Here is a 64137-nt window from a genome sequence, read left to right on the forward strand (position 1 = left end):
AGAAATACCACTCCAGATGCTGCAAGCAAGGAGAGACTATACTTTTTTAACCCAAGAGCTTAGAAATCGTCAAATACAGTATAAATGGGAACCTCCAGTTGGAATCACAGTTACACTCGAGAATCAAAGATTTCGTCTCAATTCTGTTTCGGAAGCTCGGGACTTTTATTATAAAACTCTGAAGGCGGGGCTTCTTGACTCACTCGGAAATGCGGAAAGACAAGGTGAAGGAAAGACAAGCAGCAATTCACTTGGTTACAAGATGGAGGGAGTTGTTCTCCCCCTACCGGAGAGGCAGAAGAGCGGAAACTGAGGATTTAGCCATATTTTCAAAGCAGCGGGACACGTGGTTATAAGGCAGAGGGTTGCCTTCTCTTTCCGGAAGGGCAGAAGAGTAAAGAATAAAGATCCAGCGATGTCTTTAAAATACTTTTTAAGCTCTTGGACTGATTAAAATTTTAGGATTCCTGTTTGGTACGAAATGGTAAAGCTGTGTACCGATGAGGAATGGAAAGAAGCATTGCTTATTTTGGACAGATATTGTATGGGATCTTTATAAGACTTATTTGAATTTCAATCCAAACTGTGCATGAATTGTTTTCTGGTGTGAGGAAAGCGGGGATCAAGATTTATTTGAATTGCGGTTTGGGATGAATGGAGTCGGGAGGAGTGGGGCAGAAGGGAAGGTGGAGCGGGATATCGATGAAGGGATCTTGGGACTGAATGAAGTGGTATGGATTTTGGGCACACATTTTACGGATTTACATGCTTGAAGTATAACATAAAAAGCTCAGGATTTTAAAGTGAAGAGCGAGATCCTAATCTTATGGAATTTGGGCTTGGGAGGAATGGAGATGAGAAACGAGGGGTAGGAAGTATAACATAAAAAGCTCAGGATTTTAAAGTGAAGAGCGAGATCCTAATCTTATGGAATTTGGGCTTGGGAGGAATGGAGATGAGAAACGAGGGGTAGGAAGATGAGTAGCGAAAGTATGATTAGACTGCTCTGTATTTGAAGGTAAATTGATTTTTGTATAAACTATTATTTGAATATAAGGTTAAGAAAGGCTATCTGGAGAGTCTACAGGAAGATGGGGGTAAATATCAAAGAAGTAAGGGACGAAGACAAAATATAAATGGAATGATCTATACTGTTTAAATTTTAAGAATGATGGGAGGCTGAGCATAATGCAAAAGATTTTTATTTTTTTTATTTATTTTTTCTTTTTTTTTCTTTTTCGGAGTGTTATTTTTATTTTATTTTCATTATTATTGTTAATAAGATATTCTAGAAGGTGAATGGTACTGAACTCTGCCGGTTGTGGGACCTGGGAAGTCGGAGGGGATTAGGGAGGGGGGTTCATTGGGGGTGGGTGGGTGGGTGGAGATATAGTTTCAATATATAGAATAAGAAGAATACACTTGTATACTGTTGTTCCTTATCTTTTCTTTTTATTTTTCTCTCTTTTTTTCTTTTTCTTTTTATTTTTTTTCCTTCTCTTTTCTTTTTAGCGCAATTTTTAGTAACTGAATAGATTAATGAATAGAGAAATGCACCAAAGTGAGAAGTAGAGGAAAAGAAGAGGGAGAAGTAAGGAGGGAGGAAGAAGGGAATGTAAGGAGGATGAGAGGGGAAGGAGGGTGAGGAAGGCGAGAAAGGAAGATAGGAGGGGAAAGGGAAGTAGGAGGGGTGATTGTTGGAGGGAGAAAGGAAAGTTGGAGGGGGAGAAGAAGGGGTGTATGAAAGCGACAGGTTGGGTTTATGATGAGTTGTGTTTAGGTTGGGTTTTTTTATTATATTATTATTATTGCAAATATTCAGTATATAAGTGAATGTACAAAATTGAAAATGAAAATGAATAAAACATTTAAAATAAAAAAAAACATCTTATACAAGTTTTCTCTATATGCAGTAGACATTGTCATTTTGTAATTTTGAGACCACAATTTCTGCCAATTCTCTAAATCAATCCCATACCTAAAGTTTTTTCCCCAAGCTATCATAGTTTCTTTAACTTGTTCTTCATGCAATTTAAACTCCAATAAATATCCATATAGTTTTTTAATTACTTTTTCATCAGTACCTGTTAGAATTTTGTCTAACTCGTTCATTTTATTATAAAGACCTTTAGTTTTTCTATCTTCATTCTATCTAGATTGTATCTGTACATATGAATACCAGTTCATTTCCATCCCTTCTTGTTTCAACTCTTGACTAGATTTGAGCTCACCCTCTGTATTCAATAATTCTGTATATCTAACTGTTTGTTCCTTTTTATATATTATCGGATATGAAAATGCTTCAATTGTTGATATCCAGACTGGAATTTTTAAATAATGTAGTCTTTTAACCTTTTCCCAATTTAACAACAACGCCTCCCTTATATAATGTCTTCTAAAGTAACCATGTGATTTAGTACCCTTATACCATAAGAAAGCATGCCATCCCAACAGCAAGTCGTGACCTTCTACATTCAATAATCTAGAGTTTTTTTAATAATATCCATTCCTTAATCCACATCAAATTTGTTGCCTGATAGTATAGCTCCCAATCAGGTAACCCAAATCCTCCTCTCGATCTAACATCTTGTAGTAATTTAAGTTTTATTCTAGCTTTTTTCCCTTGCCAAATGAATTTCAAAACTATTTTATTTAAATCTTGAAAAAAATCCTTACCCAATCTGATTGGGATTGTCTGAAACAGATATAGAATTCTAGGTAGAATGTTCATTTTAATTGTAGAGATTCTTCCCATCATTGATAAATGCAAATTTTCCCATTTCTCCAAGTGAATTGCTATTTGTCGTTTTAATCTGGTATAGTTATCCTCTTTAAGAGTGCTACATCTAGGTGATAGATATATCCCCAAATATTTAACCTTACTTGTGTTTTGAATCTGCAACATTTCTGACAACTCTTCCTTTTGTGTTGCTGGGATATTCTTTGTCATGATCTTTGTTTTATCTTTGTTTATTTTCAAGCCTGCTACTTCTCCATATTCCTCTATTCTTTCTAGCAATTTGGGTGCTGTTTCTAATGGATCTTCAAGAATAAAGACTAAGTCGTCTGCGAACGCTAGTCATTTATACTCTTCTCTCTTAATTTTCATTCCTCTTATTTCTTCTTCTTCTCTGATCTTTCTGTTTAAGACCTCTAGTGTTAGGACAAAGAGTAGTGGTGATAGTGGGCAGCCTTGTCTTGTACCTCTCTTTATTTCAATCGGATCTGTTAGTTCTCCATTTACCATTATCTTTGCTGCTTGTTTCTGGTATATAATTCGTATAGTTTGAGTAAATTTCTTGCCAAAATTCATCTGCTCCAGTTGCAAAAACATAAATTGCCAATTCACATTGTCAAAGGCCTTCTGCGCATCGAGGAACATCAATGCCATTTGTTTTTCAGGATGGGCCTCATAGTATTCCAAGGTATTCAAAATCATTCTCATATTGTCTTTAATTTGTCTTTTAGGTAAAAAGCCATTTTGATCTGAGTGGATGAAGCCATTTAAATATTTTTTAAGTCTCTCAGCTAGTATAGATGCAAATAGCTTGTAATCTGAATTTAATAAAGAGATTGGTCTATAATTCTTGATTTGTGTTAAATCAGTCTCTTCCTTGGGGAGTAGTGTAATATACGCTTCTGACCATGACTTCGGTATTTTGCTCTCAGACATCACTTCATTCATGACTTGTAGGAGTGGGAGGGTCAATGTTTCTTCAAATGTTCTGTAGAATTCTACAGGTAGTCCATCTGGTCCTGGAGCTTTCCCATTGTTTTGTTTTTTAAGTGCCTCTGTTAGCTCCACCATTGTTATTTTACTTTCTAACATTATTCTAGTTTTGTCTGGTACCTGGGGGAGATTGGCATCTTGTTGGTACTTTTTAACTCGTCTCTCCTCCACCTTCTCTTGTTCATAGAGTTTAGCATAATAGTCTTGTATAATATTTCCCCCCCCGGTATTTCCATACTGAATTTCTCCTTGTTTATCTCTTAGTTGAAGTATTTTCTTTGTTTCTCTCTCTTTTTTCATCTTATATGCCAACCACCTGCCTGGCTTGTTCGCGTTTTCAAAATAATTCTGTTTGGCACCTCTGATTTTTTGTGCCAGTTCTTCCTTTTCTAATAGGTCCATTTTGTGTTTAATTATGTCCATTTTTATTTTGACATCTTTTTTTTGTGGTGCTCTCTGTAGTTCTCTTTCAAGTGTTTTATAGTCATTGTCTAGAGCTTTATGCATTTGTCTTTTCTTTGAGTTTCTCTTCCTTGTGTAGTCTATTGTCAAACCTCTGATAACAGCCTTCATTGAATCCCAGAGATTCTGCAACAACGTATCTTCTTTCCTATTTTCTTTAAGGAAAAGGACTAGTTCTTTTTCCATTTTTTGTACAAATTCTTTTTCTTTCAATATAGTGTTATTTAGTGTCCATCTAGGTCTTGCCCTTTGGCCTTTCCATTTAATTAAAATTGGATTGTGGTCCGCCCAGGTACTTGCTCCAATCTCAATTTCTTTTATGTTGGCGCTCAACTCCGCTGAGACCCATATCATATCTTTTCTAGAGAATGAAGAATGTCTGTTTGAGTAGAAAGTATATTGTTCTTTTTTAGCATTTCTTTCTCTCCATATATCTTTTAGATTTCCTTCATCTGTCATCCTAAAAAAAGATTTCGGCAGAGGCTTCCTATTTAATTTTTTTGTTTTATATGTTTTATAGTCCATATTTTGATTCACAATGCCATTAAAGTCTCCCATCATACAAATATCAGCATAGTCTAGTTCCAAAACTGTTTTGTGTAGTTTTTTGTAAAATTCATCTTGTTTTTCATTGGGGGCGTAGATTCCAATTAGGAGTGTCTTTTGGTATCCATAATTTCCACCATGAAAATTCTTCCCTCTTCCTCTGCATAAACTACTTTTGCTGGGATGTTGCCTTTAATATAAAAGACCACTCCTCTTTTCTTGCAGTTTGCCAATGATGAAAACATTTTCCCAAGCTTTGGTTGAGTTAATAAATGTTCATATTTCTTTTGGATATGTACTTCTTGCAGACAGATTATGTCAAATTGTAATTTCTCTAATTTATGGAATTATGGCACAACTTTGTTGTATGGGGTGCCAAGACAATAAAGTAAAGGATTAAACTATTTAACTATGACAGTTTGGTCGCGGAGAAATTCCGTATGGCTTTGGAGAGGAGCTTGGTACTAATGAGATCAGGGTTGATCCGATGGCCGCACTGCCGGAAGATTACTTCCATGGACTCAGCTGCAGCCTGAGCCACGGAGGCTTCGCGATCCTCTTGCAGATCCCGGAGACCTGGAAGGAATCCAGAAAAGAAATGATTTCCAGGATCCACCTTGAGAACCAACTCTGATCAGCGACAGAGCTTCTGGAGAGAAAGTCTCCGCTTCAAGCGAGGGAACTTTGAAACTCACCCAGGAAAACTTCTTTGATTTGTTTGGAAGTCACCACATTCCGTTTCATGTATTGTGCGCAGCAGCCTAGACACATGCAAAGAAAAGGTTGGTGGAGTTGGCAGAGATGGCTAAATAGACTGATTCAAGAAAGAAAATACAGAATTATTTTGTTTATATTTGGAAGAGTCGCTACGGGATGGTCCCAGGAATTGGGTCTGTTTAGAGATCGGATGGAAAGAATTTCATACGACTCATATTTATGATGGTTGCAGAGTCTTGGGGGGGTCACCTGATCACTTTTTGCAACCTTCAGGCGAGCAAACTCCGGAGGGAAGCCCGATTCACTTAACAACCACGTGACTCACTTAACAACCACAGTGATACCCTTAAGAAACGGGGCCGTGTGTTTGTGTGTGTGAGAGAGATAATGGTCAGCATGCCTGGCCTTAGGCCGCCCGCCTGCCCTGGTTTTTCCTCCCCTCCTTCCAAAGTTTGCATTTGGGGTTACCAATTAAGAGAGCAGCTGCCTCTCGGGATGAAGAATTCTGGCTCTTCAGGAATTCCAGCATCTGCTCCAACATTTCCGGCAGGTTTTCCTTGCATCGATTGATCTGAGGAACACATGGCCACAAACAAGGCAATTAACTCTGTAGCTTCCTCTTTTTTTCTTTCTAAGGTTTCTAGTCCTCATGTCCTCAACAAGGTCTTCCATAACATATTAAATTTTATTATACTGTATCGTATCGTATTGTACTTTAAACTATAAGATTGTTATACTATACTATATTTTATTATACTAAACAATATTATTATATTATATTGGATTTTGTTAGGCATATAATCTAGCAGTTGGGTTGGCAATATATAAATCATGTAACAATGCTGTACCTGTTTCTTTAAATAATGCTGTAAATGTGATTGGTTGCTGTTTCCTCAAGCGGCCATAAGATGGAGCCAGAATCACTGTTAGATGCTGATCTGATCTCAGTGTTTGGAAGCTGGCTGTTAGAAGTGTCGTATAGTGATCAGCGTGAGCTATTGTAAGTTTTGCAACTGGGGAGCTTACTTAACAGACTTGACTGGACTGGACTAGACTGGACTATTATACAATGCAATACAATATAATATTATATTATATAGTATAGTATATTGTAAGTATTAGTATAATACAGTTTTATATTGTATTATGTTATACACACAGACAGACAGACAGACACATTTATGTTATTAAAGACAATTTTAAATTAAATTAAATTTATCCAAGTTAAAACCATAAAGGAAAATAAAGAAAAATCGTAGATAGTGAAAAAAGAATAGAAAAAGAAAAGGGAAAGAAAGATGATAAGGAAATGGCTTCTGATCTTATAAATGCATTTATGTTTTGCCCTCTTTACATCGTAATTTCCCTTTTCCACAAACTACCATTTCTGATCCTCAAACCAACAGATCAGCAAGGTTTCTAGTCCTCATGGTGGCATGGAACCTCTGGTGTTCCCAAGGGAGCAACAACCCAAGAAGAATCCCTCTAGCCAGTTTAGTCTAGTGGTTGAGGCATCAGGCAAACAAACCAGGAGCCTGTGAGTCCCACCTTTCTCATGAAAGCCTCCTGGATGACTTGGGGAGTTCTAGTCCTGCCCTTAGGCAAGAAAGCTGGCTGGGTGACTTTGGTCCAGTCCCTCTCCCTCAGGGCAGCCCACCTCTCAGGATTGTTGGGAAGGAAATCGGAGGAGTGGGAGGAGAAGCATTAGGGACCTCCACCATCTTGAATGATTTATCAAAAGGAGAAAGGCAGGAGAAAAAGAAAATATATTATACTCTAATCTGGAAGAAAAGGCACGAGCTAGGCTCCTACTTACCACCTCCGAGCAGATGCTGGAATACATGCTCTGGAGACTAGTGTAAATCTCGTAGTCAAACAAATTCTCTGGAACTTTCTCCCACTTCATAAAGGAGACGCAGGAGGTCAGGGTGTTCCTGGAGATCTGTGTCAAGGGAGGAAATGAGGCATCAGAGGAGCCGGTTCTGAGGTTGTCCATCTTCTGCAGAAAAAACCCAGCCTTCTCCTTGCTCAGGGATGGGAAAGGGGATGAGCCACCCCAGGAGGAAGCTATGGCAGGGCAAGGGGCCCCTGAAGGCCATAATTCCCCACAATTTAACCCTGATTCTCTTCTATTGGTACCAGGCAAACCATCAAGCAGAAAACAGTCCCCTAATCCAAGAACAACCCAACAGAAAACCTACACCCACATCAAAATGATTGAGCATTAAGCAGAGATCAAACCCTCCCCTCCAACCTACTGATGCTGTCACCTAGTTGGGTCCATAAAGGCCTGCAAGAAAACAACCAGGTTCAGAGAGCACCAAAAACCTCACAACTTCAGGATTGCAGAATTTCTTTGTCTTTTCCAGAGGGTCCACATGATGCAACCACATTGCTCTGAGTGAAGATGGGGGTACAGCGTGGTCTCATGGAGAAGGGAGCATGAAGAGAGCAGGAACTTAGTTGGCCCCACCCTTCAACTCACCTCTTGGGTCCACCTATTAGCCAACTGGATTATGAGAGGAATCAGGTTGCGCAGGATGGATTTGGTCAGATTCCCCTCTGCCTCCTTGACCCCTTTTAAGACCAGGCCAAAAAGGGTGATGGAGGTGTTGCGCAACTCGGTGTCCTCCTACAAGGAAGAGAAATGTGTCAGTCCCTCCAATAGCATTTAGGAAGTGGGAGGTTTTGTGAGAACCTAGAATAACAAACTGCAACACACACAACAGTCAGCTGAGCAAAATCTGAGAGCAGAAATTTCAGGTGAGAAAACATCTCACATTTGATTCTCCTTTGTTTCCTTAAAGAGAAAGGCAGGGAGGGATCCACTAAACCAACAATAAAAGCCTTCATAACTCCCATCCTCTTCATCTGATCTGCCTCAGTTTCCCACTCACGAGACAAGGGAAGGGGAGTCTGGCAACGTTTTCTCTAGGCAAGACCATGCCAATGTTTGGCCATGGGTTTAAAAGGCTTGCAGACCAACCTCTCTGGTGGTGATTGAGGGGTTGTTTTACCATCTTTGCAGCCTTCAGATGTGAGGACTCCAACTGCAGTACGCTGCCTGGAGAGTTCTGGGAGTTGAAGTCCTCACCTCTTCAAGTTGCCAAGAGGGAGAAATACTGATGGAGACCAGAGTTTCCCAATCTCAGCAGCTTTGTGGGGACTTCAACCTCTGGAGTTCTCAGGCCAGCAGAGTTGAAATCTATACACCTTAAAGTGTCTGAGATCAAGCAACACCAATCTGGATTTTTAATAAATATGGAGAGTGATTGATGGTGGTTTGGTGAAGCTGAAGAGAGTGGCAACCTTCATTCTCTTCCACCTCATCTGGCACTTCTCCAGCTCTCTGGAAGAGCTCAATGATCATCTGGAAGCTCACACACTCTTTTAGATGAGAACAACACAGTTGTTGCTGAACTGTTTCTCAGCCTTTTCAATAAGATTAAAATTTTTCAGATCGTACCCAGGCAATCTTTATGGGAGAAAAAGAGAGAAGGGAGGGAGCGAGGGAGAGGAAGAGAGAGTGGGGGGTGGGGGGTGGATTAGTTTGTTGTGATTTGGTTGACGTACATCAGCAAAATACTTCCCCAGGACCGGAATAAGATTGACAGCTTTCCATCCATAGGTTTGAACTTTCAGATGCCGGAAAAGGAACTGAAGCGTCCGCAGTGATTCCTTTGCCACAGATTTATCTGGGTGACAAGCACAGTTGACCACATGGACTAGCACCGGCTCTAACACCGTATTCTGAAGGAAGGAGGAAAAGAAGGGAGCGATTAAACATCGTCACTGGCGTTCTCTGAGTCTACGAATGACAAACATATAGAAGCCCACAGAAGATAGAATAACAGGGTTGAAAAGTAACTTGGAGGTCATCTAGTCCAACCCCCTGCTCAGCAGGAGACCCTACACTATTCTGGACAAATGGTTGTCCAGTCTCTTCTTGAAAGCCTCCAGTGTTGGAGCACCCACAACCTCTGGAGGCAAGTCATTCCAGTGGTTAATTGTTCTCAGTGTCAGGAAATTTCTCCTGAGATCTAGGTTGCTTCTCTCCTTGATTAGTTTCCAACCATTGATTCTTGTTCTGCTTTAGATGTCCTCCAAGAGGATCTGTCTCCAAATTGATCCTTCAGATCTTTCAGGGATGCCCCCATCTTTTTAGAAGAGACGCTACTGTAGCTGAGGGCATCCTCTTTCTGGTGGTTGTCTTCTTCTCCTCCTTCTACCCTTTCTAGCCTTGTAGACTTCCTAGAGAGTGAGGTCACACCTGCTGCTCCCTTGAAAGTCCCTCACTTCCTGCCCCCCATCTCTTACCTCAAAGGGGTGATGGAGAAGATACCCCAGACCACGAATAGCAAATATTTGGATGAGGGGATATGGCTGAGCCATCCATTTTTGGAGGACATTGAGGATGTCCTGCATGATAAAGTAGTGTCCAAGCTCCGGGTGATAGAGAAGCTGGGGAAAAAGAGTGGAGTGACGGATTATTAACAAAGCAAAGGAAGGGAACTTTCCTCAAAGCCTCTATGAAGAGATGTGACATTCAGCCATTACGGGGAGAAGAAAAGAAAAGACAGTTCTCATTTAGTGACTGCGGAAAGTCACCACGGCACTGACAAAAGGGACAACTCCATTTTTCAGACTCATGACCATTGATCACTGTCACCTGATCAAAAATTGGGTACTTGACGGTCCATATTTATGATGGTCACAGTGTTTCTTTTTTTCTTTTTTTTCTTTTTTTCTTTTTAAACAAACAAAATAAACATATAACATAAAAACCATCCTTCAGTTACATACAGTATGTCAATTGGTCACAAATCTCCTGTGCCTCCTCATCATAGTCTTCACTTGCAATTTATATAGAATCTCATATTATCAATCTAATATATATGTATACAAAAATTATAATTATTTAACATTTATTTGACTATAATTATTATTACTTCCTTTTATGTGAGATATTCTAAATTTAGAATAGATTTATATTATGACATTTCATTACATCATCCTAAAACCATCCAGTAATATTACATCTTTGCATTGTATTCTATATAAAATTATTTATCTTTGGTTACAAAACTTTCATGCATCCTCTCCATAGTCCTCACTTACAATTTCTATAGAATTTCATTATTAATCATTCATTTGACTATAACTATTATTACTTCATTTTATGCGTAATATTCTAACTAAATTTAAATTAGTTTTTATTATAGCACTTCATTACATCATCCTGTATCCTTTCAATAGTTGTGAAATCTTATATCTCTTGGCATTTGTAGTATTTGTGTTCTAATTGCTTTCTTGGTAGATCTTATATGGACTTCTCTTGGCAACTTGTTTTTCATTGCATGTCTTGTAAAGACTTGAAACCCCTCGTCTGTTCCTTCCATCAACTTCCCTTTGGTTATTACCGATGCTTCTGCCAAAATTTCTAACATTAGAGCTGTCCATTTTTTTCCCTTTTTTCCCCCTATATTCTGGAATTCTGATCTATCAATCTCCCATAACAATATTCCACTCTTGTCTTTTCCATCCTCAATCTCCTGTCAATATCACCAATTTTCTTATCTCTTTGTTCATCTTTTTCTTCAATTTTGTCTGTTCTTTGTTCAATATTCTGCATTCTCTTTCTTTCTTTTTTTTTCATGTTGCAACATTCCTCCAGATAGTATACACTGCCACTATATAGAATCCAAGGCTTTTTTATTAAGTTCCGAACAAGTTCACTGCAATTCTTCTCTCTTTCAAGGCTTTCTTTTTACTCCAGTCCAGCTACTGATAGTATCCCAGGGGAGCACCTGTATAAACAATCCATGCTCATCCGACTATCATTTTCAATAAACAAGCTCAGAGACCTTGAAATGTAAATCAAATGTTCAAAGAAAAAAAAAAGAAAAACAATGTTTCCAAGCCTCCAAGCCTCTAAGTGGCAGTGTAACCTCTTTTTCTTCTACTTTTACTCCCCTCTTTATATTCCAAACTTCAGGAGAAAAAGAAAAGTTCTTAAAAAGAATATGCACTAGAGAATTGAAAATAGAAAAAGAAAGTAGAAGAAGAATAAGAAAAAAACAACCGGTCCAGTTTAAAAAGTAAAAAGCGTTTGAAAAAATTCCATCAATAAAAAGATTAAAGAACAGAGGGGGCGGGGCTAGCTAACAGCACGAATGGCTGCTTGAACGGAGAGCTGCATGAAGAGCAGCTGGATCTGGAGGGGTTTATGGAAAGACTTTTGTAACCGAAGATTTCCTGTAGGGAAGACTGAAGAGAAGGTTGGTTTGGCACGACCATAGCAGTGGTGGGTTTCAAAAATTGTTTGAACCTACTCTATGGGTGTGGCCTCCTTAATGGGAGTGGCTTGCTGCCCATGTGACCGGATATGAAGATGCCATCGACACTTGTCAGAACCACCTTAAATTACCTCATACACAGCACTGGCATGCATAAGAATATGATGTAAACTTGTTTTTTAAAAGGCATCTTTGGTTTGCGTTAAAACAACTTCAACACACGCAATGTTCTGATTGCACCACAAACACAGTGGTCATCCTTACCTTTCACAGAGGCACTGGGTTTTATAAATAGGAGCATGATAGTGTAGAATAATCATATCCAAGGACCAGTGGTGGTTTCAAATATTTTTGGAACCTCTTCTGTAGGTGTGGCCTGCTTTCCGGGTCCACTGGTGGAACCTCTTCTAACCGGTTCGGTAGATTTGACGAACCGGTTCTACCAAATAGGTGCGAACTGGTAGGAACCCACCTGTGGACCATCGGATGGCAGTTCATGGTCTGCGCTTGAAATTTCCTTCATAACTTCGGGTGTGGAAGAGGGCGATCTATAAAGGCCATCCCAGAGTGCTGACAGCAGTTCAAAGTAAGCGAGAAGCTGCAGGAGTCGCGAGTGGTTTAACAGATTCCTGATCTTGGAGGAAGGTATTTTTATTCCAAAACAGCTCAAAAGATTAAGATTAAGGAGTGGGGTGGTTGTTTTTTTTCTATCCCACCCCCCCTTTATAGCGGCGAGTGAGTGAAGGCTGGAGACTTTTTTCTTTTCTTCTCTGAACTGTCTGAAGAGCTGAATCTAAACTTAATTAGTTAACACAACAAAGGCCAGCTGTAAATAACTCTGATTACATGGATGCCTTCAGGGGGGAATGAGTTAACTATTGAAGGTTTGAAGAAGGTTTAAAGAAGAAAAAAAGCTGACTCATAGCAGTGCATTTTGTCAAGTCTGTTTCTTGTTAGTCTGTATCTGGTTAGCTTGTGGAAGAGTGACATCTACTGGTGAAATGTGGAATTCCCCCCCACCCCGTAGTATACATTAAGACAAAACAGAACTTTTGGTGACTATACCCCTTGGATAACAAGAGACCTGACTATTGGAGAATATTGATGTTAATCTTTGGACATTACTAAAAGAAATAATCGGAGAGAGAGAAAGAAGATTTACTGGACCAAAGGACTCAGAATATTTATATAATTATTTAATTCAGGAGGGTCATATGTAAGGTTGAACTTAAAGAATAGGAATTAATGTTATAATACTACTATCAAAGGAATATATTGTTATTGTCATTGGTATTGTTATTGCTATAAGATTATTAATTCCATCATTTTTTGATACTATTGGCATTAGTATTGATTAACTAAGGAGATGGTTTGATTCAGTGACATGCAGTGAGGTTTATGGCTGGTGAGGCAAAAAGAAAGAAAGCGGCTTTTGGCCGCCCTGCCGCTATGTCCAACATAGAGGTAAATTAATAAGTCTCTCTCATTCTTTCTATCCTATGATATTTGTTTTCATATAATATATGAATCTATTGATATATAGAGTATACCACCCCTTAATACTCCTTAAAATTGATTTTTTAGAGGAAGAGGGAAAAGGAGAGGGAAAGGGAGGAGAGGGAGAGGAATGAATGAATGAATGAATGAAGGAAGGAAGGAAGGAAGGAAGGAGGAAGGAAGGAAGGAAGGACTGGAGAAAGTTACGAAGGAGAGAAGAAAGTGGGAGTTCTGGAAAATAACTAAATTAGGGATTCAATTCTTCCAAAAAATGACAAGCACTACAAATCTAACAAAAATTGGCACGGGGAGGAAGCCAGCACCCCAGCCATCTCTAGCAGCTGCCAGCCCTTCAAACAAAAGCTCATCAGAGGATATGCTCCAGAGAGAAAGATCCATTTCAACTAAGGAGCTTCAGATGATATTACCGACTATGCAAGGGGCAATGGCTAAAAATGACGAAGAACTGAAAAGGATATTAGAGAAATAAGAAATGATACTGGAGAACTAAAGGAGAGGATGCAGAAGATGGATGATAAATTTGAGAAGTTCCAGGAACAGATCAATAAACACGAACAAAATGTAATAGAAGGAAAGTTGGAGAATGAGGGGGGAAAATGGAGGAGCTGAGTTCTAGGCTGATCCAGGCAAACAAAGAACTTGAGTTAATGGTCCTCACATTAGAGTCAGAGAAAGCGGCCCAATTTCTACGATTTAAGAATGTAAAGGAAGAAAAAGTCGAGGATTTATCAGACATGATGGCAGACCTTATGGCAAAGGCTTTGGGAATAGGAAAGGATGAGATGGCAAGTGAGATCGATAAGACATATAGAATTCAGACAAACTCGCAAAAAAGAACAATCTCCTGAGGGAAGTCCATGTAAAGTTCGCTAAAAAATCAATACGCAATGAGGTGCTGAATAGAACAAGAGACGATCCAATAATACACAATCAATGACAACTAACAGTCTTAAAACAGGTACCGAGGAGAATCAGAGAACTAAGAAGGCCATATGAATTTTTAACATCTGTGCTGAATAAATACGAAATTAACCAGATGGCTGATGCCGGAGGGCATACTGGTAACTTGGAGAAATTGAAGATTCAGAATTACAGATACAATCAAGGTTTGCACAGGGTAGGAAGAAGGAAGCTATTGCCAAAGATTACACAATATTAGATAAACTTTTGATACAGACAGAAAACAGGCTGATCAAAGTGTAGATAGATTTTTGTTGGAGTATAAGCTAGAGGAGGAACATGTCAAAGAAACTATAGTCGCCTGGGTGAAAAATTTCAGTTATAATGTGGAATTGGCTAAGTGGGAAAAACTTTGGATACAATCAGAAACTAACAATGGCTACAGCTTATAAAGAAAATCTTTATAAGATGTTCTACAGATGGCATCTCCCCGACAGCATGGCTCTCCAAAATGTTTAAAAATCTGGTCCCAAATTGTTGGAAGTGTAAAAATAACACCAGGCACTTTTTATCATATGTTGTGGACGTGCAATGAGGCAAAAAAATATTGGAAAATGATTCAATCATGGTTAGAACAAATGGTGGGAGACCAAATCTTGTATAAACCAGAAATTTTTCTCCTAGGTATAATACGGGAGGGGTTTAAGAAACATACACTTTATCTAATTTACATGTACTAACTGCTGCATGCATAACTTATGCACAATATTGGAAAAAAGAAAATACACATCAGAGTGAGATATAATCAGAAAAGTGTTGGCCTGTGTGGGAGCAGATAGGCTCACTCTTGAACTTAAAAATAAAGGGGAATCAGAATATTTTGAAGTCTGGAACAGATTTTATAATTGGTATAAGACAAGGTGACAAGACTGGAACAAACTGTATATTTTGTGATTGGACAGAAGGATACACAATGTATTAAGTAGGCTAATTGTTAATGGTTGAGACTAGCTGTATATAGTGTGAATGTATGGTCACTTTGACTTTGCGGTACTGCATTGCTTTGAATGTAAAAATAATAAAAATATATTTAAAAAAGATTAAAGGACACACTAAGTTTGACTCAGGCTTACTCTCGCAGTTTAACCTCTTCTGTCTTCAATTTTAACTTTACTTTTGATCTTTTTGGGTGTTCTCTTCTCTAATAATAAAATTTATCTCACTAATTCGACACACTTTCTCTCCCGCTTTCCTTCTGTTCTGGAGCTGTACCAACTTTCAGCAGCTTCAATGGCTGCTTCTCTGTGATCGGAAAAAAGGATCTGCCAGGAACTTTGCGATGTCCCTGGGATCAGCAGGATGTGCCCTTCTCTATCACCGTCTCTATGGGACAGTTTAGGTCCAAAAGGACCGTCCAGTGGCAGACATATTGACGGCGGGATTGCACATCATATCGTTGCGATGTCAGCTTCACATGCTCACGGTCGCAGTGTTTTGAGGTTACGTGATCTGTTTTGTGACCGCTTGATAAGCCAAGTCAATGGGGGAACCAGATTCACTTAACAACCATGTGACTAACTTAACTGCAGCAATTCACTTAACAACTGTGGCAAAGGAGGTGGTAAATTGGGACAAAACGTGCTTGGGGCCTATTTCACTGAGCAACAGAAATTTGTGGCTCAGTTGTGGTCATAAGTCGAGGACAACCTGTAGAAGAAAATCACTGAAATATCTGGTTTATCCTAAGTGTATGACCACAGCATTGGCTTAAGGGCTTCTGCAATCACTTAGTGACCACTGGAGGTTCTATGACGGTCTTATGTCGAGGACTACAGAATGGCAATACAAAACTGTCTATAATGCAAAGAAGAAATGGAATTTGGGGTCATTGAATCTTCCTTCCTCCTTCCCTCCCTCCAATTCCACCAATTAACAGAATAAGAGGATACCTTGGAGGTATTCTAGTTCAACCCCTTGACCAAGCAGGAGACCATCTACTATGTCAGACAAATGGCTGTCCAGTCTCTTCTTCAAGGCCTCCAGTGATGGAGCCCCCACAACTTCAACTTCCTAATCATAAAGTCCCCCTGAACCCTGCACAACTTTCCTGGAGCGCCACAATGTTGTGATGCATCCTTACCTCCGAGAGGAACACCATGCCAATTGTCTTCTCCCTTAAGTCGGGACGGTTCAGGTAGGTGTTGGCATGTTTGAACATCATCTTCAGCTCCACTTTAGAGTAGGTGAACAGTTTCCTAAAGATTAAATAGGGAGAAATCAGATAAGATCAGCTGGTGAGTAAGGAGAAAATCACCAAGCTAGAGAAATGATTATATGAATTATGGATAAATGAATTACTCAATGAATTAGTCCATTTACAGAATTTCTCACCCTCCCTCTCTTTCTCTGTCTTTCTCTCCCTCCTCTTCCCTCTCCTTCCCTCCCTCCCTCTACATCTCATTCTCTCTCTCCTTTTGTCTCCCTCTGACATTTCCTCTCTTTCTCTTTTTCTCCCTCCTTCCTCTTCCTCTCTCCCTCTCCTTTCTTTGTCTCCCTCTCATTCACTCTCTCCTTTTCTGTCTCCCTCTTTCTCCCCCTCCGCCTCCCTCTCTTTTGCTCTTTCCCTTCCCTCCCTCTCCTCTCCTCTATCTCCCCTTCCCTCTCTCTCTCTTTCCTCCCTCTCAACCCCCCTTTCTTTCTCTTTCTCTCTGTGCCTCCTCTTCTTCCTCTCCTTCTGCCCTCCCTCCCCCTCTCTTTCACTCTCTTTCTCCCTTCCTCTCTCCTTTTCCTCTATCTAACCCTCCCTCTTCCTCTCTTTCCCTCTCCCTCCCCCTTCCCTCTCCCTCCCCACCCTCACTTTCTCTCTCTCTGCCTCTTCTTCCTCCTCTCCCTCTGCCCCACCTTCCCTCTTTCACCCTCACTCTTCCTCTCTCTCTCTATCTTCCACCCCCTTCCCTCCCTCTTCTCCCTCTCCCTCACTTTCTCTCTCTCTGCCTCTTTTTCCTCTTCTCCCTCAGCCGGCTCCCCTCCCTCTCTCACCCAGTGCCACTCGTAGCCAAGTTCTTTGGACTCTGAAGTTCTTACCGGACCAGGTGGAAAATGGCCTCAAACAGACTATCTGGGCTCAAGAGCATCTCCCAGCATCCCAGCGTCCCCAAATCTTTGTATTCCTCTTTGTATCCGGCAGACAGGATGAGGTTTTTGATCGCCTGCACTGCCGTGCTAAATCAAAGGAAGGGAGAAGAGTTGGTGCGAATGCTTCGGCTGATGCCCCCTGAAAAGACCAGGCTTCCCCTGACGCCAACCAGCCTCCTGCTGCCCTTCTGGAGAGGTCCAGGTTTCATTTGGCAGCTTGTGCAGCAACCACAAAACACAACAGCAAATCAGCCTCCCTTTATTTCTTCCCCCTCCAGTGATATCCAGTAGGATCCAGATTGGTCCCAGGAGATTCCTTACCTCAAGAGGTTGATCTGTTCTGAAAGGTCCATGACTCTGCTGGACCTCTTGCATCCACTCTTGCTGGCTCCCAGGAGGAAGTACAGCTGCATGACCAGGGCGAGGAGCAGGTTGGAGAATTTGTTGTCAAGCAGCTCAGCAGCATTCGGGAGGGACAGGAGGAAACAGAGGGCGTTGGTGGCCTAGAAATGGGATAAAGGAAGAGTCACCTTGGGCTCCCCAGGTTACTTAGATTCCTCACCTTCTTCCTCTTCCCCAGAAGCCCTTGCGGGGTGGAGCCTGGCCAACTGAAAGGAGCCAAGTGTTTACTGGCCAGATGCCCTTCCTGTTGCCAATGAGTTTTGTTCGACAGATACTTTCTCATTGAACCCAGGAAGAGAAACACCTGCCTCCACCTAAAAAGGAGGGGGGGCTTATGCCAAATGATGCTCCAATTTTAGCCCCAGCAGTTTTCCCACTGCCTCCCTCTTCCCTTAGGTGATCCCCACCTCTAGATCCAAGGAAAGAGGGAGTGGAGGGCTTACTGCAATGGGCATGACGGACTTGCTGTTCCTCCTTGCGAGGGCTTCGGTGCTAGGGTCTTGGTCCTGAAGCCTTTTCATGAGGGGCTTCATGATCTTGACGTTGGCATAAGGGTCTGCAGCCAGTGCCCCCCAAATCTCCCTGGCATTTCTGTGGAGGGGGAGAAACAGATTGGGGGGGGGAATCAGATCCTTTCCCCATTTCAGAAGAGAGGGCCAGCCAGAGAGATGAACCCGCCCCCCCAACGGAAGGAAGGATTGGAAAACCAAAGGCCAAATGAATGGCTCTCATGCCAGAAAAATATATATACACAGGTAGTTCTCAACTTACAACCATTTCTCCAGGAGCCATTCAAAGGAACAACGGCATTGAAAAAGCAACTTATTCCCAATTTTCACACTTTCCAGCATCCTCAGGATCATCTGACCAAAATTCAGACTTCTGGACAACTGGTTCAGATTTATGACCGTCCCCAAGTCAAGTGATCACATTTTGTGACCTTCTAACAAGCACATTCATTAGGGAAGTCAGATTCACTTAACGACCATGTTTCCCTCTTGAAAACTGCAGTGATTCACTTAACAAATATGACAAGAAGAGTCATAAAATATATTTCAAAGTTCATTCCCATCTCGACCCTCATCTGACGTGACCTCCCACTAGAAGACTTCATCTGTGACACACCCATGGCCCATCAAAACATCCATCAAGACCCTTACCTGACACGACCTTTACTGATCTCCCCATCACAAGGCCCTCACTTGATATGACCCTCACCTGAAAGAAACCACCCTTGATGTGACCTTTCCATCACAAGACCTACTGACCACACCAAGCCCTTACAGGCAGAAAATCACCAGCACTAGCGTTCCTTAAACTTGAAGATGTTACCTTGCCTGGTAACAAAACATTTGGAAACCAATGCAGAAGCTTAGAGAACCAACCTCCACCCTCTTCCTCCACCTAAGCTGCAGAGATTCACCCCATCGCAAAGGATTGAGAGTCTCTGAGGAATCCAAGACAACAGGAGGCCCATCTCCTTGAAGTTCTTCTTACCCATCACAGCTAACGGAGGATTCCAGCAATATGTCCACAACTCGGTTGACCCTCTTGGAGGCCAAGTGACATACGGCCTTGAGGGTGAGGTCTTTCGTTGCTGGGTGGGTAATATTCGGGAGATGGTGGTAGATTTCCTTCAATATCATGGGTAGCTATGGCAAAAGAGAGATTGGAGGATGAGATTCAGTGTTGGTCTCCATTGGACATGCAGTAGAGATGATAACTCCCACTCATTGGGGGAAATAAATTGGCCCCCACAATATCAACGTTTGCCCTACATTTTAAAAAAAAACTCCTGATTTGTCCAGCTGCCTGTGATATTTTATTTATTGGTTTATTTTAGGAGATTTATATTGCCACCTATTCGCACATGACGACTTAAGGCGGCTGACAAAGCCATAAAAACATCTGGAGCCTTCACCACTGCCACACTGGCTCACCAAAGGTTATTTTTCATGAAAGAAATATGGCTCCTTTGTTTTTCCCTTACCTTCTTCTGGGAGGTTTGGACAACTTTCTCAACAGCCCTAAGATCACTCAGTGGCCTCCCATCCAGCCTTAGCCTTCTTAAAACCAGCAGAAGTGTCACCATTGAGCCAACAAGGTCTCAGCCATTCTCGTCTTTGTTTTCTACAAAATCTCCTATATCCCTTTTGCTCCAAACCCTACAATGTTCTTACTTCCTCAATATCCATGCCACACTCCACCAGGATGGCGTTGAGGAGCAGCCCCGCAGACTGAGACATGTTCTTGTCCAAGTGGGTCAAAGCCTCCAGGGTTTTCAAGATCAGCTGCATTAGCTGCAACGGGCTGAGATGTTCCCCAAAGGCCTATCAGAGAGAAGGAAAGGAGACCATGCAGAGATGCCTTAGAGCTTTGACGCCCTTCTCTTGAGACTTTGACCCAGATTGGGGGACAGCACACCGTGTAGAGATGCAGCCTTATTCCATGTCCTCCATCAGGTGGGATTCGGATGGGGGTCAAAGAAGCCAACATGGCAGCTGCTCTTTCTTCCTCCTAGGCATTGGGGGGAGGGGTACCCAAAGCCCAACCTTGGGAGGATGCCGTCCCCTCTGTGAGATTGACTCCTTTGAGGCTCTCCGGATCAGGAGGAGGAGCAAAAGGAAGCCAGGCCAAAGGCTGATCCAAAACATACCTTTGCCATTTTGGAGATGTTGTTGTGGAAGATCCAAGAGCCCGAAAGAAACAAATCCTCCCTCAGCCAATGTACGTTCCCCTTTTTGTTCTTCTGTTTCGTGTCCATTTCTTTCGCTTGGGAGGGAGGGGAAAAAACCACAAGGTCAGATTTTGGCCTTTGGAACCTGGGAACTTCCTTCATCTGACGGCTGGTTTAGTCATTGCAAGAGAAGAGAAGATCTGGAGCTCAGGGTCGACCAGAGGGGTCACTGGTGCTTTCTGACCTGGGGGGTTTCCTTGCAGGTGTTTCATTGCCCAACTAGGGAACGTCATCAGGGGGGATGGCCATCAATACTTATGGAAGCACAGAAAAAAGATCCCTCCCTTCAAGTACTGATGACGTTACTTCGTTGGGTCATGAAATGTCAAGAAGAAAACCACCAACCTCAGAGAGCACCAAGGACCCCACAGTCCTTCTCGTCCTCTAACTCTTTTCCCTCTCTCCCTCTCTCTTCCCTACTTTCTTACTACCTCCTCCTCCCCTCCTTCTCATCTTCCTCCCCCTCCTCTCTTCTCCCCCTCCTCTCTGTCTCCCTTTCTCCCTCTTTCTCTCCTCCTTGCTCCTTGTCTCTCTCTTCATTTTTCCTTGTCTCTCTCTCCTATCTCCTCCTCTTCCTCCTGCTTCTCCTGCTTCTCCTCCCTGTCTCCCTTTCTCCCTCTCCTCCTCCTCACTCCCTGCCTCTCTCTTCATTACTCCTTCTCCCCCCTCCTCTTCCTCCTCCCTAGCTGACTCACAACGTGAGAATCGCCTTCTTAAAAGGGCCCCTGGCCCTGAAAAATGCCAATATCAACTGCCAATTCCCGGCATCTCTGCCAAGCCCAACAACCCAACGTTTCTTGGCTAAGCCACAGGCTGTGCCACCCAATGCTCTCCTGGGCAGGGGGCATCCCTGTTCTTCTTGCAGCAAGTCAACCCTTGGAGCCCAAAGTTCTCACCCATTTTGCTCATGAGGAGGTGGTGCAGGTGGTAGGCAGCCTCTGCGGATGTCTGGCCAACCTCTGGGCTGGTGTCGCCAATGTGCAGGGCCAGCAAAGCCACCAGCTGCCCCAGCAAAGAGAAGTCAGCCGTGGTCTAAAGAAAGGAAGGGGAAAGGAGGGAAAAGAGGAGAAGGGGAGGGGGCTCATGAAGCTTTCAGCCGGCTGAAATCAGGGAATAAGAACCACGGAACCACAGAAACTTAGATACACAGAATGATAGAATCATAGAATTATCAAATATTTGAATCTTTGAATCTTTGAATCACAGAATCGGAGAATTACAGAATCTCAGAATCTTTGAATCACAGAACCTGAGAATTACAGAATCTCAGAATCTTTGAATCACAGAATCTGAGAATTACAGAATCTCAGAATCTTTGAACCACAGAACTTGAGAATTACAGAATCTCAGAATCTTTGAATCACAGAACCTGAGAATTTCAGAATCACAGAATCTTTGAATCACAGAACCTGAGAATTATAGAATCTTAGTATCACAGCATGACAGAACTGCAGTTGCTGGAAGGGGCCATGGAGGTCTTCTCCTCCAACCCTCTGCTCAAGCAGGACTCCTTTTATCCTCCTGGTCACATCCCAAAAGTGCTTTTCCCAAAAGGCAGCTGGACTTTTTTAGGGGTTTTCCTTTCTTTGAAAACATTTTGCTTCTCATCCTAAAGGGAGACTTACGTCGAAATTGACATTGTCCGAAACAAACTTGAGGACATGATTGGTGCTCTTGAGGGCCCTCTTCCTCTCATGGCTGTTGGGAGAGTCGATCCAGGGATTTATGGCCTGCCAGGAGAAACGAAGGAGAAGAAGGAAAGGAGGAATGGGTCATTCCCAGTTGGAAGAGCCACAGACTCCACAAGGAGACAGAAGGGCCAAATCCAGCCTGAACATCTGGCTGACCGGGCGACCCACCCCAAGAAAGGATCTCTCTTTACCATCAGGATCTCCTGCAGGGTATCCAAATTGGGAGCTTCAGACAGCAATCCGGTCAGCATGATGTTGCAGGCAGTGGCTGTCTTATGATAGAAATCCTTAAAAAAGGAGAAAATGTCAGAAGTAAGGAGGGGTGTCAAAGAAGGAACGGCCCCTGGAAGAGGCAGAAATCCAGGGGTGGGGAACTGATGGCCCTTTTACGACTGGGGCACTGCAGCTCCCAACCTTCCTGAGCCAGCCATGGAATTCTGGCAGTTGAAGTCCAGAGCTCTGCTGGGCCGGTTTTTGTTTCTTAACTGTTCTGGGAGATTCAAATACAGGCAGTCCTCATCTTACCACCACAATTGAGACCAAAATTTCCACTGCTAAGCGAGACATTAGTGAATTTTGCCCCCATTTTACGAACTTTCTTGCCAGAGTGGTTAAGTGTATCACTTTGGTTGTTAAGTTGGTTACACAGTTGTTAAGTGAATCCAGCTTCCCTATTTACTAGTCAGTAGGTCACAGTAGGGGGGTCATGTGACCCTAGAATACTCCGACCATCATAAATCTGATTCAGTTGCTAAGCATGTGAATTCTGAGGGTTATCTGAGACTACCTAGGAATCAGTGGTGGGTTTCAAAATTTTTTTGAACCTACTCTGTGGGTGTGGCCTCCTTTGTGGGAGTGGCTTGCTGGCCATGTGACCTGGTGGGAGTAGCTTGCTGGCCATGTGTTCTCTCTCTCTCTCTCTCTCTCTCTCTCTCTCTCTCTCTCTCTCTTTCCTTCCTTTTGTCTTTCTGTCCCCTTTTCCTTTTTTTCTTTCATCTCTCTCACTTTTTCTTTCTTTTTTTCTTTTTGTATTTATTTATTTATTTCTTCCTTTCTTTCTTTTTCTTTCTCTTTGTCTCTCTCTCTCTGTGTGTGTGTATGTGTGTGTCAGTGTTGGGTTTCAAAAAAGTTTGGAACCTCTTCTGTAGGTGTGGCCTGCTTTCCGAGTCCACTGGTGGAACCTCTTCTAAAAGGTTCGGTGGATTTGACGAACCGGTTCTACCGAACTGGTGCGAACTGGGAGGAACCCACCTCTGCTAGGAATCATAGCTAGTGCCTGCAGACCATGGTTGCTCTGCTCCACCATGGCCCTTCTTTTGTGGGGGGCAAAGGGAGGAGATGGGAATTGGTCTTGAGAAGATCCTTCAACCAGAAGATAAAAGAGAAGTGGAGGAAGAGAGAAAAGATGGGGAGGAAAACCCCCTGGAGATGTTTAGGGCATCAAAATAGGGACTACTGGGATCCAGAAATGTAGAATGAGAAGGGGAAGCAGACTTTCAAGACCAAAGAGGAAGGGACAAGCCAAGGGGACCTTTGGCTCAAGGGATGGATCCAGGGCTGTTGAGGAGATCAGGAATCCTGTTCACTGCATCCTTGTTTCCAAGTGGATCCCCTATTGCTTTGCTCCATCTGGACTGCTCACCTGAGGTTGAGATGATGGGGGTTGGCTGTCGGTTTTCATTGTGGACACCTTGATAGCTGGCAACGAAAACACCTTCTGGATGCTTTGGTTGACCACTTTAGACATCACCTTGGAGTTCAAGTAGGGCTTCATACAGCTGATGAAAGACAAGAAAAGAGGAGGGAGGTGTGAGGAGATCCTAGACTCAGAGGGCTAAAAGGTTCCTTTTAGCTTGATGGTCCTTCTCAGTCAGCTTGATGGTCCCATCCCAGTCAGATGGTTGTCCTCTCTTTTCCTGAAAACCTCGAGTGATGGAGAGCATACAACATCTGGAGGCAAACCCTTCCACTGATTGATTGTTCTCAGTGTAAAGAATTTTCTCCTGGATCTATCTATCTATCTATCTATCTATCTATCTATCTATCTATCTATCTATCTATCTATCTATCTATCTATCTATCTATCTATCTACCTACCTACCTACCTACCTACCTACCTACCTACCTACCTACCTACCTACCTACCTACCTACCTATCCCTCCCTCCCTCCCTCCCTCCCTCCCTCCATCTATCCTTCCACCCACCCACCACAGCCCTGATGTGTCCTTCTATGGAAAGTTATCACCCCGCCCTCTCCCAGAAAAATGAAATATCCTAGGAAATATTGAAAAGGCAGAATATTTCCCTGGATGTGAAAAGGAAGAGAGAATAGCTCCCTGCAGCTTCCTTCCCCCACTCCCTTTGTCAATGGGCCATTAAGATGACCAAGCTAGTCCCTTTACATAATAAAGAATCCTCCCCTTCAGCTCCAGGTGATGTGATTAAGGCATGATGATACTGGCCCTTTACCTAACTCACCCAATGGCATATGAGAACTCAATCAAACCCGGATTCAAAACTCAGCCTAGAGTGTTGCCCCTGCATGGCCCCATGGGAGTCTGACAACCAATCAGAATACATTTGTTACACAGGAACAGGAAACAGAGGTGGGACTGAACAGGTTATAAAAAGCCTAGCAAACCCCTCCCTCAGCCCTTCACTTCTTCTCCACCAACATTGAAGCATATGATCACCTTTTCTGTTCAGGACTCAAGCCATGTGGTCCTGTCCACCATTAAAACCAAGCAGCCAAGCAGCCACCATGTCTCCAGTGTCTTTTTCCCCACTTGAAGCCGAACCCAGAAGGACATTTCTTCCAACAATTGGCACCGTAGATGAGACTCTAAGCTAGCCTAACCAGTGGATATAGCCTAGGTAAGCCTCCCATGCTGGCACAGACCCCATTGAGTCTGTGGGTGGACTTAGCCATTTGGATCTAGGTTTTAAAAGGGTTTTGACTTTGAACTCAAAGGCTGCCTGGAAAGAGGGCGAGTACTTCTAAATTTTAATTCTCTAAAATTTAATTTTAAAGCATGGCAAAGCATGGAAATATGTGTTTCAAAAGTTTTATTTCTTTTAAGGCAAACATTTCATCATTCCTCAATCAGTAAGACATCGAAGTACAATTTTTTGTATGTCAAAATAATTCTAGTTTACCACCAAATTCTTGTCTAGCCTAATATATACCCCTCCCTCCCTCCACCCTCTCCCCCAACCCCCCCCCTCCTCCTCTCCCTGACTTCCCAGAACCCATACATGGTATGGATTTCTAACAAACACAGTCTAAAATCTATTGAGAAAAAAAGAAATAAAAAAATTAATAACATTCTACATTGACCTTAGCTTCTTCTTGCTGAACCAACTTTAAACAATTTAAATCATTTCTGATCTTAAGCATAGGCTAACTGGAATTTCTTAGTCCCGTATTTATTTTGTATATAGTCAATCCATTTTTCCCAGTCTTGTTTATATCTCTCATTTGAGTGATCTTTAAGATATGCCGATATTTTAGCCATCTCGGCTAAGTTTGTAACTTTCAATGTCCATTCTTGAGTTGTAGGCAAGTCTTCCTTCTTCCAGTATTGCGCCACCAACAGTCTTGCTGCCGTTATTAGATGCAGAATCAAGTTAGTCTCTACCACTGTAAAGTCAGTACATATACCTAGTAAGAATAGCTGAGGAGTAAACTTTATCCTTCTTTTAAAGATATTTTCCATAATCCACCATATTTTTATCCAAAATGCCTTAACCTTTTGGCAGGTCCACCATATATGAAAATATGTAGCATCGAGAGAGCCACATCTCCAACATTTAGGTTGTAAATTCGGATACATAGAAGCCAGCTTTTTAGGATCTAAATGCCATCTATAGAACATCTTATAAAAATTTTCTCTCAGGTTTTGAGCTTGTGTAAATTTCACATTTCTTACCCAGATTTTTTCCCATGTATCCAGCATTATTGGTTCTTCAATGTTTTGAGCCCACTTTATCATACAATCTTTAATTAAATCTGTTACCGAATCCATCTGTATTAATACATTATATATCCTCTTTATATGCATTAAGCTTTGATCTCTTATTTGTTTAAACAGATTATCCTCAACTTGAATAAAACCGATTTTTTGATCTATTTTCCACCTAGCCTGTAATTGCCCATACTGGAACCATGTTTGAACTACCTTCTCCTCTTTTAATACCTCTAAAGATTTTAATTGTAGTACCCCCCTTTCCGAGATAAGAAGCTGTCTGTAAGTAATTCTATCCTGTTTTTGTGCTATATTCATATTTTCAATTGCGTGTCTAGGAATTGCCCACATGGGTATCTTGTCATTTAATTTATATTGGTATTTTTTCCAGACCCTCAGTAAACCATTTCTTAAAATATGACTTTTAAAATTCTTATCCAGTTTTTTGTTGAATAACAGGTAAGCGTGCTAACCATATACCAACCAGATCGTGTCCCTCAATATTCAATATTCTATCATTAGTTAAATGAGTCCAATCACTAATTACAGATAGTGCCACTGCATCATAATATAGTTTTAAGTTAGGTAGTTTCAAGCCTCCTCTCTCACGTACATCTTGCATTATTTTCATCTTTACCTTTGGCTTCTTTCCTGCCCATACAAATTTGTTGATACCCTTCTGCCATTCTAAAAGATTCGCATCTTTTTAAAGTATAGGTAACATTTGGAAAAGAAATAAAATTTTTGGTAAGATGTTCATTTTCACTGCTGCTATCCTACCCAACAAAGATAAGTGCAATTTCTCCCATTTTTTCATCTCTGTCTGTATACTATGCCAAAGTGGTTCATAATTATGCTTATATAATTTCCCATTTGAAGTTAAGATGTTAACTCCAAGATATTTGACTTTTTTAACTACCTCGCATCCTAGCATCACTCCTAATTCTTCCTTTTGTTTAGTATTCATATTTATAGCTAATATTTTTGTTTTTCCTAAATTTATTTTAAAACCAGACACTTGACCATATTGATTAATCGTATTCATTAAGACCATGCTGGATTCCTGCGGTTGTTCCAATATTATGACCAAATCATCCACAAAAGCATGCACTCTGTATTCTTGCTGCCTAATCTTAATCCCTTTTAGACCACCCAAGCCCCGTATTTTATTCAACAATACTTCCAAAGTTATAATAAACAATAATGGGGACAAAGGACAGCCCTGTCTTGTACCTTTCCCAATTTGAAAAGAGGCTGTTAAACTTCCATTGACTTGTGCTGTTTGCTGTTGGTATATTGCTTTAATTGACTGTAAAAAATTATCTCCTATCTGCATTTTTTGCAATATCTTCAACAGAAATTGCCAGTTAACTCGATCAAAGGCCTTCTCAGCATCCAAGAATATAAATGCAGTAGGGATCTGGTTGTTCTTTCCCAAATATTCTAATGCATTAATAATTAATCTGACATTACTTTTCATCTGTCTCCCCTGTATAAAACCTGTTTGGTCAGTGTGTATCAATTGTTGAATGACCAGCATTAACCTATTTGCTAGTATTTTAGTAAAGATTTTATAATCTACATTAAGTAATGAAATAGGTCTATAATTTTTGGGTTGGGTAGTATCTTGATCTTCTTTGCGTATCAAAGATATAAACGCTGTCTTCCAAGATGGAGGCACTTTACCTTCCATTTGAATCATATTAAATAATTCTCTAAGAGGTTCTACCATTTCTAACTGTAAATTTTTATAGTAAACCGCTGTCAAACCGTCTGTACCTGGTGCTTTCCCTAACTTTAATTGCTTAATTACCTGCAAGATTTCCCCCGAGGTTATTGGTTGATTCAATTTTTGCCTGTGCTCTTCTCTAACTGAAGGTATTTTCTCTTTATCTAAATATTTGTCTATATCTAGACCATTAATTTTATCCCCTTTATACAGTTCTGTAAAAAATTCCCGAAATGCCTTTTGAATCTCTTCCTGTTGAAACACCTCCTTCCTTCTGTAAATCAGTTTAGATATATTTCGAGTTTTCCTTTTTTTCCTAATCTGATAAGCTAACCATCTGCCAGGTTTGTTTGCATTACAAAAAGTATTGTGTTTTGCATATAATAAATTAGTGGCAACCTGGTCAGAGATCAACATGTCAAATTGAGATTTTAATATGGTAATAGCTTCCTTAACCTTTGTATCGTCTGGGTTCATTGTTAACTCCAACTCTTTTCTCTTAATTTCCTCTTCCAGTTCTGTTCGTTTTAATCCTTGTTTATTTGTTTTTTTTATTTTTTATTATTTGTATGCCGCCCTTTTCCCTGGGGGGACTCAGGGCGGCTCACAATTCAAAAGAGGGTGGGGGAGAAGACAAACAATAGACAATACAGCATGTTCAAAGAAAACACAACAACAATCGCACAATTCGAGTGGGGCTACAATCTTAACCCCAGGCCAGCCGGGACAGCCAGATCTTTAAAGCGGCGCGGAAGGGTGGTGAGGGTCCGAATCTCCATGGGGAGTTCGTTCCAAAGGGACGGAGCAGCCACCGAGAAGGCTCTCCTCTGGGTAGTTGCCAGTTTGCACTGGCTAGAAGATGGAATTCGGAGGAGGCCTAATCGATGCGATCGAATCGGTCTAGTGGAGGTAATTGGCAGTAGGCGGTCTCTCAAGTATCCAGGCCCACTACCATGAAGGGCTTTATAGGTGATAAGTAGCACCTTGAAGCGCACCCGGAGATCAACAGGTAGCCAGTGCAGCTCACGGAGGATAGGTGTTATGTGGGTGAACCGAGGTGCACCCACAATCGCTCGTGCGGCGGCATGCTGGACTAGCTGGAGTCGCCGAATGCTCTTCAAGGGCAGCCCCATGTAGAGCACATTGCAATATTCCAGCCTAGAGGTCACAAGGGCATGAGTGACTGTTGTGAGAGCCTCCCGGTTCAGGTAGGGACGCAACTGGTGTACCAGGCGAACCTGGGCAAATGCCCCCCTGGTCACAGCTGACAAATGATGTTCGAAGGTCAGCTGTGGGTCCAGGAGGACTCCCAAGTTGCGAACCCTGTCTGAGGGGCGTATAATTTGACCCCCCAGCCTGAGAGATGGAATACTTGGCCAATTCATGGGAGGGAAGCACAACAGCCACTCGGTCTTTTCTAGATTGGGCACAAGCTTGTTGACCCCCATCCAGTCTTTAACAGCATCCAGTCCCTGGCTCATCACATCCATCGCTTCGTTGAGTTGGCATGTGTTTTATTTATATTCATCAGCACTCCTCTCATATACGCTTTGCTTGCATCCCATACAAATTCCATAGATGTACCCTTATTCATATTCAAAACAAAATATTCAGATAACAATTTTTTACAATCATTAATATACTTTTCATATCTAAATAAGTTTTCATTCAATCTCCAAGACCTTCTTGCCTGCACTACCCTTCCCACCTCCATCCAAACTGGGTTATTGTCCAAAAGGACCCTAGCCGCAATCTTTGTCTTCTTGACCCTAGAAAGCAAATCATTAGTAGTTGGTATAAAATCAATCCTTGAAAGGGATTGATGCCTATCAGAGAAAAAAGTGAAATCATGTTCCTCTGCATTTCTTTCTCGCCAAATATCTCTCAATTCAAAGTCATCCATGATGTCAAAGAAAGGTTTGGGTAACTTTGCTCGCATCTTAGTATTTGGGCGAGAAGTCTTCTTATCTCTTTTAGTGTCTATCACTCCATTCCAATCACCCAATAGTATACAGGAACTATAATCCCACTGTACTAATTTAGCATGAAGATTTCTATGGAATCCATCTTGCTGTTGATTGGGGGCATAAATTCCCAAAAGTAATGTCTTTTTCCCTTCTAGGATTAGGTCTAAAGCAATATATCTTCTGAAGGGATCTGCTTCTATTAATTCAGCTTTCATGTCTTTTCTTAAGTATACAACTATACCATTCTTCTTTTCCATAGCAGAATAGGAATAGGAATAGGAAAGTTTATTTATAGGCCACCCTTTTCCCTGGGGGGACTCAGGGCGGCTTACAATCCATAGGGGGGGGGGAAACACAAACAGTGAAACATATAACAATACATAATTAAAAATAAAACACAACATTCATTCATTCGGGTGGGGACGGATTACAATCTAACCCCAGGCCTGACGGGATAGCCAGATCTTAAGGGCTGTGCGGAAGGTCTGGAGGGTGGTGAGGGTACGGATCTCCATGGGGAGATCGTTCCACAGGGTCGGAGCTACTACCGAGAAGGCTCTCCTCCGTGTAGTCGCCAGTCGACACTGACTGGCGGATGGGATTCGGAGGAGGCCTAATCTGTGTGATCAAATTGGTCGCGAGGAGGTAATTGGCAGGAGGCGGTCTCTCAAGTACCCAGATCCACTACCATGAAGGGCTTTATGGGTGGTAAGTAGCACCTTGAAGCGCACCTGGAGATCAACAGGTAGCCAGCGCAGCTCGCGGAGGATAGGTGTTATGTGGGTGAACCGAGGTGGACTAGCTGAAGTCGCCGGATGCTCTTCAAGGGCAGCCCCATGTAGAGCACGTTGCAGTATTCCAGCCTTGAGGTCACAAGGGCACGAGTGACTGTTGTGAGGGCCTCCCGGTTCAGGTAGGGTCACAACTGGTGCACCAGGCGAACCTGGGCAAATGCCCCCCTGGTCACAGCCGACAGGTGGTGATCAAAGGTCAGCTGTGGGTCCAGGAGGACTCCCAAGTTGCGAACCCTGTCTGAGGGGTATAGTGTTTGACCCCCCAACCTGAGTGATGGAACACCTGCCAAATTATTGGGAGGGAAACACAACAGCCACTCGGTCTTATCCGGGTTGAGTACCAGTTTGTTAGCCCTCATCCAGTCCCTAACGGCTTCAAGGCCCCGGCTCATCACGTCCACCGCTTCATTGAGTTGGCACGGGGCGGACAGATACAACTGGGTATCGTCCGCGTATTGATGGTATCTTGTCCCGTGCCTCCGAATGATCTCGCCCAGCGGTTTCATGTAGATGTTAAATAGTAGGGGGGATAAGACCGAACCCTGTGGCACCCCATATGTTAGGGGCCTAGGGGTCGATCTCTGCCCTCCAACTAACACCGACTGCGACCTGTCCGAGAGGTAGGAGGAGAACCACTGCAAGACAGTGCCTCCCACCCCCACCTCCCGCAGTCATCGCAGAAGGATACCATGGTCGATGGTATCGAAAGCCACCGAGAGGTCAAGGAGAACCAGGATGGAGGCATGGCCTCCATCCCTGGTTCTCCAGAGGTCATCGGTCAATGTGACCAAAGCGGTTTCTGTGCTGTAACCAGGCCTGAAGCCGGACTGGAATGGGTCAAGGTAACTAGTTTCCTCCAAGGTCCGCTGAAGCTGGGAGGCCACCACCTTCTCAACAACCTTCCCCACAAAGGGGAGGTTGGAGACTGGACGATAATTGTTGAGAATGGCTGGATCCAAGGATGGTTTCTTCAGGAGGGGTCTCACCACCGCCGCTTTAAGTGCGGAGGGGAAGAGTCCCTCCCGGAGAGAGGCGGTAACAACCGCCTGGATCCAGCCCCGTGTCACCTCCCTGCTGTTGGCAACCCGCCAAGAGGGGCACGGGTCCAGTACACAAGTGGAGGCACTCACAGCTCTCATGGCCTTGTCCACATCCCCAGGGGCAACATCCTGAAACTCAACCCAAAGATGGTCTGCCATTATCTTCCTGTGCCTCGGCTGGATCTGCAAAATCGGAGTCCAAATCCGATCGAAACCGAGCAACTTTGTCTGCTAAGAACTGGACATAGTCCTCAGCCCGACCCTGCAAGGGGTCCCCCGTATCCCTCCTATTTAGGAGGGAGCTGGTTATCCTAAACAGGGCGGCTGGGCGCGACTCAGCGGACGCAATCAAGGTGGCAATGTACAATCTTTTTGTTGTCCTCAGTGCCCTGATATACTCCTTGGTGCAAGATGTTAAGAGTGCTCGGTTCGATTTGGATTTATTGGACCTCCATAGGTGCTCTAGGCATCTCCTCCGGCGCTTCCTCTCCCGGAGCTCCTCGGTAAACCAAGGAGGCCTCTGGGATCCACCGCCTCGGAGCGGCCGTAGTGGCGCAATCCAGTCAAGAGACTCCAACGCTGCCGAATTCCAGGCAGCAACCAGAGTCTCCACCGGACTGTGGGCGAGAGTATCAGGAATAACCCCAAGCTCCGTCTGGAATCTCAAGGGGTCCATAAGTCGCCTGGGGCGGAACCACCTGGTCGGTTCCTCCTCCCTACAGTGGGGGTTTGGCCTCCGAACGTCAAGCCTCAGTAGGCAGTGGTCTGACCACGACAGGGGTATGATCTCATTACCCCTCAGACCAAGATCATAACTCCACTGCTCTGAGAGGAATACGAGGTCGAGCGTGTGACCCGCTGAGTGACTTGGGCCCCGAATTACCTGGGTCAAGCCCATGGCTGTCATGGAAGCCATGAACTCCTGCGCCCCATCAGAGTGTTCACCGAGCGAAGGCAGATTGAAATCCCCCAGGACCATAAGCCTGGGGAACTCAATTGCTAGCTCGGCTACAGACTTGAGGAGCGAGGGGAGGGCTGCTGCAACGCTGTTGGGAGGCAGGTACGTTAACAGCAAACCCACTTGACCCTTGAGGTCCAACTTCACCAGTAGGGACTCACACCCGACAAGCTCCGGAGCAGGGATCCTACGAGGTACTAGAGACTCCCGGATAACAATAGCCACACCCCCACCCCTTCCTTGGGCTCTCGGCTGATGAAGCAGCTGAAATCCTTCTGGGCACATCTCTACGAGGGGGACTCCTCCCTCCGGGCCCAGCCAGGTTTCAGTAATACATGCCAGGTCTGCCCTCTTGTCTATAATTAAGTCCAGGACGAGGGGAGCCTTGTGAACTACAGACCTGGCATTTAGCGACAACAGCCTGAGACCAGGGTCCTGATCACTCGCGCCATCTGGCCTCGGAGTGGAACTCATAGGGCCGGAAGGAGGGATCTCTGTGATGTAGCGAGCCCTCCTTCCCCGGTAATGGCCTGCCCTAAAGTCCCCACCATATCTGCCCCTCCCCGTTACGACCGTAATGCTCCGGCCCACTCCTGTGTCCATGGTCCCCCCGACCACCCCGGTGACCCCCACATTCCCCGGCAGGTCCTTCAAATTAAACATACTCATTCACTCACACAAACAGTCCCCACATAATAATTAAAAACACAGAAAATACAGCGGTAATAACAATAAAAAGTGGGATCATTCACGCGATCACATACAATCCCATGCACTCACCATACCAGATTGAAATTGCGCAGGCGCGCGAAGTCCGTACTAGGCTTATGTCTTCTGCCAAGACCAGTAGAGAGTCCAGTATAACATAAGGTAAAAAGTATATGGTCCAAAAGGGGTGTTCTGCCCCTCTCCTTTTCTCCAGGTTCTAAAACACACCCGACAGGGGAGAGGCCACACCTTGAGGAAGGCTGGGTTAGATGGAGTGGAAGGGGGGGGGAATCTAGACAGGTCGTAGTGGCGGCAAGCCAGCTTCCAGATCTCATCAAGCGACCTGTCATATCGATCACCTTCTCTAAAAAGTTCGATACAGTCCAAAGGGGAGGGTGGTTGAAAGGTAGAATAAGTCCGGATATCGACAGCAGCAACAAGAGCCGGAAGGCCGATCATGGTGGACAAGGCCTAATGTACAAGTCCGTTCACAGCAACAACCCCCTTAGTAATTTAAATCCAGAGATGAAGAAAAGAAAGCTCGTCCTAGATGGAGGGGGGGGGGATGCCCCATTCAGTGGTTGGGCCCAGACGTTCTCAAGGGGCCTCAGCAGACCAGAAAGTTAGAAACAGGCTCCCCCCAAAAGCAATTAGGTCGAACAATCTTCCAGCCCGCTAAGTCACTAGCCGCGGCGTACTCACAGCGTTCCTACAGCCAGCGAGCCAGCGAACTAATAAACAACGGGGCCGCAGCAGCCGACAATAGTTGGGGGGAGATCAAAGTTCCCCTGGAAGCTCGGCCACAAAGTTCCGAACAGCTGGGCTGAGCCGTGGTGTTCACGAGCTGCGGCGTTTTCGAGCCGGCAACAGCAAGCCAGCGGCACAGCGGGGATTGTAATCGCGGTAGGTAGCCACGGCAGGTAGAAGCTACAAAATGTTGACCAGCAGAAGCTACAAAATGTTGACCAAGTTTTGAGTTAATCAAATATTTTTGATCAGTTGATTTGATATGAGTTTCTTGCAAACAAATTACGTCATTCTTAAACTGTTTGAGATAGTGAAATATTTTCTTTCTCTTCTGTGGAGAATTCAGTCCATTGACATTCCATGTTAAGATCTTAGTTGTCATCTTTGCTTGGCTGAAGCATTTTTAGAGTTTCCTGCATGGTCTGTTTAACCTTAGGCCTAGCTCCTCCCACTGCTTCCAGACTTGTTATTGTAGCTCCTTGATCGATGGCCGGTGATTGTTGATGTTGTTGCTTTTTAGCTTGTTTCTCCATTCGTCTAGTAATCATGCGGCTAGGTCTTTGTTCCATAACACCTTGCGCTTCTAGAAGAGAGAGATGCTCCATCTTATCTGGTGGTTGTGTAGTTTGCTGTCTATCCTGTCCTTCTTGTGGTCTTTCTCCAGGTCCAGATGATGCAGAATATCCAGCCTTCAAAATATTATAATAAAAATCTCGGGCTTTCCATACAGAGTTGAGGCGATATCTTTGCCTATCAAATGTAAATATAATGCCAAATGGTGCATCCCATCTATACTGTCTCTGACGATTTCTGAGTTCTTTGACCAAAAAAGCATAGTTTCTCCTGGCTCTTAACATTTGAGGTGGTATCTCTTTCAAAACAATCAGGTCTTGACCCCCAATTTGAAGCTTAGTGTTATAAGACTCTTGTAGTGCCATATTTCTAAGCTCTCTTGTAGTGAAGTATATAACGATGTCTCGAGGAAGCTGCTTCTGCTTTGCCACCCAAGAGTTAACGCGATAAACTTTGTCGATTTGCCAGTCGATATTGGTCCCTGGTCTTCCCACCAGGCGGTCAAAGGCTTCTGATAGGATCTGTTTCAGGTCCTCCTGTTTCTCCTCACGCAGCCCCCTTACTCTTAATGCGAACTCCATTTGTCTATACTGTATAATAATTTCTTTTTCAGCATTTTCCACTTTTTGTTCCACCGCCTCTGTTTTCAATGTCAAGTTGGTATTGGCCTCATTAAGATCCTCTAGACTATCTTCAATTCCATAAACATGTTCTGTCAATACAGTTACAAGTCTCAGCATTTCATCTTTAATTTTAACAACCCTGGCATCGATTTTCTCATACAACTCCTGTTTAAGTCCTTTTATTTCATCTTTATTTCCTCTTTTATTTCTTTTATTTCCTCTTTTCTCTCTTCTTTTCTCTCCTGTTTTATCTCCTCTCTAAGATCTCTAAGTTTATCTTCCATTTTAATTGTCTGTGCATTAAGAGCCACGCTTAATTCACTCAAGAAGAATTCTTTCGTTAAAAAATCCCCAGCAGGGGGCGTAGGGAGCGGAGGCTGCAACCTTGTGCCAGGCACTGGGGATGTGCCCCTGGGAATAGAGGGCGACGGTTTCAAATTAGGATTTGGTTTTGAAGCCATTCCAAAATTTATCTTCCTGCAATTAATAAAACTCTATTGCCTGAATATGCAGCTTTAAGTAAAGACGCTGGATTTCTCCCTTTACTTTGAAATTTGAGGCTTGGGAAAACTTTCAGTGAGTAAGCATTGTAACAAGACAGTTCAGCAGATTCATCACCATTTAAATTCCAGATAAGCAAGATTAATGAGAGAATGGAAGTCTTGTAAAAATGAAACTAATTAGAAAGCTTCTGCTGGCCGATTGTAAAGCAAGTGATAAGGAGGCTCCTTTGAAATTTTAGAGTTCTGTAGCATTTAACAAAAAGTAATCATTATTACTGGAGAATCCAGCCTGCTCGGCGCCATTTTAAAAGCCTCTAAGAAATAGATTTTCAGAGGGAAAAAAAAGAAGCTAAAATCTTGATAAACAATTAATGTCCACGCAAACGGATTCAGCTCAGGATAAGATCAAATCAAACAAAGCTTTGAACTGAGTGGGGGAGACCTACTTTGTACCACACAAGGCAGTTTGAAGTTCCCAGCACGGACACCGTTCTGCTTTGGGCTAGCCCCCCTCTCTCTGCAGGCACAAAAGCTGCAAAAATCGAAGAGCATTTGCCAGCAAAACTATTTCTTCTTCCCTTCTTGCCTGAAGGATAAGAAAACCTGTTAAGACGTCAGATGGGTGATCATCTAAACAGGTACGTAACCAGGAATTTGGAGGCAGCTAATTTTAAGCTGCCACCATCAGCAGGCTCCTCCCAGGAAGTCCATGGAAATATGTGTATGCCTGCATGTGTGTGAGTGATGATGAAATTTTTCTCCCAATCACAGCTGGATCTTGGTTCCTCTGTGTTTTATCAAGAGAGCCTGGAAAGTATTAGGGTCAGGCCAGAGCACAGGGCCTTCTGTTAGGGAAAGGAGAGTGTGTGTGAAAATGGATGGAAAAGTGAATGAAATTTTGTTGTTGTTGTTGCTTTTGTCCTCTGAAAGCAAAAAAGCAAAGGCCCATTGTGTGTAAAGAGGGGAGGTGCTGGTACTCACTGCAGAGGGGTAGAGGTCTCTCCCAAATTTGGATCATTTTGGATCTGGAAAATTGTTAATCCCATGTGGGAGGGCCAATTCCCCTCAGGCAATTCTCCCACTTGAAGAGTAGCAGAAAGGATCTTCAAAACCCAAGCCTGACTGACTCAAAAATGATGCTGCCCCATTGCCCAGTAAAGCAAGATATGTTGGACTGGTGATCTCATGAGTAGGAGTCCCCGGGCTCATTGTGTGTAATTTTAAAAATATGAAATAGCCTGAATTGCACACTAGTTAAACTCAATTTGGCCTCACAAAAATAAGAGCTAAGGCAAGTTCAAGTCCCTCCCTGGGCAGCTGTAACTTAAAGGAAAAGCATGGCTGTGAAGAATTTTGGGACTTCTGCTTGCTTGAAACCTGTCTGGAAGTTCACAGAAAGTGATATTTGATATTAATTGGGGAGGAAAATTGGATACTGTAAATTTCTTTCCAGAAATTGTGCCCTGGCTGCTAGACTTTCATGGTTAAAAGCTCTCTGGGAGGCACTGAAGAGATCCTTCTGCTGTCACTCAATGACTTTCCATCAGGAAAAAAAATTAAGTCTCCCTGACCAGACCAATTTTAATCTTTTGCCAAGAAGGTGTGTGTCCCACTCACATGTTTTAAAAAAGTAGGGATTGTGGAAAGTTATCACCCAGCCCTCTCCCAGAAAAATGAAATATCCTAAGAAATATTGAAAAGGCAGAATATTTCCTGGATGTGAAAAGGAAGAGAGAATAGCTCTCTGCAGCTTCCTGCCCCCACCTCCTTTGTCAATGGGCCATTAAGATGGCCAAGCCAGTTCGTTTGCATAATAAAGAGTTCTTCCCTTCAGCTCCAGGCGGATGGGATTAAGGCATGATAATATTGACCCAACTCACCACATGGCATCTGAGAACTCAACCAAACCTGTATTTAAAACGCAGCTTAGAGAGTTGCCCCTGCATGGGCCCATGGGAGTCTGACAACCAATCAGAATGCAAGCTCAAGATCAAAGGCCAGAGAGGGCATAAAACCAGAGACTCAGCTTCTCTTCTCCACCAACATTGAAGCGTGTGATCACCTTTTCTGTTCAGGACTCAAGCCATGTGGTCCTGTCCACCATTAAAACCATCTTTCCAAGCAGCCTCCATGTCTCCAGTGTCTTTTTCCTCACTTGGAGCCGAAACCAGAAGGGCATTTCTTCCAGCACATCAATGAAATGGAGTTTCAACTCCTGCTCTCCTGGATCTACCTATCTATCTATCCCTCCCTCCCCCTCCCTCCCTCTCTCTCTCCATCCATCGAACCATCCATCCACCCACCCACCACAGCCCTGATGTGTTCCTCAATGAAATGGCGTTTGACCCCCCTCCCCTGCTCTAGAGCACGGGGACTTTCCACGGAAATCCCATCAATTGGTGCAACTCCAAGTTCCTCCCCAGCTGGTGGGAAGATGAGGGTGGTGCAGGTACGTACCTCATGCAGGTGATGGTGATGATGGCTTGATGGAGAATTATGACAGACATGGGTCTCACGGGCTCATCTTCAATGACTTCCTGAAAGGAGAAGGAAAGACATATAAGGAAGCTCCTGAGATGTGGCCACCATCCAGCTGGCACTATTCCCATCTCTACGCCTTTCCTGGTTGACATGGGAAGTCCTCAACTTACAACTGGTCGCTTAGCCACTATTTAAAGTTATGATGGATCTCTCCAGGATCCCTCTTAGAACTAAGGGGAAATTTCCATTTCCAAATAGCCATTTGTCTGAAATGGTATAGGGTTTCCTGGCTGGACTAGAGGACCTCAAAGATCCCTTCCAACTTTGTTCTTCTAATTCTAACACCCAAAGACTACTTATGACCCAGATTTGAAGTTCTGAGAGGCTCTTCTTCCTCAGGGATCAGAGGATCATATTTTGGTCGCTTGGCAACCAGCCTGCATTGATGGCAGTTTGCAGTGTCTCCTGACCATGGTTTAAGTCAGGGATGGGTAACTAGGGCCTCACTACAACCTGTGAACTTCAATTCCCAGAATCCCTGAAGGCCGGAGAATTCTGGGAATTGAATCCACCACTCTTAATGTTATACAATTCCACTCTCTGCATTTCTGGACATTGGCTGTGTAGTTTCTTCTAGAAAGTTTCAATGCCTTTTTTTTCTTCTTTCTTCCCCTAATTTCCCATTTCTATTTTTCATTCTACTTTATATATTAAATATTTGTCTATCTGTCTGTCTCTCTCTCTTTCTCTCTCTCTCACTATCCATCCATACATCCATACATCCATACATCCATATGTATGTATGTATGTATGTATGTATGTATGTATGTATGTATGTATCTATGTATCTATCTATCTATCTATCTATCTATCTATCTATCTATCTATCTATCTATCTATCTATCTATCTATCTATCTATCTATCGTGGCCCAGCAGGAGCCGTTGGAGCTACAACAGACTCTGACAGCGAGGGGCCCGATGATTCGGCTCTGGAGGGAGGACCCTGGACAGGGTTCCAACTCCAAGCAGGGTGCAGAGAAGCTGATTGGCCACCAGGTGGCCCCTGAGCCTTCGACCAGTGGGGAGGAAACAAGGGAGAGTGAGCCTGAGGTCAGCAGTGAGTTGTTCCTGGATGCTCGGCGCCGAAGAGCTACTAGGCATCAGGAACAGTTGTACAGTTATAGGAGGTAATTGCACTCAGCTGGTGGTCATTAGGCTCCTCTCCAGACTATAAAAAGGACTGCTTGTGCACACACCCCTCTTGCAGAAGTCAACGCATTGACTACAACTTGGAGAACTTTTGTAACTTGATTAGCAGGCTGGATTGCTGCCGAGGCTTGTCTGAGTTGCTGCCAAGGTGCTTATCTGTTGTTATGCTTGGCTTTCAGCCACCAAGGTTTTGGTGTCTTGCTAATAAAGTACATTCCAGTTAAGTTTGTCTCGGCATTCGTTACTGGATGGAGGTGGGGGTCAGAACACTATCTATCTATCTATCTATCTATCTATCTATCTATCTATCTATCTATCTATCTATCTATCTATCTATCTATCGTCTATTTTTCTGTCTGTCTGTCTGTCTGTCTGTCTTTGGATATAAAAATAAATACTAATAATAAAAACAAAGGAGATGCCAAATTCACTTAAGAACCATGTGACTAATTTAACGGCAGTGATTCAGCTAACAACGGAGGAAAGAGAAGTCATACAATGGGGCAGAATTCACTTAACAGCTGTCCCACTTAGCAACAGAATCGTTTGGGGCCCAATTGATTGGAACTCAATTCAGTTAAAATTCTCTTTCAAACTTAAATGCACCCAGGAGAACCTGCCCTCCTCCCCACTTACGATGATCTTGGTGGCCAATTCCTGTTTGTAGGGTAGATGGAAGTCTTGCCTCCTGCTGAAGGCAGCCGCTTTAGTGACCATGATGATGGACCTCATGAAGGCTTTCTTCAGGCCTTCGTCCTGGGAAACCCAAGTGGGAAGAGGGTGAGGTGAGAAGACACCAGGAGGAAGAGGGTGCATCTATTTATTTCAACATTTACGTAGCTGACTGTCTTTTCTTGAACTCCGGGGGGCTACCAATCAAAATACCCCCTTGACATTCTGGGTTCTAGTCCCGCCTTAGGCATGAGAGCCAGCTGAGAGACTTTGGGCCAATCACCAAGAGATGGAGAGTTCTAGTCCCAGTATAGCCATGAAAGTCAAATGTCTGAGCCAATCACCAGCAGACTGTGAGTTCTAGTCCCACCTTCCACATGAAAGCCAGCTGGGTGAGTCAACATCTGGCCCAGTTCTTCTCTCTCAATTCAACACACATCACAGGGTTTTTGTGGTTGTGTGAAAAGGAAGAAAGAGGATAATGCACTGCCTTGAGTGTAATGAATGTGATATGACCATAGATAAAGAAACCACTAGCATTTCATCATCTCCAGGGCAATTGGAACAGGAAGCAGATCTGAATGGGAGGCATAACTGGGGGCTGGAGGACACATGTTGAACCAGATTCTCCCCAGCAACCTCTAAGAACTGCAATCAGGTTGTCCTTGTTCACCAAAAGGGGATATTTGTAGCTCAGGGTTGAACTGTGGAGCCCTTGGTGCTCCCTGAGCTTGGTTGGTTTTTACAGACATTTCTTATATTTTTTCACCATCAATTGAAATCCAGAGAAGCAGGGATTAACCCCAGACAAACAAGGCAGCAATAAACAACAGATCAAGGAACTAACAAGAGGAAAGCAACAGTTCTGCCAGCACTGACATGAGGGTGGAAACCAGCCTACCTTGTTCATGGTGGAGTACTGGACGAGAATGTCGGACATGATGGGTTGGATGAAAACACTCAGGTCTTCAGGGGAGGATCCCTGGGCTGCTTGTCCATAGCAGAGGATTAATGTTGTCCTTATCCTTCTATCAGACACATACTGTGGGTCCTGCCAGGACAAAAATGAGAGGGTCAAACTCTCTTCCAAAGCACCAGAAGACAAGACAAGAAGCCATGGATGGAAGCAGATGGAGATTCTTAGTCATCCAGGTCATGGTTGTCCCACAGGGGCTTTTTCCAAAGGCAACTGGACTTCTTTTTTCCTTGAAGAATTTTCGCTTCTCATCCAAGAGGCTTCTTCAGTTCTGACTTTGGTCAAAACAGAAGAAGCTTCCTGAATGAGAAGTGAAATGTCTTCAAGGAAAAACAAAGTCCAAGACCTTTGAAAAAGCACTTTTGAATCTACTTGAGACATTTGTTGGGCAATTCATGATCTTCTCTAGACTTATAAAATGGTCCTCCAGGAGATGGAGGTGGAGAATTTCCAGCCCCACCTACAATCTCAGCGCTGGTCTCAGGTTTTTGAGATCTATGACTAGTCTGAAGAGACCAGATGGCCTGGAGCATCCATCCTTCTAAACATCTAGGACTTTCCTTCCCAGAATCCCCCAGCCTTCTTCTCTACTGAGTTTTGGACCTTGGAACCCCATCCCTGGTCTTACCTCATGGGAGCCTTCCAAGAGAGATGGTCTCTTGGGCTGTGCGATGTTACCGACCTCCCTAAGGACTAGGAGGATTTCTGGAAGATGATGGAATGCAGCGAGGTGGATGGTCTCCGAGATTCCCTAGGCAAAGCAATGCTTGTGAATTAGGACATTTGCATTTTCTTTTTTTAATCTTCCTCTTCTTCTTCTTCTTCTTCCTCCTCCTCCTCCTCCTCCTCCTCCTCCTCCTTCTCCTCCTCCTCCTCCTCCTCCTCCTCCTCCTCCTCCTCCTCCTCCTTGCAAGCCCCAGGCCCTTCTACCACTGATGAAATTACCTAACTGGGTAATAAAATGTCTGCAAGAAAGCAACCAAGCACAGAGAGCACCAAGGACCCCACAGTCTTCTTCCTCTTCCTTCAAAAACCCCACAGTTCTCCTCCTCCCACTCCTCCCTCTCCTTCTCCTCTCCTATTCCCTTCTCCTCCCTTCACCTCCTCTCTTCAAAACCTGTTCCCTTCTAGAACTGATGAAATGACCTAGTTGGGTCACAAAAGGTCTACATTTCTTGTAACCAAGCGCAGAGAGCACCAAGGACCCCACAAAGTTGGAGGTCTCAGCCCCCACAGGCAGCCCACTCCCACTCACCTCTCTGTCTGTCTCATCTTCAAATGAGATTGCCAGAAGCTTCTTGAGGTGATCTTTCACAATGTCCTTCTCCTTGGTATTTCTCAATTTTAAGCCATAATATTTGTACAGGTTTATCTGAAGGTTGGAAAAAGAGTTTGTGAGTCTGAGGGAGCTCCACCCATCATCCAGGAAAAGGAAGGAGAGGATAACGGATGATCAGAAAAGGAGCAAGTATGGTCAAGCACAGAGCCATTTCCAACTAAGCATGGCTTACTCGCCATGGCAAATCTGCAGGGAACAAGAGTTGCACTAATAGCAGTGTTCCAATATCTCAGAGGTGGCCCCAAAGAAGAGGGAGTCAACCTATTCTCCAAGGGACCAGAAGTCAAGACGAGAAGCAATGGATGAAAACTTATCAAGGAGAGAACCAACCTAGAACTAAGTAGAAACTTCTTAGTGGAAGATCTTAGTAGAAGACCTCCGATGTTCCTTCCAACTCTCTTATTATGTTATTCTGTGACTAATAAAGGCGTGAGCCAACCAGAACTAAGTAGAAACTTCCTAACCGTTAAAACAATTAACCAGTAGAACAGTTTGCCTCCAGAAGTTGTGAGTGCTGCATCACTTAACGGTTTTAAGATGAGATTGGACAACTATTTGCTAAAATGGAAAAGGGTTTTCTGCTTGAGCAAGGGGTTCGACTAGAAGATCTCCAAGCCCCCTTCCAAGTCTGTAATTCTAATGCTCATTTGTCTGTCTACTATCGAAGAAATGTGGAACATGAGCATCAAAGAAAGGATGCCAAAGGAGAGACAAAATGAAATGACAAACGTTAAAATGACTTTTAACATTATTGGAAAACATTTGAATTGTTGAATTAACCCACAGCCAGTTGGCCGTGACTAGAGGCCAGTGGAGAATTGGCTACAGGAATTTGTCCTTTTTTAAAAAACAATTTTTATTTGTTTCTGAACAAGGACAAACACAAAAATGAAAATAAAAAAGCCATCTTCCATTTCAAATTGTAGAAAGTGTGTCAGTTGCTTACAGTACTTCCATGCATCTCTTCTTAGTCATCACCTGCTTTTCATATCAAATCACATATTTTAAATCCACCTATATTCATGTATATTGCAATTATTATATCTCAACATTAATTTGACTATAATAGTTTTTACGTCCTTTTATACATAATATTCAAAATCTAGAATAGGATTATATGATAACATTCCATTAAATCATCCTAAAATCATCCAATCACAATGCATCTTTATAACATATTCTAGATAAAGCTTTTAAACCTCCTCTCATAATCTCCATATATTGTTTATATAAAATATCATATTATCAAACTAATATATCTATGTGTATTGCTATCATTATTAATCATTATTTAACTATAGCTATTGTCGCTTCATTTTATACATATTACTAATAAACTAAATTTACCTTAATTTTTATTATACATTTTCATTGCATCAACCTGTATCCCTCCAGCAATCGTACGGTCTTATATCTCTTGCCATTTGTGGCATTAATGTTGTAGTTACTTTCTTAATAAATCTTGCATAATACTTCCTAGGCAACATGCTGTTCCTTTCGTATCTCACAAAAGCTTGAAACCCAACACCTGCTCTTTCCATCAGCTTATCTTTGGTTATCACTAGTGCTTCTATCACGATTTCTCTCCTCATCTCAGTCAATTTTTCTCTTTTCTTCTTCTGTGCTTTGAAGTCTGGGGTAGAGTTCCAATCCATCCATCTCCCCTTTCCATATTCCACTCTTGCCATTACCAACCACGCTCACTTTGTTCAGTATCCACAGTTTTCTTATCTCTTTGCTCATTTTTTTCTCCATCTTTTGAACTCTGTCCTCCACTTTCTTCATTTGCTAAACATCCTCAGTTTCTCCAGATTTTTCTGTTTTGTATTCCATATTCTCCAATCTCTTTTCAATTCTCTCTGTCACAACTAATAGATTTTGAATTTCAAACATAATCATTTGCAATATTACAGTTTCTTTTTCCTGCTGGGCCATTCTTTCAATTTTTCAGATACTGCCACTATGGGGTTCAAGGCCATTTTAATAAACTTCAAACAGGTTCATTTATTATCTTTCAAGTCAAAATGTTGTCTTCTCTCCAATAGCTAGTGATAGAACTTTCAAAAGGCACCTGTATAAACAACTTGTGCTCTTCCAACTATCACTCTCAGTAAACAAGCTGAAAGAACCTTGAATCTTAAGTGATCAAAGAGAAAGAAGAAAAAACAATGTATCCAGCCTCCAGTCTCTAAGTGGCAGCATAACTGCTTTTCCTCCTGTTATTACAACCCTCTTTATAATCCTTCTTATTTTCTTCTTTATATTCCAAGCTTAAGAAAAAAAAAACCTTGAGCTGACATCGCGACGGCACGAAGTGCGATCTTGGTGTTTCAAGATCGCAGTCGAATTCCTGCCACTGGACGGTCCTTTTGGACCTAAACTGTCCTGCAGAGACTGTGATTGAGAAGGCACCTCCTGCTGATCTCAGGGACATCGCAAAGTTCCTGAAAGATCCAGGAATAGCCTTTTTCCCCAGTGACAGAAAAGCAGCTAAGGAAGCTGCTGAAGTTGGGACAGCTCCGGAATGGGAAGAAAGCAGAAAGAGAAAGTGTGTCGAATTGGTGAGGAAATTTTATTATTAGAAAAAGAGACTACCCAAGAAAAAAATTAAGTTAAGATTGAAGACAAAAGACTGTAGGCGGCGAGATTGATCTGCATTGAACTTAGTGCATTATCCAGTTTCTAATTTCTTTTTTTTTCATGGATAGAACTTTTGCAGGGGCTCCCTATTTTTTAAACTGAATGGATTAATTTTTTCTTCTTCTTTTTTCACTTTTGCTTACACCTATGGATTAAAATTTTTCTTTTTTTATAATGCTTGATTTGATTGATTGGATTGTTTTTGATCTTCATTTAAGGGTTTGTTTTCTTTCTTAAGCTTGGAATATAAAGAAGAAAATAAGGATTATAAAGAGGGTTGTAACAACAGGAGGAAAAGCAGTTACGCTGCCACTTAAAGGCTGGAGGCTGGATAAATTCTTTTTTCTTCTTTCTCTTTGATCACTATTGGAGGGAAGACAACATTGTGACTTGAAAGATAATAAATGAACCTGTTTGAAGTTTGTTAAAATAGCCTTGAACCCTATAGTGGCAGTATCTGAAAAATTGAAAGAATGGCCCAGCAGGAAAAAGAAACTGTAATATTGCAAATGGTTATGTTTGAAATTCAAAATCTATTAGTTGTGACAGAGAGAATTGAAGAGATTGGAGAATATGGAATACAAGCAGAAAAATCCGATGGAAAAACTGAGGATGTTTAGCAAATGAAGAAAGTGAAGGACAGGATTCGAAAGATGGAAAGAAAAAATGAGCAAAGAGATAAGAAAACTGTGGATACTGACAACAAAGTGATCATGGTTGGTAATGGCAAGAGCGGAATATGGAAAGGGGAGATGGATGGATTGGAACTCTACCCTAGACTTCAAAGCACAGAAGAAGAAAAGAGAAAAATTGATGGAAATAAGCAAGTTGTCCTTTTCTGACTTTTGTCTAAGACAACTGATGCCCTAAAAGGGGAAAAGCTCAGCATATTTACCTTCTCTTTAGACCAGAAGTAGGAAGCGCTTTGTTGCCTTAAAGGCTTCTGGCTGATGAGCTGCCATCCACACATTTTCCCCCTGGTGACTTTGTGGTCTTCAGGAATCTGCTTTGACAACGACAACAAGGACAACAAAAAAGAAGTTGTGAGGAAGTGAAGGAGCAGAAGAAGGAAGACGTTTTTCTGTGTTTCCAAGGGGAGGGTTGGTCTCCCTTCTGCCTCAGGGTGCATCGGATCATTGATTCGACTTTTCTAGCTGGGACAGACATGAAGCCCCCTAAGAAGGACCATCCAGATTGCATCAGCTGGAGCCAAGGGAGCTTTTGAGAGGAACGAAAGGAAAAGCTCTGTCACAAATGGTGAGATGAAGAGCTTGGATTTTCTTCCTCTGTCTGGAATGGCCAGGAAACAACCTGTCTCCAAAGGTTGGTAGTCCTTGATTTATCAACATCTACAATCTGCGAAATTGCTTAGTTGGGAAATGTGACTGATGACCCACCTTGGGGGGGGGGAAACAGGGTCAGATTTAACATGCAAAAAGTGAGGTCAGAGTTGGCTCCAATTGGATGGGGTGGATATGAAGCTCCTAATAAACAACTGGATTTCTTTTGAAAGTTGGGTTGAGGCTCATGATTAATTCAGACATCCCTCACATAGGGAACATTGTCAGTAGTACAAGGGAGTACAAGGTTTTCAGAGTGGAGGAGAAGAAGGGTTTTCCTGCAGATGTTTCATGGCCCAACTAGGAAACATAATCAGAGCTAGAAGGGAGTGAAGTTTGCTCTCTGTTTATACACAGTAGCTTGCCCCAAATAAGCAGGGAGCAAACAACACACTCACCAGCACTGATGATGTAGTTGGGTCATGAAATGTGTGTAACTAAAGAACCCAGTTCAGGGAGCACCAAGGGCCCCATCTTCTTCTTCCTAACTCCCTGTATTCCCACAGGTTCAGGGTCTGGTTTTTGGATCATTGAGGGCCACTTTGCTCCGTCACCTGCATCGCCTGGGAGAAAGCCTGTGGCTTCCATATCTTTGTTGATGGCCTCTTGCCATCCCTGTTTTGGGTGCCCACAAGGTCACCAGTCATTGACTTCTAATTGGTAGGCAGCCTTGGCCACGGTGGAAGGTGCTGCTCTCTTGACATGTCCTTATCAGTGGAGTCGGACCTCTCAGCTACTCTGTAATTGGTGCCACACCAAACTGTGGTCAAATGGTGTCATGTGTGATGTGGTCAGGAAGGGAGGTGCCCTATATACAATGGAGCCTTCACATTTCCATGGTATGGAGACAGCTTTTGTTCCCTCCTGTTGCTGCCCAGCATTTAGAACCATACAGTGCAACAGGAGGATGGTTGTCTTGTAGATCTTAGATTCAAGACAGGTTGGCATCTGTGTGTCCCGTAACACATCAGTGAGTTCTCGCCAACGCATCCAGGCTGCATTCACCCTTGCTTGCACCTTGCCATTAATGTTCCCTTTTGTTGTGGCCCTCCAGTGGAGCTGGCAGCAGAGTGGGACAATGAGAAGTTTGGAGAAGAACATGGGTCAGTCCTGAGGACTGAGGGAAACTCAAATGAGGGCTCAGGCATTCGGTCGGCGGGCTGTTTCAAGAGTAGAAAGTTCTTTTTGTGACTATAAGAGACTCTGTGCCAAGTGTTGCCTTCCTCTGTGTTTGGAAACTGATTATTTGGCAGCTCTCCAAGCGAGATAAGGTTAGTGTAGATAAATATTCCTCTGAAAGACTGTTTGCCAAGCCTGGCTGACTCTCAATGAAAGGAATTTACAGTTGTGACCAAGACTCTGGTTCTTGCTTTTTAAGGAAGCCTGGGTCAGAAGACCTTTGCCTTGGAGGTGGGATCCCAGATACCCCAAAATCTCCACCTTCTTTGGGTTTTTTCCATGGATTGGAAGCGTTCCAGGGCTGGTGACAGACTCTAAGGACCGCATTGTCCTGATGTTCAGGCGGAGTCCGAAATGTTTCAGGTGATCATTCCATGGTCCTTCCATGCTCCTCCCATCAAGGGCCCCATTGTTCAGCCACTTCTCCAGAACCACCTTTGTCAGCTTTGGGGGTCAATTATCTCCATCATGGCAGCAGTGGATTCTGCAATCTCTCCACAAAGGACCTCCGGGCCCCCCATGACACAAACCCAGCTGCTTACCTGGGGATTTTGAAGATGTTCCAAGATGGTATCCAATATTTTTTTATCCTCCATCGAGGCCAAGATTTCTTTGACCGATTTTCCTTTGAGCCACCACTTGCTCTCCCACAAATACCGGAAGTGTTCATCCGAGAGTTCTGGGAAGGAGAGACAGGATGAGATCGAGGGGCAATTGGATGGGAGGGGCCTTCTTGAAGGGAAGAGGTTTAGATTTAGGTTTAGGTTTATTAGATTTATATGCCACCCTTCTCCCAAGGACTCAGGGCGGCGTACAACATTAAAAAAACACATATTACAAAAGTTAAAAAAAAAATTAAATAGAATATCCCAAACCCAATTAAAATTGACAATGACATTTTTTTTTTTAAAAAAATCAAATTAAAATTAACAATGATCAATAATTTATTTTGTTTTGTTCAGGCTAGGCTGGCTTGCTGGAAAAGCCAACTTTTTAGGGTGCATCGGAAGGACCGGAGGTCGGGGATTATACGAAGCTCCGGGGACAGCTCATTCCAGAGGGAAGGCGCTCCCACAGAGAAGGCTCTCCCCCTGGGGGTCGCTAGCTGACACTGTCTGGCTGACGGCACCCTGAGGAGGCCAACTCTGTGGGATCGCACTGGATGATGGGAGGCTACCGGTGGCAGTAGGTGGTCTCGCAGGTATCCTGGGCCTAAGCCATGGAGCACTTTAAAGGTCATAATTAACGTGACCTGACAAAAGGGCGAACTTCAAAACCGCACCCGACTAAACCATGTCACTAAAACCGCGACGTCATCAACGTGGCGACAACAGCGCGGAGACAACAGCACGGAGACAGAAGGGGGCTTTACAATAGCGCGTCGACAGAAAGCCGATTTAACAAGGTAAGGGTTAGGTTTAGGTTTAGGTTTAGGTTTAGGTTTAGGTTTAGGTTTAGGTTTAGGTTTAGGTTTAGGTTTAGGTTTAGGTTTAGGTTTAGGTTTAGGTTTAGGTTTAGGTTTTGGTTTAGGTTTAGGTTTAGGTTTAGGTTTAGGTTTAGGGTGAGGTTTAGGGTTAGGTTTAGGGTTAGGTTTAGGGTTAGGTTTAGGTTTAGATTTAACGTTACGTTTAGGGTTACGTTTAGGGTTAGGGGTTAGGTTTAGTTTTAGTTTTACAGCACGATTGTTGTCAGCGTGATTCAGCATTCATTTGTCAGAGTGCTTTAGAACACGCGGTTTTATCATCGCAGTTTAGTTGGACGCGGTTTTGTCACTCGCCCTTTTGTCGGTGAACCCATAATTAGTACCTTGAATTACACCTGTAAGATAACCGGCAACCAGTGCAGGCCGCCTAAAAGGGGTGTAACATGGGAGCACCTAAGTGTCCCCATGATAACCCGCACAGCCACATTCTGGACCAGTTGAAGCTTCCGGGTGCTCTTCAAGGGCAGCCCCATGTAGAGAGTGTTACAGTAGTCCAAGCGAGAAAGGACGAGGGCATGAGTGACTGTGCACAGAGCATCCTGATCCAGGAAGGGGCGCAACTGACGTACCAGGCGAACCTGGTAAAAGGCCCCCCTGGTCATGGCCGTCAGGTGTTCTTCTAAACTAAGCCGCGTATCCAGGAGGACGTCCAGATTGCGGGCCCTTTCTGAGGGGGCTAAAATTTCTCCCCCTGTCATCAAAGATGGAACAAGATGCACAAATCTGGATGATGGAAACCACAGCCACTCCGTCTTGGAGGGCTTGAGGGGAAAGGGGTGTGTAGGGGAGGGCCAGGCTGAGCCTGAGGGAGGGGTCAAACTGTGTCACAAGCCTCGAGTCCCTGATCTTCATGTCCTTAGACAACCCTCTGGAGAAGGAAAAGAGAATTCAAGATATAAAAAAACATAAAATTCGTCATGAAATATGAAGATTGATTTAGGGTGGCCATTTTTTAAAAAAATGATAAGATTAAAACATTATGAAATTTCAAAGCAGCAAATAAAATCCCAAGAGCTGAGAGGGTCTCTGCCATTTCTTCCCTGCCTGATGAAGGACAGTGGCAGGAGTTGGGTTTCGCTCATCTAGAGAAAAGAAGGGCGGTGTGTTTGTGTGTGTGTGTGTGTGTGTGTGTGTGTGTGTGTGTGTGTGAGAGAGAGAGAGAGAGAGAGAGAGAGAGAGAGAGAGAGAGAGAGAGAGAGAGAGAGAGAGAGAGAGATATGAGAGGAGTCTTCCAGTATTTGAGGGGCTGGCATAAAGAGGAGGGGGGTCCACATATTTTCCGAAGCACCTGAAGGCAGAGGAAGGAGCAATGGATGGAAACTAATCAAGGGAGAGAAGAAACCTGGACTTAAGGAGAAACTTCCAAACAGTGAGGACAACCAACCAGTGGGACAGCCTGCCACCAGAAGTTGTGGGTGCTTCATCACTGGAGGCTTTTGAGAAGAGACTGGACAGTCACTTGTCTGTTATGGTATAGGGACTCCTGCTTGAGCAGGAAGTTGGACTAGAAGACCTTCAAGGAGAATTAATTGTAATTGTAATTGTAATTTAATAAATTTATATGCCGCCCAATCCTGTAGGACTCCGGGTGGCTTAAAAATACAAGAGTGAAATAAAAATAAAATAGGGAAAAACGAAAACAGATTTAAAAGCAACATACCATACACTCAAACCTAGATGGGGCTGGACCTCATTCATGAGTGAATAGCCCCAGGCCTGCCGGAACAGCCAGGTTTTAATGGCTTTTCGGAAGGCCGAGAGAGTGGGAAGGGTCCGGATCTCTGCGGGTAGATCGTTCCACAGGGCTGGAGCAGCTACAGAGAAGGCCCTCCCCTGAGGGGTCGTCAGCCAGCATTGTCCAGTCGACGGCACCCAGAGGAGGCCCAGCCTGTGAGATCTTATCAGCCGTCTCGCAGATATCCAGGTCCTAAGCCATGTAGGGCTTTAAAGGTGATAACCAGCACCTTGAAGTGCATCCAGAAACCGATAGGAAGCCAGTGTAGCTCATGGAGGATAGGTGTAACATGGGTGTACCTAGGTACACCCGATATCGCTCACGCGGCTGCATTCTGGACCAACTGTAGTCTCCAAACACTCTTCAGGGGCTGCCCCATGTAGAGCGCATTGCAGAGAAGGCTGCTAACAGAGGTAGCCCAGCCCTATAGCATAGATACCTGGATATAAAGATAGGATGGCATCTTGGGAGCATTTTCTCCCCTGGTCAAGGCTGCTCCTCTGAGCCTTTTCCGTCTCAGGCCCTCTTGGCAGGGAAGGAGGCTCCTTCTGGCCATGCTTGACCTCCATCTGAGGAGGCATCGGAGCGGTCTTGACAGTTCCTTTCTGGGCCAAATCGGGCATCCCCAGTGCTGGAAGCAGAATCTTCTTCCCGCCCTCCTTTGGAGCTGGAGAAGATTTCATCAGCAGAGGCACAACCTGTGTGGCTCGCTGAGCAGCTGAAGAAGTGGATGGGTGGGAGCCCGAGAATTGGGCTTTATGGTTTTTCCACCGCTGTGGGTCATTATTAGTGATTTGTGGATGGGCCTCCTGGCTGTCCTTCTTCAGGAAGGGCAACTTGTTCAGCATGTGAGACATCCTGCCGTGCAGAATGAATGCTAGACCTGGAAGCAGATCCTATCAACAAAGGAGAAGGTTTGTAACTCCAGAGGGGTCATTGGTGGTTCTGTCTGTCTGTCTGTCTGTCTGTCTGTCTGTCTGTCTGTCTGTCTGTCTGTCTGTCTGTCTGTCTGTCTGTCTGTCTGTCTATCTATCTATCTATCTATCTATCTATCTATCTATCTATCTATCTATCTATCTATCTATCTATCTATCTCCTCTCTCTCTCTCTCTCTCTCTCTCTCTCTCTCTCTCTCTCTCTCCCTCCCTCCCTCCCTCCCTCCCTACCTACCTACCTACCTACCTACCTACCTAACTACCTACCTATCTACCTATCTACCTATCTACCTATCTACCTATCTACCTATCTACCTATCTACCTATCTACCTATCTACCTATCTACCTATCTACCTATCTACCTATCTACCTATCTACCTACCTATCTACCTATCTACCGTACCTATCTACCTATCTATCTACCTACCTACCTATCTACCTATCAACCTATCTACCTATCCCATGTTCTTCCTGGGTCAACTCAGAAAGCTCAGGCTGCCCAAGGAGCTGCTGATTCTACAGAGGAATTATTGTCCTTTGTACCTCTACAACTGTCTGGTTTGGCACCGCAACCAAACTAAAACTCCTCTAGAGAGAGAAGATGGAGAGCGAGCGACAGGCAGCAGAGAGAAAGCAGAGCTGCTTAACTCAAGGCTTCACCGCTCTCCTCTCCTCCCTTGGGCCTTTCCCGGTCTGCCCTCAGGGGCCATGACATCACACCATCCTTTATGTCTCATGGGGGCAGCTGAGGCCATGACCCCAGGGGGCTCCCACTACCCCAGGTGACGGGGGTGGGATATGGAGGGTCCCCTTGATCACATTGGCCATATCATGGGGAGCAAAGCCAGGGGTCTCCTATGGAATGACCCAATGGGAGGGAGGGAGGGAGGCTCTCCACCTGCTGGATCTCCAAAGACCCCAACCAAGATTATGGCTGATCCACTTTATTCTTACACGGTACATGATATATGATGCAGGATACAGGATTCATGATATATGATATATGACATTACGTGATGTTTTGTTACGTTATCTTATATGATATTTTGTAGTCCTTGGCTTATAACAGTTTGTTTCGTGACAGTTCAAGTCTACAGCGGCACTGAACAAAGTGACTTATGACTGTTTTTCATACTTATGACCCTTGCGGCATCTCCATGGTCATATGATCAAAATTCAGATGCTTGGCAACTGACTCACATTTATGATGGTCGTGCTGTCCCAGGAGGGACGTGATCTCATTATGCGACCATCTAACCAGCAAAGTCGATGGGGAAGCTGGATTCATTTCACAACCACGTGACTAACTTACAGAACAGAACAGAAAAGAATAAAGCTGGAAGGGACCTTGGAGCTCCTCTAGTCCAGCCCCTGCTCAAGCAGGAGAAGCTACACTATTTCCTGATAAGGGGCTCTCTAGTTTCTTCTTGAAAGCCTCCAATGATGAAGCTTCCACGATTCCTGAAGGCAGCTATTCCAGGGGTTAATTGTCCTCACTGTCCGGAAGTTTCTCCTTAATTCCACTCTTGGGATTCACTTAACAAAGGTGGCAAGAAAGGTTGTAAAATGGGGCAACACTCACTTAACAACCGTCTCGCTTAGCAACAAAAGTTTTGGACCCGACTGGGGTCGCAGGTCAAAGATTCCCTGCATTTTAGTTTCCTTGCAGACCTTCCAGAATCTCTTCCTTTGTGAGATGGACAACTAGTTAACTTAAATGAAGAAAGAAATAAAATTGTTGTGAAGTTTTTTGTGATTCAATGCAGCTTCTGGTTCCAGAGTTTTCTTCAGTGGCTTTAGACACCAGCATGAAAATGTGCCTCTCAAACACTATACTTTTCCGCACACACTGAAAAAAAATTAGAGGGAACATTGGTTATGAGTACCCCATCACTTGAAGTTTTCATTGATAGTTTTCAACCATTTGACCTGGATGGTATAAGGTCACCTGCTTTCACAGGGGTTTGGACTAGAAGAGCCCCAAGTCCCTTTCTCTTAAAGTTAATCTTGCTAATTGCCTTGGTGGCTTAGCATGTGTGTGTGACCTCACCCGGCTTGCTTTATTGAGATGTCAAGGTCTAATGCAAATCCAGAAAATGGATTAATTCAGCAAACATGTTCAGGAGTTGTGCAAACACTCCTTTGGAGAACTTACTCTTTGAACACAACCGTCCTTCAGGTTCCTTTCTTGGGAGAATTCCAGGCACTCAAAGTAAGACGTGGAAGCCTAGATGGGATTTGTTCTCCTTTCACAGGTGTGTTTGTGTTACCCTTTCCTGGAACAATTCAATCCATTGATCTCCAGCAGAATAATAGAACAACAGAGTTGGAAGAGACCTTGGAGGTCTTCTAGTCCAGCTCAAGCAGGAAACCCTCTACCATTTCAGACAAATGGATGTCCAATCTCTTCTTGAAAACCTCCACTGATGGAACACCCACAACTTCTGGAGGCAAGTTGTTCCACTGGTTAATTGTTACTATCAGGAAACTTCTGTTTAATTTTAGGTGACATCTTGAATAGTTTCCAACGTGGCTCCATGCTATTCAACCCACAGAACCTTCAGCTGTGGTAGCTATGGGCTACTATAGAACATAGAATCAGAGTCTTAGAAGGGACCTTGGAGGTCTTCTAGTCCAAGTTATTCATTTAGAAAATTTATATGTCTGCTTAACTGCATTCAGTTTTGGTGGCCACAAGGCTAAAACATATGAAGAACAGTTGCAGGAACTGGGTATGTCTAGTATGATGAAAAGAAGGACCAGGGGAGACATGATAGCAGTCTTCCGATATGTCAGGGGTTACCACAAAGAAGAGGGAGTCAAGTTATTCTCCAAAGCATCTGAGGGCAGGACAAGAATCAATGGATGGATACTAATCAAGGAGAGAAGCAACTTAGAATTGAGGAAAAATTTCCTGATAATTACAACAATTAACCAGTGGAACAACTTGCCTCCAGAAGTTGTGAATGCTCCAACACTGGAAGTTTTTAAGATGATGTTGGATAACCATTTGTCTGAAGTGGTGTAGGATTTCCTGCCTGAGCAGGGGGTTGGGCTAGAAGACCTCCAAGGTCCCTTCTAACTATTCTATTCTATTCTACTCTATCTATTCTACTCTATCTATTCTACTCTACTCTACTCTACTCTACTCTACTCTACTCTACTCTACTCTACTCTACTCTACTCTACTCTACTCTACTCTACTCTACTCTACTCTACTCTACTCCATTCCATTCCATTCCATTCCATTCCATTCCATTCCATTCCATTCCACTCTATTCCTGTTCTGTTCTATTTCCATTCCATATTTTCTATTCTATTCTATTCTATTCTATTCTATTCTATTCTATTCTATTCTATTCTATTCATTCCATTCCATTCCATTCCATTCCATTCCATTCCATTCCATTCCATTCTGTTCCATCTCACTCAAGGTAACTCCGGATGGCTTACAGCAATAAAAAGTCAATAAATTAATCAATAAACTTCATTCCTCTGGTGACAACCATCAAACCAACCCCTGGATGGGCTCCATCTGGGATCCCCAGGCCTCCTATAACTTCAGGGCCTTTTAGTGGAATGAGGGGAGTGGGGTCAGTCATAGATATACAGGGATGATATTCCACAGGGAGGGAGCCACTACGGAGAAATCCCTTCTTCTTGGTCCCACTTCCTTAACAGAGGAGATCGGGAGTGAGGAGGAGACACGTTGCGATGTCACAACCTGCGGTCTCAATACTCCGAGACTGCCATTGATACTTTTGCTGCTGGACAGTCCATTGAGACCTAAACCATCCCATAGAGATGGTGATCAGGAAGACAAAGCCTTGCTCAACTCAGGGACACCGCAAAGTCCCTGATCGATCCAAGGGAAGTGCTTCAAGCCGGCAGTAAGCAGGCAGCCCCCAGGCTTATGAAATTGGGACGCTCCGGCAGGAAGGAAGTGAAAAGAGAAAATGAGTCTATCTGGTGAGGTATTTTTTCTCTTTTGCTAAAGACTGCCCAAAGAAATTTTTCTTTAAAGCCAAATTAGATCCTTAAGCAAAAGAACTGAGCGGTGAAAATAACCCTAATTGGATTGCTGTGGAAATATTTTTTTTTCTTTATAACTATTCTTTGTGGATTGAAGTGCTCGCAACATTTTTTATTTCTCCTCTTAAAGTGAACGGATTGATTTTTTTCTTCTGCTTTTTGTTGCTTTATTTTTTGACTTCTGGATTAAAACCTTCCTTCTTATTTTAATAATTCTTCCTATTACTTATTATTAAATCTCACTAAAAGAAACCTAAAGAACTTTGTTTCCTATAAGCCAGAGATAAATATTAGAAGGTGAAAAGTTAGCACACTGCCACTCGGAAGTCAGAGGCTGAGGTTTTTGAAACAACATATCTCTTTCCTTTCCTTATTTGACTTCACTAACTTTGTAGTTGAAGGGTTTGCAATTTGTTTACAGAAACTGATAAAGAGCCAAGGGGACAAATTGTTTTCACAGGTGCCTCTGAGAACTATTTTGGCAGGAGAAAAAAAAGGAGGGGAACAGAACCCTTCTCCTTTGAAGAGCATAAAAGAACTTGTGTTCAAGTCAATCTAAAATAAAAAATAAAAGAGGCCTGGAAGGCTAGAGTGGCACTGGCTATTAGTTTTTTTCCCTTTTATTCTTCTGTTTTGAAAACATGGATCAATATTCAGATGAGGAAACCTTAAAATTCCAAAATATCTTGGCTGGAATTCAAAATCTATTGGAAGGATATGGGAGAATTGAGAAGAAGTTGGAAAGACTAGTCTTCCTCACAGCAAAAGATGATGGGGTTGGAGGCCCAAAAATTAAAGGGGAGAATGAAGATATAGAAGATAAAGATAATAAATGAATTTATTAATGGAGCAAATGTGGGTGAAAGTGGAAAGAAGGAAATATGGAAAAGGGAATTTGATGAATGAGCTCTACCCCAGATTCTAGGACACAGAAGAAAAAAATACTAATGATGATAAATATAAGAAGAGAATTTTTTTCAGAAGCAAGATTGACAACCAAAGACAAGCTAATTTTAGTAGCAACTGGTTAAATGAATAGCTGAGGACTAGCGGTAAACCGCTTTGAATTGACTGTGATGGAGAGCAGCTTAAGAGCCAAAGTCAAAGAATACTGTATATATTGGGAAACTGCAAAATTGCGAAATCAAATTCTGATTTTTCTTTTATTTTCTTTACAGAATTTGTCTGAGGGAAGACTCGGAAGATGATGTGCTGCCACCATCTGCTGGAAGAATTTGGAAAGTCTTGGCAGAAAGTGGATAATGAAAACGAAACCCAGGCCCAGCAGGTAGTAAGGTAGTTCTCAACTTACAACAGTTCATTTTGTAAATGTGGCACTAAAAATGTCCAGCAAGTGAAGGGCAGCTCAAATCTCTAGAGAAACCGCAGATGCCTTGATATGCCCTTGATATGCCATAAGAAAGAAGGAATTGTTAGGTGCAAAACTGATTCCAGGGAGATCTGAAGCCATAAAGGTCATTCAAAGCGGAAGAGGTCAAGAAACTCCGAAACGGAAAATCTGCCAGTGTCTAAAGCCACTGAAGTAAACTCCGCTCTGGAACCAGAAGCTGCATTGAATCACAAAAGTCACAAAGGTCACAACAAATTTTATTTCTTTACTCATCTAAGTTAACTAGTTGTCCATCTCACAAAGGAAGAGATTCTGGAAGGTCTGCAAGGAAACTAAAATGCAGGGAATCTTTGACCTGCGACCCTAGTCGGGTCCAAACTTTTGTTGCTAAGCAAGACGGTTGTTAAGTGAGTGTTGCCCCATTTTACAACCTTTCTTGCCACCTTTGTTAAGTGAATCCCAAGAGTGGAATTAAGGAGAAACTTCCGGACAGTGAGGACAATTAACCCCTGGAATAGCTGCCTTCAGGAATCGTGGAAGCTCCATCACTGGAAGCTTTCAAGAAGAAACTAGAGGTCTGAAATAGTGTAGCTTCTCCTGCTTGAGCAGGGGCTGGACTAGAGGACCTCTAAGGTCCCTTCCAGCTTTATTCTGTTCTGTTTTGTAAGTTAGTCACATGGTTGTGAAATGAATCCGGGTTCCCCATCGACTTTGCTGGTTGTAAAAGGGGATCACGTGACCCCAGGACACTGCAACCATCATAAGTACATACCAGTTACCCAGCCTCTGAATGCCGGGCTCCATTGTGGTTGTGAGTCCAGGTAGCCGAATGGGAGGGGGGAGGGGGGGCTGATGGGCGGAAGGAGCTTCCTCGACCTTTCAACTCTGCAATTGCCCCTTTTAGCTTTTTTTTTTTTTTAAAAAAAAAAACTTGGTTTCCACCTGCAGCTTCGAGATGGTTGTTGTGTTCTACCAAAACTGCGTGGGACTCCAGCGATGATGGGCAGGGCAGGAATCGGACACAAAAACATCGTGTGTACAGGGGGCCCTCCAGTTACGACCACAACTGAGCCAAACACTTTTGTTGCTAACTGAGACATTTGTTCAGTGGGTTTGGCCCCATATTATGACCTTGGTTGCCCCAGTTGCTAAGTGAATCACTGCAATTCCTCAATTAGTCACATGGTTGTTAAGTGAATCGGGTTTCTCCTTTGACTTTGCTGGTGAGAAAGTCGCAAAATGGGATGACGTCCCTCCTGGGACAGCATGACCGTCATAAATGTGAGTCAGTTGCCAAGCATCTGAATTTTGATCATATGACCGTGGAGATGCCGCAAGGGTCATAAGTGTGAAAAACAGTCATGTCATTTTGTTCAGTGTCCTTCTAGATTTGAACTGTCACTAAACAAACTGTTATAAGCCAAGGACTACAAAATATCATATAAGATAAGGTAACATAACATCACGTAATGTCATATATCATGAATCCTGTATCCTGCATCATATATCATGTACCGTGTAAGAATAAAGTGGATCAGCCATAATCTTGGTTGGGGTCTTTGGAGATCCAGCAGGTGGAGAGCCTCCCTCCCTCCCTCCCATTGGGTCATTCCATAGGAGACCCCTGGCTTTGCTCCCCATGATATGGCCAATGTTATTGGGGGGGCTGATCAAGGGGACCCTCTATATCTCACCCCGTCACCTGGGGGAGTGGAAGGCCCCTGGGGTCATGGCCTCAGCTGCCCCCATGAGGACATAAAGGATGGTGTGATGTCATGGCCCCTGAGGGCAGACCGGGAAAGGCCCAAGCGAAGAGAGGAGAGCGGTGGAGCCTTGAGTTAAGCAGCTCTGCTTTCTCTCTGCTGCCTGTAGCTTGCTCTCCATCTTCTCTCTCTAGAGGAGTTTTAGTTTGGTTGCGGTGCCAAACCAGACAGTTGTAGAGGTACAAAGGACAATCATTCCTCTGTAGAATCAGCCGTTCCTTGGGCAGTCTGAGCTTTCTGCATTGACCCAGGAAGAACATGGGATAGGTAGATAGGTAGATAGGTAGATAGGTAGATAGGTAGATCGGTAGATCGGTAGATCGGTAGATCGGTAGATCGGTAGATCTAGATCGGTAGATCGGTAGATCGGTAGATCGGTAGATCGGTAGATCGGTAGATCGGTAGATCGGTAGATCGGTAGATCGGTAGATCGGTAGATCGGTAGATCGGTAGATCGGTAGATAGATGATAGATAGATGATGGATAGATAGATATAGACAGATAGACAGACAGACAGATAGATAGAGGTAGATAGATGATAGATGATGATAGATGGATAGATGGATAGATGGATAGATGGATAGATGGATAGATGGATAGATGGATAGATGGATAGATGGATAGATGGATAGATGGATAGATGGATAGATGGATAGATGGATAGATGGATAGATGGATAGATGGATAGATGGATAGATGGATAGATGGATAGATGGATAGATGGACAGATGGACAGATGGACAGATGGACAGATGGACAGATGGACAGATGGACAGATGGATAGATGGATAGATGGATAGATGGATAGATGGATAGATATAGACAGATAGATAGATGGAGGTAGATAGATGATAAATGATAGTTGATAGATAGATATAGACAGATAGACAGACAGACAGACAGATAGATAGAGGTAGATAGATGATAGATGATGATATAGATAGATGGATAGATAGATGGATGGATGGATGGATGGGTAGATGGGTCTATGGGTCGATGGGTAGATGGATGATGAATGATAGATAATAGATGATAGACAGATAGACAGACAGGACCACCAATGACCCCTCTGGAGTTACAAACCTTCTCCCTTGTTGATAGGATCTGCTTCCAGGTCTAGCAGTCATTCTTCACGGCAGGATGTCTTACCTGCTGAAAAAGCTGCCATTCCTGAAGGACAGCCAGGAAGCCCATCCACAGATCACTAATAATGACATGCAGCGGTGGGATAACCAGGAAGCCCAATTCTCGGGCTCCCACCCATCCACTTCTTCAGCCGCTCAGTGAGCCATGCAGGTTGCAATTGCACAGTATAATTAAGGAAATACAGCTTGCCCTCTCCTTCTGGATTATTTGTAGCTCCCACCTTGGGCAAACCTGTCCATAGGGTTACATTGAGGCGAACTGGAGTGTTAGGATTATAACATACAGTCTTTCCCTGTAAAGTACATAGGCTGTACATGGTTTTGTTATGCAGGCAATTCATTTTAGTGGATTGACATCCTTGAGGTAGCTGGGTATGATATACCAAGGTGTTGACAGTTCGCGCCCCTATCGTAGCTTTAGTAATGCAGGGCGAACAATCGTCTGACCTACTTTTGGTTACTGCAGTTGGTACCCTTTTGGTTCGGGTGGGACCATAATTATTCCAATAAGGTTTGATGTCTCTGGAGGGTTCCCATAATACTTGACATAACCCACTCCATCCTAATGGTACATTTTGACTTCTATTATTATTACAAAGAAATAGTATGTCTTCCGGGCTCCCTTCTGCAGTTCTACAGCAACTAGACCATAAGGTCTTATCAATCCAAAGACACCTTGGGTCTCCCTGATCCCAGCTGCTCTTAGTTGCTTCCTTGCATAAATCGTAAATCCCTTTTCTCCATTCATCACTATGACTACTACAAGACCATGCTAATCCTTTCTTGGAATACCTGGGTGTTACCTCTATTGTGAGATCACATCCCTTATGTGCTGTTCTCCAATATTGGAATTCCCCTTTTTGGAATCCCCCTCCTTTAATACAAATAGTGCTTAAGGGTGGTCTACTCGGGTACAGGCTTATTTCTCTCTTATTTCTATGCCTCTTAGGTTTTCTTCTTCGAGTTACTCCAAATTCAATGGGACGCATTTGCACCATACATGCCCCTTGCCAACCAGATTTTAATTGTGAAGGGGACGTAATACGGATCCAACCCCAATAATGGGGGGTTCCACAATCCAAAATCAGAGGTGGTTCTCCCCCCTTTTGTTGGGCTTTTGTACACATCCCTTTCCGCATTAGATATCCCACATATGGGCATACATCTGGGTTGGAAAATCCTCGCGACTGACAAGTGATCTTAGCAATTTTATCAAATAGATCAGGGAGTTTGCAAGGGTGCGGTAGGATCCCGTTCCAACAATTTGGAGAAAACATAATGGGGGTTGTCTCCTCCCCTTCCCTGGATCCGACATTATAAGATCGGATGATATGGGGTCTATCCTCTGGGTTGCTCCATAGTCCTAAGTTGCCCACATCAACAAGATTGCATTTGCTCCCAACACCGTATAACCATATCACTAATGGCGTGATAGACCAAACGAGCTGTATACCTCCGTGCATCCCGTTCGCACACATCTTGACTTCTCCGATCCAGTATTGCAATCCGAACTGTAGGGGTTAATTTGAGGGTATAGTAGGGAGGTCCTGACCCAGTAACTATGTAGGGTGCTAATACATCTTCTATAATCACTATATCACACTTAATGTTACAATAGCTATGCTGGACACAGTCAATACAGTGGGCACAGCAGCAGCATCCACATTTACAGGTACAGAACCAACACATATGGTTAGTAAAGAGAAAGATGATAAGTAAATAAAGATTAGTATGCTGGTCCACTTATTCTTCACCCGTGCGAAGAAAGTCAGCTTCCGGAGTGACTTTAGCAAGGGTTCTCCACTGCTGACCTTTGGAAGATTCGCTGGGGGAAAGGCTGCGCTGGCTCTCCGTCTTCCCTTTCAGGTGCGGGAACTGCTTCCGGTACAGGATCGGCTTGGATTACCCGTAAATTGTCTGTATACAACTGTCCGTTAGCGAAGGGGACACCAGCAAATGGCCACCAGTCAATTGCTCTGACAGTTCCGCCAATTGAGTGCTGGACCGTCGGACTGGCGTATTTCACTATACAAATAATGCACACAATAAAAGCAAGTATCACAATACCTATAGCAATACAACAAAGGATATAATTGGACGTTATTGACGAATCAATTTCAACTTCAACGGTTGGTCGCTGGGATGTGTGGTCCATTGTTTGTCAGCGGCTCTCTTTATGCGAGTCCAATGTATCCAGGTTTTAGACTCCGCGATCTTAACAGCAAGTGGAGATGTCATAATTATCTCATAAGGTCCCTTCCACCTCCCCTCTAATTGTTCCTTTTTCCAATGTTTTACCCATACTCGATCCCCTGGCTTAAAGGAGTGACACTTAGTTACCAATCTGGGAGGGGTCTGTTCCAACACATAATTCCTCAATTTTTCAACCTGTTTATTTAGTTCCTGCACCATTTCCATGGCCCAAACTCCCCCCTTATGCCCCAAATCAGGCCATCCAGCCAAATTACGTCGTAACAACGTTGGAGGCCGACCAAACATCAATTCATATGGTGAGAGCCTATGTTGTCGTCTGGGGGCACTTCGAATTGCATATAAAGCAAGAGGTAAAGCATCTGGCCACTTCAAGTGTGTTTCTGCACAGATCTTGGTAATCTTTTCTTTTAAAGTCCTATTCATCCTTTCCACGGGAGAACCAGACTGCGGGTGGAAAGAAGAATGGAAGCGCCAGTTTACCCCAATCGCTTGTGCAATGGCCTGATTAATGTGATGGACAAACTCTGGGCCATTGTCTGATGAAATAAAAGAGGGGTTGCCAAATCGAGGAATAATTTCCTTAAGTAAAACCTTTGCTACTTCCTGTGCCTTTTTCGTCCTAGTAGGAAATGCCTCTGGCCATCCCGTGTACAGATCCACAATAACTAACATAGCCCTATAAAACCCACTCCTTGGCATATCGGTAAAATCAATCATAACCGTGTCCATAGGATAGTAAGCAATAGGTATAGTTCCTGGTGGAAGGGAAGGACCTTGCCTAGGATTAACTCTAGCACACGTTTCACAGGAAGATGCCACTTTTACTGCCATTCCTGCCAACCCATCTATATAGTAATCCCTCATAAGAGCTGATTCCAAAGCTGTTTTCCCCATGTGTGTAGTTTCATGAGTGGAACGAACCAGTTGCCATGCCACTGTGGAAGGCACATATATTCTTCCATCCGGAAGAACATACCAGCCCTTATCGATGACTGCCATCAAGTCGTTGACTGCCTTATCACATTCAGATAAAGAATAGGAGGGTTGGATGTCTACTGGTATAACCCCTAAATCCAAGGCGACATTAATATACATGTCGGGTAAAGGCTCATGGCGTAACGCTGCAGCCCGCGCTTCAGCGTCTGCTGCCCTGTTTCCTAAAGCAATTCTATCATTTCCTCGTTGGTGACCTTTGCAATGCATAACTGCCACCTTTTTTGGTTTTTGGACAGCATCTATCAATTTCTGGATTAAATGGCCATGTTGTATATATTTGCCAGCTGAGTCCCTAAATCCCCTTTCCTTGTACACCGCCCCATGAGCATGTAATGTTAAAAATGCATATTTACTATCTGTCCATACATTCAAGCGTTCACCTTTAGCCCGTTCCAATGCCCGAATGAGGGCCCATAATTCTGCCACCTGCGCACTCCTTCCTGCTCCCAACGGCCCACTTTCAATTACCCCCTCATCATCAACAATGGCATAGCCTGCAACTCTCATCCCCTGGTGTATGTAACTAGACCCATCAGTATACCAGTTATAATCCACCTGAGGCAAAGGTATGTCAGTTAAATCAGGTCGTGTGGAATAAACAGTTTCCAACACTTGTACACAATCATGTTCCACCTCAGTCTCTGTAGGCAAGAGAGTAGCAGGATTTAATGAGGTAGATACCACTAGATGAGCCTGGGGGTTTTCAATCATCATGGCCTGGTATTTGATGATTCGTTGGTTACTAATCCACAAATGGCCCTTCTGATCAAGAATTGCCTGAACAGAATGTGGGGTGTGGACCTTGATCGGACAGGAAAAAGTGAGTTTATTACAATCTTGCAGCAATTCCGCGATGGCTGCTAAAGCTTTCAAACAATGCGGCCACCCTTGTGCCACAGCGTC

General features: G+C 43.5%; 1 protein-coding gene across 1 annotated transcript; it reads right to left on the reverse strand.

Annotated features, from left to right (window-relative positions):
• Positions 1 to 5147: 5147 nt before the first annotated feature.
• Positions 5148 to 48175, reverse strand: LOC148043109 (maestro heat-like repeat family member 5). Its single transcript, XM_087728048.1, has 24 exons — positions 48122 to 48175; positions 45956 to 46063; positions 42337 to 42453; positions 41710 to 41832; positions 41007 to 41156; positions 40070 to 40189; positions 38200 to 38279; positions 23777 to 23912; positions 22326 to 22421; positions 22069 to 22173; positions 21340 to 21475; positions 20363 to 20478; positions 19887 to 20036; positions 19204 to 19358; positions 18150 to 18297; positions 17626 to 17807; positions 17254 to 17391; positions 16310 to 16424; positions 9773 to 9916; positions 9029 to 9205; positions 8022 to 8087; positions 6342 to 6413; positions 5924 to 6026; positions 5148 to 5314 (listed from the first exon to the last, which is right to left on the reverse strand). The coding sequence occupies exons 1-24, from the start codon at positions 48173 to 48175 to the stop codon at positions 5148 to 5150; spliced, it is 2958 nt and encodes a 985-aa protein (XP_087584174.1).
• Between the last annotated feature and the right edge of the window lie 15962 nt (positions 48176 to 64137).

This window comes from Thamnophis sirtalis, unplaced genomic scaffold (genome assembly GCF_051295495.1).
Source record: "Thamnophis sirtalis isolate CommonGarterSnake01/CBP01778 unplaced genomic scaffold, rThaSir2_p1.2 scaffold_13, whole genome shotgun sequence".
Classification (NCBI taxonomy): domain Eukaryota; kingdom Metazoa; phylum Chordata; class Lepidosauria; order Squamata; family Natricidae; genus Thamnophis; species Thamnophis sirtalis.

Bases quoted from the DNA above. Each gene is read 5' to 3' on its own strand.
- LOC148043109 (XM_087728048.1), bottom strand. From the start codon at position 48,175: ATGGAGGATAAAAAAATATTGGATACCATCTTGGAACATCTTCAAAAT. The intron at 40,190-41,006 runs GTAGGCTGGTTT...TGGGTTTCCCAG, and splicing joins AGTACTCCACCATGAACAAG to GACGAAGGCCTGAAGAAAGC. The intron at 22,422-23,776 runs GTGAGCAGTCCA...TCCTTTTTTAAG, and splicing joins CCCCATCATCTCAACCTCAG to GATTTCTATCATAAGACAGC.